Genomic DNA, 71,092 nt, shown 5'->3' on the forward strand with positions numbered 1-71,092 from the left:
CATTAAACCACAATGCAGGTATGACAGGTGGTTCAAACTAACCAGGATTGAAGCGCTAAAAGCAGCACATGAAGGGAGGTGGAAAGAGGATGGGGATAGCTGAAAACGTCCCACCACTGATGGCGTTTATGCTATGTTACTGAGTACAGGCTCCATTCCTTTATGCCCTTAGGGATATAGGAAGTTGTCTTATATCGGGTTAGAACTGGCATGCTATTATCTACCCAAAAGGAGTAGAGCTTAGGGAGTGAGATTCCAATTTTCTTAATCCTAGCTGAGGTCGGAGTCTTTAACCTCCGCAATGCAACTTATGTTCTCGACCAGCGAGCAATGGAGTCCTTATCTCCCATCTGCTCCTACTTGTAAAATGCACGTGGCTTCTGCATTCCAAGGTAAAAATAAGGAATGTCTTGGGAGAAACATTAAGATTTTGCAAGCACCACTCAGCCTGCTATCAGCAGATAGGCATGCACCGTCCGCCCAAATTCCCCAGCTGCAAAAGTAGTGTGAAGTCTTAAAGAGAATTGAGGGAGAAGCAGAATGAGGGTGTGCGCAAGAACACAGCACCACCAGATGCTGCCCTTTAAAACAGCTCTTATGCTAAACAGGCCACATTAGTTTTCAGGAGCTTAAAATGCATTTTGGGGGTTCAACGAAGGCTGCTTCACAGTAGCAGGGCACATTCACTCCATTCCCAAGTCACTGTTTGCCATCAAAGTGGAAAATACTTTTGAACTATCGATGCATTTTGCTATTACGCAGATGAAGCTCATGTTTGGTAAACCCCAGTTCAAGTCAAGTCAGGGTGACTTGCTGTCTCATACGTGATATGCTTTTACTTGCATCAGATTCTCTTGTAGGATAAATGAGCAGTCAAGGTACTAGTCTGTATGAATAATCTTGCAACCTGTCCAATCAAGGAAATTTCACATCAAATGAATTATATAGTAGCCTGCAGTTGTTTAAAAAATGCTTACACTATTAGACCATTAAGAAGCATAAGAAATCCCTAGAGATTCATAAGTAAAGCATCATTGGAAAATATCTAGTTAGGGAGGAGCCCAGAGAACACAAGTCAGTGCTGTAATTATATGGGGGTCTTGTTTTTCTTTCGGAGAAAATATTCCAGATGAAATAGGGTTGTTAACACCTTATTTGAAATGCTTGTGTTGTTTAAGTTTATACTTACTATAGCAGGCTTGAAATTCGCAAGAGAAGACACCCTTTCTGCAATTAATAGTCCTTGAATCCTGCGCCTGTTCCTAGGGTCATCTCGCCGACACATTTTACAGACTCCTAGGTGTGTGTGACATCCTCAATTAAAGAGACAAGCCATTATTCCTGTAGTAGTCAGTCCATATAAGGACTGACAGAAGTAGGGGCATGATGGAGGAGGGGAGAAATCGGCCGTAAAAAGCGTGGCGTCTTTTGGATATGTATCTGTTGACATTTTGGAAGGAAGCAGGGCTGTGTAGGAACCCACTGCTTCACCACTGTTCTACTGTAGCCCAAATAGGTCAGCCATCATGTTCCACCTTTCTTTCAGCTGTTTAAAATCACAGGTAAAAGAGTTGTATTAAGAGGTGGCTACAGAACATTGGTTTATAGTTCCACTTTAGGCTTGACACTGCTACTGTCATAGATAATCTCCTTTCTCAGGAAGATTAATTCCCTCCGGCTCAGAGAATTTAAAAAGATCGGAATTGGCATTTCAAAGAAAAAGGCATCCTCAATATTTATACGAGTTGACAAGAGCTCCACTCCCTGCATGCTCTTGCACGGAGCCAAGCAATTTCCTCCTCTCTCCCCTTTTCAAATAGGGGTACTGACATGTCACACTGGCTCATTGGAAATCAAGGAGAGCTAATGCTATCAGAATAAATTCTCTTTCCACAGCCTAGCAGTGGAGAGCAAGTACTGCCATTTAAATCTGCCAGCAGCTAAGGAATGGTGCAATGTATAAGTAAAAAAAAAAAAGGGGGGGGAGGGAACTGAAAATTTACTTCAGAATTCCATCTTTCATATTGCAATGTGCTTTTTCGATCCAAAAGAGGTAGGAACTTCTGGAACATGGAGGTCATGAGTTTGACCAATGTTTTTAAACTGGTTCTTGCTGGGTGGTTTGAGCAGACTTTTTTTTTTAACAACACCCTCAAGTTTGATTTTTTAAAAAATGTTCTTAAATTGCATGCTATAAATTAGTCATCAGCACTGTTTGGCGTACAAAGGGCCTGTTACCAGAATCTAACCCAACTTGAAGTGCCTGGAATAATTGCCATCAGCTCCATTAAGTTTCCATTCTGGCTGGTGAACTCTAGAAAATTGAAGCAACCACAATACTCAAAAGAATTTGGCACAATGTAAGGCCTCCTTCCCATGAGTTCCTGCAAGTTGATCAGACTGACTGGTCAACATTAAAGAATGGAACACGTCTCTGATATTACGCAAAGCGTCCAGACAAGGCTTGCATGCAGCTAATGTGTAGATTCCTTTTTTGTTTGGGGCAGAAGGTTCTGATCAGACATCCATCGCTACAGAAGAATTCCTTGGCTATGTTCGCAGTGCTGGACATGTTACACAAAACATGTCCAGAAGATGTCTCAATTGTGCTTGCACCCAGCCTTTTTTTTTTAAAAAAAAGTATGTTTTAAAATTAGTTATTATGGAACCATACTGACAACTAAACAGTAACAAAAATTCAATAATATAGCCAACTAAAGGCAGGGTATACAAAACCTAAACATATTAAATAATAACCATCTAAAATCATGACAGCCATATTTATTTAGGTGACACAGGGAGAGAGATATCTGTAAACCTGAAACTAAACTATATTATATAAAAACGCACCATAATGAATGGAAATTATCAGGATCTTCCTGTTCCTTAGAGACCCGTAACTTGGGTGTCATTTTCCCCCCTGCAATAACTAAATTCCAGAGATGTTTATACCATAAAGATATACAGTAGTCAGATTTCTTAACGATTTAATACTTTAGCACAGTGTTTCCCAACCGGTGTTCCGCGAGACGTTGCCTGGTGTGCCGCGGGAAAAATTAAAAAATTCGAAAGATAGCTTCATATCCGGAGAGGCGGCCTTCAGGCGAGTTTTAATTTTAATTTTCCTTCTCCCACTTAATGCCCCACGCTCGCCCGAGCAGCTTGCAGTCCTTGGTAATCACGGCGACCCGAGGGAGGGGAGGGAACAGGGAAGTCGAGGGCGGCGGCGAGCCGCGATGACGTCAGTGTGAGAGCCCCGGCTAGTGGCGCGAGCTTCGGAATAAGTGGGATCCGCATGCGCGAGACTGAGATCGCGGGTAAGGAGCTCAGCCCTGGGCAGGAGGAAGCGGGGCCGCGCGTGCGGGCCACATCCCCACAGAGAGCGAGCCTCCCCCGGCCCACCACTCCGGGCAGGTCCACTCGCATGAGGGGGCGGCGATGGCGACGGCCGGCAGCTTGCCTGCAATGCCATCCCTCGAGCAGGCGAGGAGCCCGGAGGCTACCAGATGCGAGTCCTCTTTCCCACCCTGCTCGGGAGTCCAGAGCACTTGGTCGCATTCAGGATCTAGAGTGGGGAAGCGGGGCTTGTGTCTGGGCTGGACACATTGGGCTGCCTGTGCCGCTCGACCTGCGGGGAGAAATCAGGGTGGGAGTCACGACCGTGAGGCAGGGCTGCCAAGTGTGGCAGAAGAGGACACGGCCGTCGCACCTGTCCTTAGGTAGGAGCTTCTTCCGTGTCGACCTGCTGCCCTAAAGTCTTGGCTTTTTTCTTGGCTTTTTGGCGGTTGGCACAGAAGGAAGGCAAGGGGGAGGGGAAAAAATTGAAACTTACACTTTCGTGCGTCCCTCCCGGCGTGACGCTGCGCGCTGACGTCACGGGGCTGTAATGGTGGTGTGCCTCGAGATTTTTTTCATGAAACAAGTGTGCCTTTGCCCAAAAAAGGTTGGGAAACACTGCTTTAGCAGCTGCCACAATCCATGCCAAAAGTTCACTTCTCCCTTCCTGAAGTCATCATTTATAGAAGGCTTATGTGGGACTATCTGTGATAATCATACTGTGTGAATTGCTCTGACCAGTTGGCATCTCATTCATTTCACCTACAACAAGTATATTAGTCATTCCAAATGACTTGAAGAAACACAAGTGATTAACAGGAGTAACATAAGGAAGAAAATCAGGACATAGCAGATGGACTCTTAAAAATATTAAAATCTGACATTACAAACAAATGTAAGTTTAGTAGTCTGCACTCACAGAATCTCTAACATTTTCAAACTAAATGGGATAAATAATCAGTTTCCAGCACTTAATGAGAACTAGCTACACCAAGAAAGGCCACTAACATTTTGTAAGCAAATGTATAAAAAATAAGACCACCCAACAAATTAGACCAAAGCTCCATCAAATCCAGTTCCCCCCACTGGCCAAGCAAAAGCCTCAGTAAAGCCCAGAGGTAGGTATATAATGGTATACAATGACATATGACTCTCCAAATCTGGAGGTTATTATGACTAATAACCATAGATAGATCATCTGTAAATTTTCTGAATACCCTTTTGAAGTCATTTAAGCTAGTGGCTATGAAACCTTGTGACAGGGAGTTCCATAAGAGAATAAGCCTCCAGGCATTCAATCTAAATATATGGAGAGCAAATGGGCACTAGTGAGCCTACCTCCTTTTTGTTGAGGTGGTACACACCAGGCAAACTCACTAGTCAAATGACCAGGGCTGTTCTTTTAGCGTAATGCACGAGTAAGACAGGCCACTTCAAACTCATGCTGATAGTGTGTTGGCCGGGGAGAGTTCCTGGCACGGTGTCTGTGAAGGGGCAACTGAATGCCGGATGGGCTGCAGGAGGCTGTCAAAGCAGCAAAAGCCAACAAACAGAGATTGTAACTCTGTTTTAAAAAGTCCCCTTTCCACCAAAGCTGAACATCAGGCAACAGACAGAAGTTCCCTTCCATTTCATGGAAAGGTAGTATGCTGACATATCGCATTCTACACAGAGGAAACAGAAAACTCATCAAGGTAATTAGGCTTATGCTTAAGCATTATAATCCAAATCATGGTATCAGTTTAACACCTTTGGTAGCCTCAAGGCATTTTACATAATTAGTTCCTAATTACCATGGATATGAAGTGACACAGCAGCCTTTAAATTAGCTGTTTTCCCCTTGGTTTATATAGTGTCATAAGGATACGATAGTCTTAGGTAGCTTAGCATGCAGACCTGTTTGCCCAGGTTACTTAGTCCTGAACACCTCAGCTGGAAGCAAATCCCACACAAATCAATGGATTTTCCTTCCAAGTAATGGGTTTTCTTATGCTCTTCTCCATTATGATGGTACACTGCTGAAGACTTTTCACAAGAATGGCCATTTCATGAGCACAGAATCCGGGATCTGAGTCCGCTCGATTCCACGAGTTGTCCTTCGCACACTGTTGGCACACACAAATGCACAGCAGCTGTATTTTCACCGCTACCCCCTGTGCTGCTTGTAATAAACTCCCATGAGTTAAGGCCATGGCTTTAAGAGGTCACTGAAGAAGTAGCATGCAATACCTGGAATGTGCAGCTAAAGTTTTGCTTATTTCAATGCTGCTGAGAAGACAAGCCATTTTTAAAGCAGACAGCGGGCTTGTCTCTTCAGCAGTCAAGAGAGGAAACAAACTGCAAAACTTATGTTATTGAAACTTTTCAGCATATGATACAATTAAAAAAACTAAATAAACATTTAAAAAAAGAAAAGAAAAAGGGAAAGAAAAAAGAAGGGGGCGGGAATACAAAGCCCTCTGTCAGAGGCAGATCTTACCCCTGTGTGCAGTTCTCTCTCAATATGCCTGAGTCTCCCCTTGGCCTTCAGCCCACGTCTGTCCCTTCTTGTCCCAAACATTATAGTTATAATAAAAAGTTCAGAAAATGTGTAAGGCAATATATTATTTACTTTTAGAGGTTACAGTTCACTCTCTCACACACCAGTTTGTCATGATACAAAAATAAACACAGTACATTTTATAAAGATAGGTTGGCCAGGTTTATAATAAGTTAACATAATTTCATAGATAAAGATCTCATTGGGGCAAAGGGAAAAGAACATTCTCTGCAAACTCTCAGCATTCATCAGTGTGTATATATTATAGTAAATGTATATGTGTGTGTGTGTGTGTGTGTGTGTGTGTGCGCGTGCGCGTTTCATTTTCTTTCTTTTTAACTTCCGCTGAAGAACTGCTGTGTGCTACCACCACTTTTCAAAGAAAATTTTATCTTGAGTCACACCAAGGTTTGCTAGCACTTTGGAGATGGATTCAATCATTGCAGGTGGACCACAGATATACCACAAAGTATCCGTGGATATGTGTTTTTCTAGATCATCTGCAGATATTCTTCCTTCTAATACAGAACACAAGAAATAAGGGAAATTATGAATCTATTTAATAACTCAAAAGAAGAAACCACCATTATTCAACAGCTAGGTCTGTTTCAGCTACGTGGGGCAGTTTACAACAAATTTACTGCAGTCCTTGCTAGATTTATTGTTTAAGACAAAGGTCTGTTCTCCTTAACAGGAAACCCCAGGAAGAGATCAAAACTTTTGAGCTGTGGCATAAGGTGAAACACGATTAATTTAATTAGTACCAAGAAAAATATAAAGTTGTCGGGGGGGAAATGGTAAATGAGAATTAGGAGATACAAGATCACTGAATGTAGCAGAGAAGCTGTCCAACTTTGGGTACGATATTCTCACTTAGGTTGCAATCCCATGTAAGCTTGCCTGGGAGAAAGCCCATTGACAACAATGGGAATTACTTTTGAGGAAATACAACTGGGATTACAGAGACTCCTTATTAAGTCTCGGACCAGAATTATGTACATGAAAAGGCAGCCAGAGAATCAAATTGAGTTATGTCCCCTTAATGCTAACTCACAATGCAGTGAATACTTTTAACGTACAGTACATACCCTTGATGTAAGGCTGAAGATTTTCACAGATTGGTGAACTCTGCTTGGTAACATGGAAACTGCATGTGATTCTTCCAGGAAATGTGTTCGTCAAACCAAGGATATGTTTCTGGAATGCGAATGATATTTGCTCAAGCCACAGCCCGATAAATCAAAGCAGATGCTTAGTCCCAACCCCACAGATTGGAAGACGAGTGTAAGAACACAGCACTCTGTTCAAGCAAAGGATAATGGAACTTTCTCATCTCCTACTGCCCAAGAGAGCTGGGGAATACTTCCTACAATGCCGTCCAAACATACAAATAAGCTTTTGGGAGATGGCCACTCTTTTTCTGCCCCCCTCTCGTGAACGTTTCTCCTCCTTAGCGCAGTTGCAGATGCAGAGGGAGGAAACACATACATGTGACCTGGCAGCAGGGATGAAAAAGGAAGATGGAAACCTTGGCAGGAGAACATGACTTCTCGTGCCCAGTGAGGAAGAAATGCCCCTCCCAGAATCTGTTCAACGTCTCCACAGGCCACTGCTTCTGGAGCAAAGGTCTGACGGGCAGCTAGAGGAGCAGCAGGAGGAGGAGAAGCAGCAGCAGCTTGTGTCTAGAGTGGCCTCCCTTGTCTGGCCTTCATACTCCAATGGCTGCTGTCAGATGGCTGTTGCGGTTGCTCAAGAGTAACCAGGCAGGACTCCAACCTGTCTTTTACGGGCTTTATTTTGGTGCAATCTATTTACAGTGAAGAGCCCCAAAGCTCATGTCTGGCTCAATCGCTAGCAGAACCCGGGAGTGGTCGTCTTTTGGACCTCCCCCAACATAAGAGTTTCGTTACCCCCAGCCTTCTCCTTCCCTCTTTGCGCCTTAGACTACTGCACAGGATGGGCGATGGCAAGGGCGTGTTTCCCTCCTGTCCGGCTTGCCCAGGAGCGGTGTTAAGGCTCCCACCAGCATCCTCTGGTCCTTCCGCCTCTTCCCCACTGGAGGTGGGGCTTTCCTCCTCCCCGGAAGAGGAACTGCTTCGCAAGGTTTTCGGAGGCTCCCTGTAACACAACTGCCCTTCTATTTCTCGCCTCTGAGCCGATGGCAGTTCCCTGACAGCTGCGTTGACTGAGGAGTGGCAGACTATGACCGCTTCTGCCAAGGGAGGAGTAGGCAGCAGAGACTGAGACCATCTACCTCAGCAAGGGATGCCCCTCTCTCTGCTCATCTCTACCCAATCAGTCTCAGAGCTAATCTTGGGGTAAAGCAAATAATGGATATATATATTTTTGTGTTATGAATGTACGTCTCTTTCCTCCCTGTCCCTTTCCCTTGTGTGCTGTTTTTCTTTTTTAGTTTGTAAGCCTGCAGGTAGGGGCTATCTTGTTTTAATTGATTGCAAGCTGCTCTGGGAGCCTTTTGGCTGAACAGCAGGGTACAAATGCTCCTAACCATCACCATTATATAATGCCACCTACCCTAAAGAGCAGCTCGTGAGTGTTTTTTGCACAATAGAACAGATTTGCCGTTCCCATTTTGTAGCCAGATCCTTTGTTCTCTCGAGTTCTTTGAAGGTCTGCGACATGGAGCAGTATAGAAAATAAGGGGTTAATTCCGACTCCGCCAGCTATGAGCACGAGGTTTGCAGGGGCGTGGGCAGGTTGAGGATCAAAGAAGAAGTTGCCTCCCACTCGCAAGGCCACCTCTGAGCCAAGTGTACACTAAGGGAGAAAAGAGAGAGAGAGAGAGATTTAAGGGCTTGAAAGTAAATCAGACAGGGCAGTATCCGAAAAGCCACTCCTACATGCCTCCCGGTTGAAGAAAAAGTTAGATTCTTCTAATACACACATTCTCCAAAGTTAAGAATGTCATTTGGCAGATTGCTCCAAGTGATAACGATATATGGTTACATTCTTCCTCCGATTCCACAATACGGGCTTAAAACAAAGGAGTGTGATGTTCAGAGAACTTGGGACCGCAAGGAAGGGATTGGAAAGTCCCAGGAGTTGAGCAGCTGTATTTTTAGATGAATGCTCCCAAGAGGAATGTTAGAGAGTGGGAAGAAATTATTCTGCAGTGGTAATGGGTTTTTAAAAGGAAATGCTGTCCGTGCTCTCCAAAAAAACATAACAAGCAAGCCTGCATTCATTTCAGTGTTTAGCTTACAATCATATCAATCAATCTTTGCAGCTGTTATGGTGACATGGTAGCCAAAAAGGGTTACCAGTCACAGACACACAGGAGTGGATTTGGAATAAAAAAGTGCACACACCCTTTCCAGGGAAAATCAAATTATGCGGAGTAAAATCTGGACTGACACAGCGCAGGTCAACTTGGGTCACGTCTTTAAGTAAGCACTATGTGGAATGACCTCATTGGGGCGAAAACAGATGAACTATATGAAAGTTGTTTTTAAAGATATGGCCAAAAAATTGTTGAACGTCTTGTTTAAAAAGTTAACATTTTCTAACTACTGAAAGTGAGAGAAGTCAAAAGAAAATTTAATATCGTCATGTTGGACTCAAGCACTGAAGTAGTTGGTTGGGATTCAATAGGCATAGCACAAGTGGAAGCAGAAATTGGGGAACCATCCCCTGCATCAGCAAATAAATTTCCACCTCTTCTGCAACCCACACCATTCTGCAAAGTCCCCTGGCATTTTCAGGGATTCTGGATACTGCATATGGGGACGGGGAGAAAAGCCCTGTTGCAGGACTGGAACTGCACACAGGGGTTAAGATGCCAAGGTTCCCCACCCAATAAAACATCAGAAGCGGAAACACTCCCAGAGAATCAGTGAGGCTAAACGTGTTCTACTTGCACACAGAAAGGGGAATAAAACTGAACAGTACTGTGCCCTTCTACATCTTGCATTAAAAAAGTACTTTGAAATTTATAGTTATATATTTATCTGCATACACAATAAAATTTGCTCGGATTAAGACACAAACCCATTAGACATGCAAACTAGGCCTTGTCTACAATTCAATGATTTCTAAACCAGTCCAGCCACTCTTTTTATAGCTATTTTCAAATGCACAGTATACATCCCTTAAAACAAATTAAAATATCCCAAAGAGTTAACAATAAAAAGCATAATAAAACGATAGATAGATGATAGATATAGATGATAGATGCCTTACTGCTACTAAGAGATTCAAAACCACTTATTGTTTAGATCTCACAATTCACTACATAATTTAAGAAAAACGTACCACAGAATCATATGCAATGGAAATATCTAAGATTAGTTGCATTGGCTCTATAATCATTCCACATTTTTCTTAAAAGGCATAGGCTTGTAATCTCTTCAGATGACAGTGTTCATTTTAGGGATACAGATGCCCAGTTTAAAAGCTACAAATTGATACAACATAGATTTTTTTAATAATAAAAAACCTTGAATAATAATCAGCAGTTCTAGATCACCATTAATCCCAGGGTCTTGACATGCTCTCCCCAGAACTAGCTAATGCCTTTAACTGCTTTCAGTGCTGTGCCACTATGAATTTAATTAAAAAAATTAAAGTAGGGAAAGGAAGGAAGGAAGGAAAACTCCTAAGAGATGCCTCAAAGGCAGATAATTATGAAGTTAGGTTCTGAGAGGTCCCTAATGAGCAACAGGGAAATCAATAGGAAATCTCCACAAGGATTTCTATTAGCATGTGTGGTCCAGTAACACTGGCTCTATACTTCTCCAGAACATCTTTCAAAGTGAGTTATTTTATTGAAATTCCAATGGCGCATGAAACTAACCTATTTAAGAACAGTAGGAGCACTTTTTATGGTCACATGGTACCGGATGGATTAGGGCTCACTCGGGGATGCTTTTTGCTCAAGTGATCAGACGGCATTGATTTTACACTGAAATGTTAGTCAACAAATACAATGTCAGCGAGAGAGAAGCATATTTCTCTTGACTCCCAACAGAACAGAAGTAAGGCCCCAAATAAAAAAATGGCATTCTCTTGAAGCGTGCTTTTATGAAAGATGCCTTGCTTGCCCCAATTAGCGGCCTAGAGATGTTTCAAGTATGATATAACTAAACAAACATAACCACAGTTAAGTGTAGCTCCAGATCACCACAGCAGACCTTTGTATTTGCTCTGTTAAAGAGACTTGTGTTCGACAGGAGTCCACATGTCTTGACACCAGTCACTTTACTTTCTGGTATTTCCATGCTGCAGCAGATAAAACAGATACAAGCTTATAAACAGGTCAGAAGCCTATAGCTGCCCTTTCTCCTGGCAGATGTCCCAAGCCAGTGTGGTGTAGTGGTTAAGAGCGATAGACTCGTAATCTGGTGAACCGGGTTCGCGTCTCCGCCTCTCCACATGCAGCTGCTGGGTGACCTTGGGCTAGTCACACTCCTTTGAAGTCTCTCAGCCCCACTCACCTCACAGAGTGTTTGTTGTGTGAGAGGAAGGGAAAGGAGAATGTTAGCCGCTTTGAGACTCCTTCGGGTAGTGATAAAGTGGGATATCAAATCCAAACTCTCTCTCTCCCAATTTCCCCCCCTTCAGAATTGCACTTTTACTATTTGCAAATCTGTGTCACGTCTGTGTGCCTTGGTCACCTGCCAATTTGTTTTAACAAAAGCTGAAGGTGGCTGTTTCACAAATCAGTCCCAAGGCCCCTCACTCCCACCATACTGGACCAGATGCACAAAGGAAGGAGAACTGTGTATGCAACTGCATAAATTTAGTTTTGAAAAGTGGGTTGCGTTAAAAAGGTAAAGCTTTCAATTCAAGGAAAAGGAAATGCTTTTGTAGAGAAACTACACCTATCCTTTGAAGGAGGAGAAACCTTTGTAGGAGAACTTAAAGCTCCCACCGCAGCCCGTGACAAGGAGGTACAAAACTGAAATGAAATTTGACTTGAATACTAGTCTGGGCAGACTATTAAAAGATTGTTGTACAGTGTCATTCACCTGAAGATCTCAAGGGGAGTTATAATAGTTGAAACAGTGGAATAATTTTTAAAACAACACTAAAAAATGAGGACAATAGCACTAAGTAGCTTATAAATACCTGAGTGTGAACCCAATGAGCAGGAGGGTGTGTGGTTTGCTTCACTGCTAGTTCCAAAACTCCCTCTTGCTGCAGCAGACCAGGACTTGAACATATTGAGAATCCACCAACTACAGCAACTCCAGGTATAAAGAAGTCTACCCTGTGAGAAAAAACAGATTCAAGAAAGAAAAGTCCTCTATTCAGTGTCTTCTAAAGCAAATTTCTTTTTCATCCTCCATTTAAAAGTTCCAGTTTGCTATCTCTTCAACTTTGTAATGTAGTTTTTTTTATTAGGACAAGTTTTGAATGTATCCTACACATTATTTTTTTCCTGGTTCCTATTCTTACAAAATGCCACATAATAATAATGACCAGAAGGGAGGGCCGCTGGAGCTGACGGTTTCATCAATGGAGGGAGAAGGCGAATGGTAGTTGGTCCCAGCCGAGCCAACCTAATGGACCTTGCAGTGTTACCTGCCCCTCAGGTGCAGCCAGACAGAATGGCTGATTGCTTCTGTAGTGATGTATAATTGAAAGGAACTTATTGATGTAGCACAGATTGTATTAACATCCCATCTTTTAGCCTTCTGGAGATCTCCCAAGGAGATGGGTGCGTACAGACCCAAGTGTGGTATGCATTTTACTCTGTAAAGTCGTCCACACTACTACGTTCATTCAGCTACAGAAGTCTGCTTCCACACCATGATCAACCATTCCAGATGAGTTAAGTTCTAAAGGCGAATTTCTCACTAAGTTTCCAAAATCAACACTACTCAATTATTTTTCCAAACCAGCATCTAGGAGGAGCGGGGAGCTTTGGGGGTTTTTTTTTTGGTTTTTTTTTACATACAAGAGTTCACAGATTATGAAGTCTAGTTACCTTGAGGTCAAAAAAAGACCCTTTATAAATGATACTTTCCAAGCTGCATTATAGCACCCTCTAGTGGCAAAATAATTCACCTGCTAAATGTTAACACTATATGTTTGAACAGTTTAATTTAGTACAAGTTGAGCAGGGTGTTTAACCTGTGACTGTATTTAGTGCCCTACTTGCTTGGGTTTTGTTCAAAAGCTAGTACTTCATTAAAAACGACAACCCCCATGCCCTCTGTGAGGACAAATATTCTTCCCAATTATCACTGGAATGCCTCAAAGCTGCTCTTGTGCAAATTTGCCCATTGACACTTTACCAATTCCGTAAAGGCAGGAGCTAGAGAGCTTATTTGCGCTAGCTAATTCACAATCTCATTTTAAGAAATCTCCTCCATGAGAGTGTGTATATGTGCATACTTTGGGCAACTATTATATAAAATAATATTTTTTAAAAGCCCTCTGAGGCCCTACTCGTGGAAGGTTGCACTTATGTGTGAGAGAGACCTTGTAACAATTAGTACCAGTAAAAATGAATAACCGACTGAGATGAAAGAAAATGCAGGAAAGGGCACCAGTACACCAACAAGTTAAAGCAACAAGAGAATGAAAGATTTTTGTTTGCTGGTATAACTAATGATGCAATACACATTTTGATGTAACAATGTTAAGTTACAAAGAAAATAACTGCATGAATATACCTCAGCATTGTAAATTAACAAAGCCACCAAAATGATCTATAAAAGATTTAAGACCGGTTCTATTGTACAGAACCACAGTGGTGAAACAATGGCATGGTTCGCACATTACATTAAACCATAGTTTTAAACAAACCATGGTTTAATTTCAACTACCAGTCTGCTGCTACACACTGCTCAAATGCTCTTGCTGCACCGTAGATAAAGCAAAGCAGACTCTGGCTTGTCGTTGCCCTGCAAAGCCAGGCTTGTTTCTCCCAAACAAACCATGAATCCGGGTTTAGACAGCACAACAAACCAGACTCTGGCTTGTTTTATGGGCAGTGCAGCAGGAGAGAAGGACCATCACAGTGCACATTCCTCACTCACATTAATCCATAGTTAACTTTAAATAGCCAAATCGGACCATTAAAGCAGCCTTGGGAGAAAGAGAGCCTATTTAAAATATGACAACGACCAAACTGAGGTTGCTGAAAAGCACCTGCCCACCTAGATGCTCCAGAATCTTGCTTCAAGAGGCTCTTACCCTGTGCATCAAACCCTGTGTTTGCCTACGACAGTGATAAACAGAGGAAGCAAGACCCATTTCGTCTTATGAAGATACTGCAGTATAAGTTGACTGTGAAACAGTATCAAGCTTAAGCGAATTCCCTAACAGTTAACCTGCTAGACTTTATCACGGAAGCTCTTCACTAATTATAGATACCAGCAAGAGCTTGTAACATATTCCACACAGAAAGCTATAGATATTGTATATAATTGCATGCACATAAATGATATTTATATGCATTTATTCATAATTAAACCTAACAAGTGCTATATAAAACAGGCTATCAACCCAAGATGAACAGAAACCTGATTAGGAGGGGAGGAAAGTGGTTCCTCATAATATATGCTGGAACGCCTCCCAAGGACCATTAAAAATCGCTTTCCTTTCAAATGTTTCCCCCCCACATGCATTTCATGATTGGTATCTGCTTTCCCTGCTCTACGCACAGCCTGTTGCACAGCCTTTAAAACAGAATCTATGTGCAGAAATGCATTTCTGCGTCAACCTCTGTGTCTGGGGCAAATAGTTGCACAATTTTTCATGAAAGTCAACCACAAGGTTTCCCCTTAACTTGAATGGAGTTGGGCTCCTCTCTTTATTTACATGAAGCTGTGTATTACCCAAGCAGAGAGGTTAACGCTGGGATTTTGTAAAATCTTTCAGGGCACCTCAGAACCTCTACATTTTAAAGCTGGCAAATTGGCAAGGACTATGGGTACTTGGTGTGATCCGATCCTTATGTGCTTGGATACTTAAGGCTGCAATCGTGTGCATGCTTCTGGGAGTAAACGTCACTGACAACCATGGGACTTACGCATGCAGATGATTGCATGGTGAGAAAATCAGTATGAATGGAATTTCTCCCCGATGCCTGCAGAAAACCTGCAAGCACAACCTCATTTGGTTTCCGGCGACTGGTATTCAGAGGCATTATTGCCTCTGACCCTGAAGGCTAAGCGAAGCCATTGATAGCATGATCCTCCGAGGATTTCTTTTAAAGCTCTGCAACTTGGTGGGCCATCACTTCCTCCTGTGGGAGTGAGTTCCAGTGTTTAACTATGCACCGTGTGAAGAAGGGCTTTCTTTTACATGTCCTGAATCTTCCAATAATCAGCTTTGTTGGATGTTCATGAGTTCCAGTGTTATGAGAGTAAAACGCACTCTAAGGGAGTGGGTTTTATCTAGAGATAAAAACTCTAACCACTTTCTCTATGCCACCCATAGATAATCATATGAGGTGACGCAGGCGGCACTGTGGTCTAAACCACTGAGTCTCTTGGGCTTGCCGATCAGAAGGTCGGCGGTTCGAATCCCCGCCGATGGGGTGAGCTCCAGTTGCTCTGTCCCAGCTTCTGCCAACCTAGCAGTTCGAAAGCATGCCAGTGCAAGTAGATAAATAGGTACCGCTGTGGTGGAAAGGTAAACAGCGTTTCCATGCGCTCTGGTTTCCCTCACGGTGTTCCATTGTGCCAGAAGCAGTTTAGTCATGCTGGCCACATGACCTGAAAAGCTGTCTGCGGACAAACACCGGGTCCCTTGGCCTGAAAGCGAGATGAGCACAGCAACCCCATAGTCGCCTTTGACTGGACTTAACCGTCCAGGGGTCCTTTACCTTTTACTTAATCATATGAATATTTTATCGTGTCAACACTTACTTACCTTTTCTCTAAACTCAAAAGGCCCAGGCGCTGCAACCTTTCCTTGCTCCATCCTCTTGATCATTTGGGCTTATCTTTTCTGAACCTTTCCCAAGTCTACAATATCCTTTTTGAGGAGAGGTGACCAGAAATGCACACAGTATTCCAAAGGCGATTGCAGCATAGATTTGTATAATGGCAACTTAAGTTTGGATCAGGCTGCAGTCTTAATTTGGTGCCAAGGCTATTAGGAAGATGCCGCCCACCTACCCACCATGCCACAAGATATCCCATCTTCCGGTTTTTCTTTGTGGATTATAAAATCCATGCAGGAAAGACTTGAAGAACAAAACCCCACACTGGGCAAAATATTCCTGCATTGCAGGGAGTTGGACTCACGTGGTCCCTTCCAACTCTGCAGTTCTATGATTCTATGAAACACCCACACTCATATTGCTTCTTTAATCTTTATGGCAGCCCTGTGTTTAATCATTCACCTGCTCGCCATAGGTGACAAGGAACTGCATGCAAGTGAGTAAGTGGGCTAGCAGAAAGGGGTGGAGTGCTTTGTGCCTCCTCTACACCCAGTATGGAAACCACGTGGGCTACCAGTGAAGGGAAGCTCTTCTTCCATAGAAATGCAGCAAGCATCATCTGTTAGCCCCCCCAGGCAGACTAATAAACATGTTTCTGGGCCCGTAAACTTTGCAGGCTTATTTACAAAGCTGCTTAAGAAGGTAACAGTTGTTAAGTCAAACAGCATTACAGTTTTATAATAGGTAGGCTGGAAAGTTTAAAGCAAAGGAAGAATAGTATCTTTCACTATATATCTCCCTAGACCAGTGTTTCCCAACCTTTTTTGGGCAAAGGCACACTTGTTGGATGAAAAAAATCTCGAGGCACACCACCATTACAGCCCCGTGACGTCAGCGCGCAGCGTCACGCCGGGAGGGACGCACGAAAGTGTAAGTTTCAATTTTTTCCCCTCCCCCTTGCCAGGGAACCTCCAAGCTTTGGGGGTGGGGGGGAAGGAGGCAGCAAAGCGAGGCAGGAAGGAGAGCGCGGCTTGGCTGGGTGAGCTTTGGCAGGGGCAGGGAATGAGAGCCGCGAGGCGGGCGCTGCGGACGGAGGCGCTGCCCGCCGAGCTCGCAGGCAGCCAGGCAGGCAGACGGCGAGAGCCCCGCGCTGGGCGGCCTCTCCTCGCCGCCGCCGCCCCACCTCTCGCCGCCCGACTCGCCCGCCTCCCTCCAGGCAACATCTCGCGGCACACCAGGCAACATCTCGCGGCACACTAGTGTGCCGCGGAACAGTGGTTGGGAAACACTGCCCTAGACTACTATTCAAGAGAGACTGAAGCATGCAACAATCTAAGAAATACTGCTATGCAGATTCTGGCAAGCTGCATCTGTGATGCTAGACATATCTTCGAAGTAGGCATATCTTGAGCAAAATACTAGCTCCTTGGAAGCAGCTATGTGACTTTTATATTATGCAAAGGAGTTGTGCATGTTTGCATTATGAAGAGAAACCCTGCCACTTCATTATAAAAGTAGGCCGATTAACCTTTTCTCTCGTGGCCTAGTTCTTAGTATCTCTCATTAGAACACAATCACACTTATGGGCTGCACTGGCAGAAAGTTAGCATGCCAAACAGAATTAGAATACTTTAAAAGGAAGATAATGAAAAGAGTAATTATAATTACAGAATCCAGTTTTCAGTATGATAATTACCAAAACATTTTTGAAGGGTAAATGTTTTTCCAAGAACCAGCAAGCACAAATTTAGTATGCATCTGTGCACATGTGCAAAGGCTGCTGCAAATTGCTCCACAAACATGAATTATTGCAATCAACATCTTGTTTTCTTGTTCTAAATGTAAAAGGCTGCAAAATTAACACTGAACTAGTTGCTCATGCTATTAGCATCCTATCAGATAAAGTTCGATTCCTATGAAACCTGTTCACCAGATGGAGCAACAAAAATAAAGAAAAAAGGGGGCTGGGAGGGCAGGAACTCCCCAACCTGACAAGCACAGAATCCAATTCAGACTATGAATAAATTGTCCAGAGAAAAAACTCACAGATCCTGAAAGCATGAACCAACGAATTCAAGTTACAAGAAAGGAGATTTGGAATAAACATTCGGAAAAATTTTCTGACAGTAAGAGCTGTTCAGCAGTGGAACAGACTCCCACTAGAGGTGGTGGATTCCTTGGAGGATTTTAAGCAGAGGTTGGATAGCCACCTGTCATGGATGCTTTAGCCAAGATTCTTGCATTGCGGGAGGTTGGACCACTAGATGACCCTTGGGTGCCTTCCAACTCTATGATTCTGAGGCATGAACAGGGCATTCCCTGTGAAACTGCTGACTTTCTCATTCTTTGAGCAGTGGCTTCCCACATGCTGTAATGCAACCTGCTTTTGGAAGTCTTCAAAAGAGGTTTCTTCTGCAACACGTGGTGATATGAACTAAAATCATTTGCAACACGCACAGAAAGCACTCTGTCGCCCAGGAGATTTATATGTGGAGTGCGCTTTTGGAATTCTTAAGATACAGCTCTCTCAGGAAAAAATGTAGCACAAAGCAACAAATTGGGGCGATGCAAAAAGAGTTATAATTGAGGCTTATTCTATTTGATGAGCAGGGCCATGTTTTCCATGGAGATAAAATTTGGACAAATTCCCAAACCACTTTTACCAGCTGTTTCATAGAAAGCTGAGAAGAGGAAAAGCCCATGTCTCTGTGAATACCACAGAAGCTGATTGCTTGGATCAATTTGCAAAAATGTCTCGAAAAATTAGGCTTGCCCTCGAAAGTTTCCCCTCTTGTTTAATAAATCCAGAAGAAGGAACTTTACCATTGTCCTGCTTTAAAAGTAAATTCTTTATCTGTGACTGCCAGACGGAGACGTTTAACTGTTTCAGATTCGCTGGTGATTCCACACACTTTTGCTTTGGAAATGATCTAAAAGACAAAAACCACTGTTACCAATACCACCACTACTGTTTCAAGAAAGCATCTCAACATTTTCAATAGTGAGAATATCCCACGTACTGAAACCTCCTTCCAGTCATCCGTCACCAATACTGAAATGAGACAACTAGGAGTCTCAATCCTATCCCCCGTTCTACAATGACTCAAACATCTACAGAACAACCCTCATCATGCTAATGCAGAAGTAAGTCTCACTATGTACAGTGGGGCTTATTTCCCAGGAAGCGTTTAGGATTGTAGCCTTGCAATTCTTTTATTCCCAAGGATTAGGAATTTCATTCTGATGCCTTTCTCTTGCTAAATCCTATAAACATGGGGGGAGGGCGGGGCTCTATGAATTTAAGATCTCTGCATCACTGTGTTCTTCTATGGATAGGAAACCGAGTTTGTTGATGGTCTAATTGGGAACAGTAGTGGGAATTTATTTTAAGTTTATTTATTATAATAATAATAATTTATTATTTATACCCCAGCCACTCTGGGTGGCTCCCAACAGAATATTAAAAACATGATAAAACATCAAAGATTAAAAACTTCCCTAAACAGGGCTGCCTTCAGATGTCTTCCAAATGTCAGATAGTTGTTTACTTCCTTGACATCTGATGGGAGGGTGTTCCACAGGGCAGGCGCCACTACTGAGAAGGCCCTCTGCCTTCCTCCAATAAGTTCTGGGCAGTTCCCCCCTCTCCCATTTTAACTTCATAGCAACACAATGAAGTAGCTTAGTCTGAGAAATGTTAAATTTCATGTAACATCCAACCATTGGGCTTTGCACTACTGCTGCTCCCAACTGTGCCACTTAAACAAACCAGAGTCTGGCTTCTTGTACTGTAATGTCTGAGCCCAGGCTCTTGCACCAACCACAAGCCCTGACAAGCCTAGGTTTGCTTGACTCCACCTTGTTTCTTCCTCCATATGACACAGTCAGGAGAAGGAGTGCAGCAAGGCACTTGTGTTCATTAAACCATACTTTAAATTTAAACTATGGTTTAAATTTGTGTGCAAACTGGGCCAGTGACTGAGCCAAGGTCAGCCAGCAAGCTTCATGGCTGAATGGGGATTTAAATCCAAGTTTTAGTTGAACACTAACCACTATACCATGGGGCTCTCCAAAGGCCTCAGTCTACATCATTCCTTAACTCTGCTGCGTTTTCCTGACTTTTACAGCCTGCACACTCTAAACTACTATTTAAAATTATTGTGTTCACTACAGATACTTTAATATTCTGAAAAGCCAGGTTCTTCAGATGACTCGTGCAGGTCCAAAAGTACAGAGATGTAAAAAACTAGACAAAACCACCAACACCATAATCTCATCAAATTCCAGCTATGACTCTGTCATTTCCCATCCAGCAGGATTGGCGTCTAACAAATGAAATGTAACCAAGCTACATTTTAATTTGAAACACATGGCAGGAAATGAATTTCTCCCTAAAAAAATATTTGAACATGTCTACTGTCCAGTAAAACAACAGGACACTTGCCAGTTAAAAGCTAACACACTTTTTTCTTTATAACTTTAATAGACAATGTCAAACAACAGCAACGAAAGAACAGTCACGCTAGTTAAATCATTTACGGCTTTCATGCTAGCCCCAGTGAAGCCCCAGGGTAGGAAATGACTAGCCTTACCCTGTTCACATTAACCTGTGACCTAATCTGCGGACAAAAATATTATAGCCATGACTACATGACTAGATCCTGCATGCAACGTTGTTATGGGAAACAGGTTTGAGCTAGAGCTAAGAAGCAGAATAGGACTGTCCCTCATTTCCCTTCATACTCCTCCAGCACAGTCATGAGGAGTCTGGGAGTTTTTGCTTCCGTTTTTCCTTAACCGCAGCTTGTTGTTTTGTCTGACCTGACAAACTGTGTTAATGTTGACTACTGCTTGTTAGAAACAAGCCATCTTGAAGCCGTGTAATCACAAAAAGATGATAAATGAAACAGAATCACAGAGAGGAGGAGAATAATAATAATAATAATTTATTTATACCCCACCCATCTGACTGGGTTTCCCCAGCCACTCTGGGCGGCTCCCAATCAAGTGTTAAAAACAATACAGCATTAAATATAAAAAACTTCCCTAAACAGAAGGGCCAAGTCTCCACCAAACTCATCCAAGTTCTTTGGCACATGGTAGATTTCAGGCTGTGTGATACCAACCTCCTGTCGAAAGTCATGTGCTGTTCTCTCCAGATGATCTGGCTTTCTTTTTGATTTCATGTTGCTTCGAATGAAAGACAAATTAAGACCGTCATTACCCAATTTTATTGTATAGCTTAAATAAAAAAGCTCATTGAAGACCTGTTTAAAGTTAGGATTCAGTTGTCGCTAGTCACTAAGAACAAAACTCTAAGGCCAAGAACAGAACTGAGCTGCCAGAAGAGACAAAGTCTGTCAAATTCAGCACTGTTTCCAACAGTAACCATCATTATGCCTTTGAAAGTCATATATAGGCAATGGGCATTTTGTGCCTAGGGTCTAAAATTCAGAGGTATAGAACTTCTGCATATTGAGCTTCCATTTAATTATCACGGTTCATAGACTTATCATCCATAAAATTTTCTAATGTTCAACGTCTGTATGAAGATAATAGGAGAGTTTATCCAGGGATTTGTTTCCAGGTACTTAATGAGTATCTGGAAACAATAATGGGATGACTGAGGACCAATAAACTGACAAGACGGAGGAGGTACTGTTGGTGGGCAGCTTCTGAATCTAGGAGGTGGTTGGACAAACTGTTATGGGGTGCCTGAAGCACGAGTGCATACTCCGAGATCCATCTTTGAAGTTCCAAATACACTTTTTTGTGCTGCAGATGATTCAGCAGCTACAGCCTTTCCTGGACCTTGTTATGGTGATCCACGCCCTGATAACCTCAAGCCTGGATTACAGCAATGTGCTCTACACATGGCTGCCTTTGAAAATGGCTTGGAAACGGCAACTGGTGTCCAAGGCTGCCAACCGATTACTCAGCAGCATGCCATTTCAGAGTCACCGTAACACCTATTCTCCACAATCTGCTCTGCCTGCCTGTTCACTTTTAAGCCTGTTTTGTTTTTTAAAGCCCTAAATGACCCAAATATTCATCTCCTGCCATGTGCCAGCCCAGCCACTGAGATCTCTGGAGGAAAACCCTCCTGGGGTGCCACTGCCAGCTGAGCCCCAAGGGGTGGCAACTCAGTTGAGGGCCTTCTTGGCTGCAGCATCCTGTGTGAAACACCAAGTCTCTGGAGGTCCATCAGTGATAATATTTACTCCAGTTTCGCTGGGTGTTAAAAATGTATTCCTTCAAGCTTTCTCGAAGTTATCACCAATTAGGTTCTGGAAAAATGGACTTGTAGAAGACTCTATGGGATTGTTTCCCATATGCTGCTGTTTTAAGGGTGAATATGTTTTTTTGGTTTAATTTGCTCTGCTCTGCTATGTAAATGACAATGTGATTTGCGAACCCCTCAGGGCTTTTTGAAATTAAAAGTGACATATAAATTTAAAGAAATGTAATAAATGTATTATGGGGATATTTCCATTTCTCTCAACGTGTATTTTAGTATTTAGAGGACACAAACATCTTACCCATTTACTGTGCAATAACATAGCGCCGCATGTTTCAGATGTAAGATAGAAGAACAAATGGGAAGAACTCCAGCAGTACTTCTCAGCAACGGAGGAATAGCAAAAACAGCAGCACAGACCATAGCGTTCTCTAGTCTTATAAGCACCTGCAATTTTAAAAAAAACAGCACAGTTAACAATTGTAGTTTTCTTTAAGTTTTTTGGAAAGCTTGATTTTTCAGTTTCCTAAAATACTTGTTCAATTAGCAAGTATCGACAACTGTGTCAAACAGCAGACCTGCACAATTCTAAGGAGAAAAAAATAACATCTTTTCCAAATATTTAAAAGAGGAGTTACCTATCACAAAAAGTATGTTGCTGGCTTGGTGATTTAAGCGAAATGAGCTCATTCCTGGACAAGTGCTGACATCACAGAAACTTTCCATGAAACAGGCACTCACATCATAAACACATCTCTCTCTCAGACTACAGCTGCTTCAGTCAAAGACACCTAACCAGAAGACAAGATTCTTCTCATTACTATATGTGTCTCTCCAAGTTAACAAATGCCCTTTAGGGAATGTGTTGATGTACTACAAGCCAGTGTGTGTGTGTGTGTGTGTGTGTGTGTGTGTGTGTGTGTGCGCACGCGCGCAATGGAACACAAGAACTGGGAGAGGACAGGCCAGGGAGTAAGACCACTGAATATTCTTGAACACAGAGGCAAACCCAATTAAATGCTGGCAACCACTGCTTCATGTCACCCTTTCTGAGGAGATGGAGGCTCCTGAATGGCAACTATCCTTTTATTTACATGTTTTTTTTAAAATCATTAAGCTGAACATTTTAGGCTAACATAACTTTAAGTGCACCCTTCACTGCAACCCCATCTTTCTCTTCTGTGCCACAACCCCCAGAGGGCTGTGAAATTGGGGGCGGGTAAATGCATTATCTGGGCTCCAGGTTCTCACAACTGGTACAAAGAGTTATTTTAGGAAGCATCATATAGCTCGGATTTGGGTTCTCGGCACAAAGATTTCACACATGAAAATGCATATCTAGCATGAATGCTTTCATCATAAAACACTGAGCAATGCATGCTAAATCCAGTGTGTTTTCAGAGCCACCACTAGAGCAGATGAGGCTAATTCAATAGAGAAGCACACAAGAACTACCACATGGAGATGAATCAAGGCCAGTATTCCACCTCTTACTAAAACAAAATCCAAGTCCTTGAGGATTCATAGTACAGGTACTAACGGAGTACTCAATTCTTCTTTTTCATTTTTAAAGATTATACATCATTATTACTATTACTATATATTTCTATGCCACCCATCTGGCTGGGCATCCCCAGCCACTCTGGGCGGCTTCCAGCAAAATACAAAAAATAATAAAATGTCAAACATTAAAAACTTCCCTAAACAGGTCTGGCTTCAGATGTCTTCTAAAAGTTGTGTAGTTCTTTATCTCCTTGACATCTGATGGGAAGGTGTTCCACAGGGAGGGTCCTACCACCGAGAAGGCCCTCTGCCTGGTTCCCGGTAACTTTACTTCCCGCTGTGAGGGAACCTCCAGAAAACCCTTGGAAGTTGACCTCAGTGTCCAAACTGAATGATAGGGGTGGAGATGCTCCTTCAGGTGTCCTGAGCCAAGGCCGTTTAGGGATTTAAAGGTCAGCACCAACACTTTGAATTGTGCCAGTGAAGATCCTTTAAAGATTTGTTTAAAAGTCATTATGATTTCTGCCTTGCAAATTATCTGGGGAAGGGCATTCATGAGTGCTATCACCAAGAAGGCCCACTTCTGGGTTGTCACCAGATGACAATCTGCTGGCCATGTAATAACCAAGGGTCTTCTCAGAAGCTACTCCAAGAAAATTAATAAGTGCACACACAATGTAATAAATGTATGAACTAGGAAATAGTCCTAGCTTTTAAGTAGGTTGTGTACTGTCTAACTTGTATTATGCTAAAAAACAAAGAAACAAAAAACCAGCTATAGCTTCTTTTATGGTGTTTTTGGCACAGCCTTCCCCAAAACGAGCCCTCAGATGTTAAGGACTCAATCCTCTTCACTTTTAGAAAAGTTCCACTAAGTTCAATAGCACTTAGTGCAAAGCCAACATGCTTAAGATCACAACATTTGTATAGTGTTTCAACTCACAGCTTTATAACACAGACACAACTACTGCATTTAATATTCCACTCTTTTTGTTGTCTATTTTTAAGTGTGTTACATGCACAGCAATAGTTTGTATAGGCCTTTACAGCTGCAACATGCTTTTGTGTCTACTAGTGACATCTGCTGGTGGCTAACCTCTCTGACTTTAAGAAGCAATACCCCCCCCCCAAATCCCAAATGTTTCTTTCCATGACATTAAGGAGGTAGTTTAGAACAACCACTTCAAGAACCAAGATGAGGTTTCTCTTCTGTATGATTTAGCTCCATCCCTGTGAACTTTGATATACATGTATTAATCTCATTATGTCATTGGGAATAGCTTAGTGGTTGACTCCTTGACTCCTTAAAGTCATCAAATCTCCAGAGCTCTCTTATAATGTCAACACATTTGGCTCATAAAACAAACAAACCTGTTCAGTTCTCCCCCACATTTTCCTCTCTCTATCTCTCCCATTAATGCTGGCAGCTTTCACAACACTTTGTTACAGATATATTCAAACACAGGTGGGGGTGTATATACATTTATCACCATTTTTGGGCACATGTGGATGCTAAATTAAATAAGCAGGGACAAAAGATACTGGCTCCGCAAGTTAGCTAAAATCATTACAATCTTGCTATACATTTGCAAGAATGATAGGTAGATCGTATAAAACAACAGTATTCATTTTCTAAGATAAACGCTGAACAGAATCCTATTCTTCTGCCTGGATTTTACGTTATGTGAAACTAGTTTCAACTAATAGGTAATTCAGGTAGCAGTTCCATATACATTTTCTTGAGAGGATTGCTCAGTTGGTTAAGAGTATGGTGCTGATAACACCAAGGTTACAGGTTCGATCCCCAAGGAACAACTGCATATCCCTGCATTGCAGGGGGTTGGACTAGATAATCATCAGGGTCCCTTTCAACTCCATGATTCTACAATTCTAAATTCCATTGACTTACTTCTATGTAGACATGTATAGGATTGCACTGTCAAAGAATAATCCAACATCTGTGCTCAGGCTCAATACTGATGTAATGGTGTTCATCTCAAAATCATGACTGCAACAATGGAGTTGATTGGGATCCATATATTTCTTGCCTCACCACCCTCCTTTAATCTCATGCATAAATCTTCCTTTCCTTGGTGCAACATTACAACTATACCAACTGTGGTCTGAGCATGGTTATCCTGAACAGTAATGCATCATGGAGTCTGAAAAAGGAAGAGGGGGGCAAACCCATGCAAAAGGAGGGATAAGATACTCATGATTCCAATACATGCTAAAAATCTCCTAACCATAGATAGCATATTGTGAGCATTATATCTGTCCTGGGCATCAGAGAAAGCAAATGAACAATGTACTATGGACGCATACATAGAAAAATATTTGTGGGAACGTTGTGTACATATTGCTCAACACTATGTATCTTTACTCAGGATAGACCCCACTGATTTCAATGGAGCTAACTCATAAAGAAATTTCTACAGGATTGCAGGCTGAAAGTAACACATCTCAATGACTGTGTTTTGGTTGCAGACAGCCATCTTTTGTACTATTTTTCAGTTTTGCAAAGCCCTACTTGTTTGCATCAAAATGTGACAAGATGCAAGAGAGGGTTTGCCAAATGAAGTCACTTGAGAGGTTCTATTTTAAATAATGGGAAACAAATATACTGGAAAATAAACCTGCCAGATGTCAAGGTAAGATATGATCAGAGCCTAAACATTTTCCAGAGACAGTCAGAACCTTTCTGGTACAGATGCATTTGAGAACTACAACTGACTAGGTGAGCTGTGTTTATTTTTTTAAAATAATAATGTTCTGATTCTATGTTGGGTGTGCTCAGTTAGTTTAGTTTTCAGGCTACAACTTTCCACAAAGCTATTTTGCAGCCCAATCCTATGTATGTCTACTCAGAAGTACATCCCTGAGTTTATACACACACGAGTGAGTGTGTGTGTGTGTGTGTGTGTGTGAGAGAGAGAGAGAGAGAGAGAGAGAGAGAGAGAGAGAGAATGAGTGCAGCCTTAACACCAAACTTTGAATTGAACAGATGCATCTTATCTGAAATGATACCACAGCACTCATGTATCTCTTATGTTTGGACTAATTTTGACACCTGAAATGGCTCATTAACAACTATGACTGACAAGACACTGAAAATGATCTGCCATCAGGCTGAAATGTATGCAAGAACTACTTAAACTTAACCAACCTGCAGTTCCAATTTTAAGTTTACAGCCCACCTGGAGGACAAATCACTCTTACTAAGGGAGATAAAAGAGGCTCTTCGTCCAATACTGACTCATCCCTCAAAGTTTTCCTGAAGGCAAACACAATAAAAGCTATTCACAATCCCATACTTTACAAACACAAAGTGCTTTTTGAACAGGGAGTGGGGTATGTGAAAAACCCAGCAATAACCACAAAGAGTGCCAATAAATACCAGCTTTGGTAGGAGTGCCCCACTCAGCTATCCCCTTCATAAACTATCTTTCTGCCTAGCCAACCTCACAGGGTTGTTGTGAGGATAAATTGGGGATGGGAGGAAAGGGGTAAAAAAACCATGTAAACAAACAAACAAACAAACAAACAAACAAACAAACGGATTGACCTACAGATTGACACAGCAGGGTTCTTCTTGTGTCAGTGTGGGGGAGAAGGGGGAAAGGAAAGCTTTGTCTGAAAGAGCCAGTGGCAGTGTAGTGGTTAATGCCTGTCCGGGACCTGGGAGAGACCAGGATCCAAATTCTAATAACAATAATTTATTACTTATACTGTACTCAGTGCTTTTTTCAGGGGGGTACTCAAGCTTACGCAGTACCGGCACCTCTCTTTGTTGTTGTTAAAAAGTGTGGCACTTACTGTAACAACTTCATGGTGAGTACTGGCACCGACAGTCATATCTTGAAAGTCGAACAGAATCCATTCCAGAAGTCTGTTTGACTTCCAAAACATCTGGAAACCAAAGTGTGGCTCCTGCAGCCAATAGGAAGCCACTGAAGCCCTGTTGGACGTTCGGCTTCCAAAAATAGTTCACAAACCAGAACAGTCACTTCCGGGTTTGCGGCGTTCAGGAGCCAAAACGTTTTAGAATGTTCGCAAACCAAGGTATGACTGTATTTACCTAGGGGAGAAAAGCATTGCTTATACTCCACCCATCCAACTGGGTTGCAGCAAACCTTCTGGGCAGCTTCCAACATAATATAAAAACACAGCGAGACAACAAACTTAAAAAAGCTTCCCAATACAGGGCTGCCTTTAGATGTCTTCCATTGTCCCTCCAGGCAAACAGAAAATTTATTATTATTTATACCCCCGCCCATCTGACTGGGTTTCCCCAGCCATTCTGGGCGGCTTCCCAAACATATGAAAACACAATAAAACAACAAACATTAAAAACTTCCCAATACAGGGCTGCCTTCGGATGTCTTCTAAAAGTTCTGTAGTTGTTTATCTCCTTGACATCTGCTGGGAGGGTGTTCCACAGGGCGGGCGCCACTACCGAGAAAGCCCTCTGCCTGGGCCCCTGTCACTTCACTTCCTGCAGTAAGAGAAACTGCTGGACCTCAGTGTCTGGGCTGGACGATGGGGGTGGAGACGCTCCTTCAGGTATACACTCTTCATGGGCTACCAAGCTTCCCGGGTGACCAAGCTTCCCGGGTGACCAAGCTTCCCGGGTGACCTTGGGCCAACAATTCACTCGCTCGCTCTGTCCTACCTCACGGGGTTGTTGGGGGGGTGATTATGAAGCGGGGAGACTCATGCACGCCACCTCGAGCTCCTCGAGTTAAAAAAATGGTGGGATATAAATGCGATATAATAAATAAACACATCCTAAGTAAAACCCAGTGAAAGTGTCCCTGAAGCACAGCTGTCAACTTTTCCTTTTTCTTGCGAGGAATCCTATTCGGAATAAGGGAATTTCCCTTTAAAAAGGTGAAAAGTTGATAGCTATGCCCTGAAGGGGCTTCGCTCCGGCGTGACAGGGCGCGGGTTGCCACCGCCTCATTACTCCTGCGGGTCCCTTTTCAGACTCACCCGCCTCTCGCGGGGTCCAAAAGGGCGAAGGGAGGCGACTTACTCCCCCCGCAGACTCCTCAGGACGCGTCGCCCGGCCTCAGCCTAACAGGCCCAGTCACGAGCAACCGGCACCCGCACCGCCACTTCCTCTCCGGCACAACAACGGCATCTTGCGAAGAGGGGGCGGGAAGCCAAAGTCCGCCGCTATGATTTAGGCACTTCCGGCCCAGTATCGGAACTCGCTTTCCCGCTCTTATGAAAGCGTAGAAGGGCTCCACCATAGAGACTCAGAGGGGCAGAGCGACGTCACCCCGCTCCCGAAGGCGGAAACAGTAACCGGGTGCTTCGAACTCACGTGCAGCGGATATAGGTTTTTTCCTTGTCTTCCGTCCGTGTGTTGCTCTAGGGTGCACTCGATCCACGATTGGTTTCCAAGACATCGCGAGAGTGACTTCGTTCGCTTTTTTTCTTCTTCCTGACAGCCGATTGGTGCAGCGAGCCTGTGTGGCGTCAACCCGGGACAAAGATGGCGGCGTGTAGTTTTCCAGCGGCACCCTGTCGGCGTTAGTAGAAAGCTGCTCATCGGGGAGGCGATAGATCCGGTCCGGGGCATGTCTGTTTTCCACGACGAAGTGGAGATCGAGGACTTCGAGTTCGATGAGGAGACGGAGACCTACAGCTACCCGTGTCCCTGCGGGGACCGGTTCCTCATCACGCGGGTAAGCGGAGTGGGGTGCGCACGCGTGTATTCTGAATTCAGAAGTGCCTCCATACATAGGGAGAATTCAGAAGTACCTTCATACATAGGGAGAAGGTTTGGATCTGGCGTTATTGACGGGGCTGTTTCCTCTGAGAGTGTACAGGGAACACAGAGTGTACAGGGTACAGGAACCCTGGCAGAGGGCCTTCTCGGTAGTGGCACCCGCCCTGTGGAACGCCCTCCCACCAGATGTCAAAGAGAACAACTACCAGACTTTTAGAAGACATCTGAAGGCAGCCCTGTTTAGGGAAGCTTTAAATGTTTGATGCATTACTGTACAGTATTTTAATATTTTGTTGGAAGCTGCCCAGAGTGGCTGGGGAAGCCCAGCCAGATGGGCGGGGTATAAATAATAAATAATTATTATTATTACTCCTGCTTCTACCCTTCATTTTCTTCTACATGGCTCTCTACTCTGCCTCTTGGATCTTACTAGCCTTTGCCAAGAAGGTTGAATTGTGCTGATACTCATGATCACAAACAAGGAAGTGCTTGTCTCCTTCAAGAATGACTGGTTACTGCTTTGCCCTGTCCAGGCGATGATAGACTCTTGTGTGTCATTGCAGGAGGATCTGGAGAATGGTGAAGATGTAGCCACCTGTCCAAGCTGCTCACTCATAGTAAAAGTCATCTACGATAAGGTGAGAAGTCGGCTGGGGCACCTGAGGTGCTTGTCCTCATAAATATGTCTTCGTAAATGTGTACATAAGAAGCTGCCTTATCCTGAGCCAAACTGTTCTAGACTGCTGTTCTCATTTAAGTTCTGTTGATTTCAGTGGGAACTAAGTGTAATTAAGTTGGTCTGGATCTAAAAGGGTTGCCATATTTCAAAAAATAAAAACCAGGACACCCTGAAAGTTGTTGAACTTTTTAAAGGAAGACCCAAAGTGGTTCGGCTTATTTTTTTAACAAAAACGCCAAAAAATGTTATTTCCACCCCGCCCCCAATTGACTTGCCATGATCCAGGAAAAAGCAGTACCTAGAAATCCCCCCCAAACGTCAATTCTGCCTTTGAAATCACGAATGTATGGAAGCGCAAGGCCCCATACACCTGATGACATCTGATTGTGTTCACCAGCCATCAGAACTGATTTAACACTTGAGCCTGCAGGGCTTTCCCTTCCTTTCCTCGTCTCAGCAGTTTCCCATGCACACCCAAAATCTAACGGGTTGGGAGATCAGATTTTGCGGGAGGGGGACTACAGTGGGAAGTAGAAGAAGAGGAAGTCTAATTGCATGAGACTCGTGTGACACTTGTTATCACCCATTATTTTCAGTTTTCACCTTCTGAGACATCCATGCACTTGGCGAAATAATTTGCTTGCAAAATATAATTGTAATCATTTTGCGGGCCACAAATTCAGCATGAATTTTAGACAAGGGTGGCAGTGACTACTGAGAAAATGTATGACACCTATTTTTTAATATCTATTTTAGGAACAATTTATGTGTGGCGAAGAAGTCTCTGCACCACCAGCAAACAAAGAACTGGTTAAATGCTGATGATCGCTTGATGAACTTTGCTGTTCCTGGAAAATTTGGGCAGAAAGATGCAAGCACGCCTGTTCTGAAGAGACTCTGCATATAGCAAATTGCTCTTTCTCATCAGCTTCATCAGTAGTTTGAGAAAAAGAACTGATGTGTCAAAAAAAATCATGTATTTGTGTGCATAAGTTCTTAATATATTTAAATACATGGAATATTCTTCCACATGTGAGATTGAAAAGGGTGACAGTCCACAATACATGAAAGTGTTAAAAGTGCTTGTTGCACTTCTCGGACAATGGATTCTTCTATGTAGTGTACAGAACGAGCTGCTAGATCCTATAATATGAGCAAGAAGACTACGCTGTGTTTTTTTTAAGAGGGGGGTTCTGTAATAGAGGCTAAATTTGTTAAAGTCAAGCTTATACCAGTTGTCTTGATGATCTTTTGTTTTCTGCAAAGCTGCATCATGCTAAACCCTCTTGTCTTGCCAAACTGAATAGCTTACAATGACGTTTTTGTTTTTCTTGGTGGGTTGCTGTAACACCAGACCTGGTATTTCCAAATATGGAGCCCAATCTTTCTGTACAGTGGGTATGGGAAACCTGTGGCTCTTTATGTGTTGCTGAACTACAACTCTCATCACTTTTGGCCATTGGTCACAGTTGCTAGGGCTGATGGGAATTGTAATCCATCAACATCGGGAGGGCCACAGACTCCCCGTACCTGTTTTCAGTTGGCTTGACTTAATTCTGTTTAAACTTATGTAAACTATTAGTTCTTATATATGCCACATCAGCTAGTCTCCCTAGAGAGAGATCCAGTTACTGCTGCCTTCTTATATTTGTATCTGTAATCATCATCACTGCCTTACTTACTTGGTTTGTGAGTGGACTTTTCAGTTGGGCTTGCAGTTTCAGGATGTGAGATTTTGGTGACACTTTCCATGTATTTATTACATTGATTCTGAGTTGGAAAATATCTACCCTGATGACTTCAATATGTTTTTCCTGAATTCCTGTAAGTGCACCTAAATATCAGGTTTTAAATGATTAGATGTCCTGTCCACACAACTGTAAATCCTTCAGGCTTACAATTTAATATTTAAATTCCTAATCTTGGAGCTGTGGACAGGCACACACTGATTTTATTTTTACTGTTTTCCACTAATAATCCAGTAGCGGTGTTACAAGAATCTTTAGAATCAAGCAATCTATTTAACTTGCAACCACACAGAATGACATTGTGCATTTGTGCAATCAAATATGTTTCTTTGCTGTTAATTCCATTTGTTAACAGCAGTTGCTTTTGGTGGCCAATAGGTGGCACTGAAAGTTTGTAGACTGATATATTTTTAAAGTACCAATATGTCTGAAAAGTAAAAAATAATTATTCTGTATTTTAAATGAACTTTAACTTGCTGTTCTTCAGTTGTTTTAATATTTCTGCTTTAAAGTGATGGATTTGTGTAGAAAATGAGGTTTTACAAAACATCATACTTTCTGCTTCAGCTATAAAATTAAGGATCTTGTCCATCAGAGTAGCTTTTGCACCATTTGACCCTTGAATATCACAGTGGCAGAACTACTGAGTACCGACTTTGATTTTCTGATTGCTTTGTTGGCAGTAAAAAGTGAGGCAAGCTTGGGAATCTCATCTAATACACTATGGTTATTTAAAAAATCACTTTAATATTGAAATACATAGGAGTTGTTCTGGTTTGTGAAACCCATGCTAGACTAGAATGGCTTTTGTTTTTGTTTTCCCCCCATTTCATTTGGTTTCATTCCAACAAATCATTTAAACCATATAAACATATATCAACTAGCTCCACAGCCTGTTTTACGCATTGCGCAAAGCAGGCATTGCTTATGAAAGGTTCGTGGCAGCAACCAAAGGTTTCATCCCTGATGGTGTCACAACACTGATGCCCTTCAGAAACATAAAAGGTATTGTCAGGGGTTTAGGTGCAGAGGCACGGGCAAGGGAGGAAACAGAGAGCGAAGGGGAGGAGACAGAGGAAAGGATGAGTGATGACGACGACCCGAGATCTCCCAGTCTTTCCAGTGAATCAGAGGATTCACAGAAAGGAGCACCAGTGGCCAGGGCAAGGGGGGAATCTAGAGAGGCACCCCAGGAAGATAGAGCCAGAGGAGACTCAGGGGGGAGCAGCTGGAAATCGGGACCAGCGTCACCGCCAGGAAGCAGGGAAGAGGAAAGGAGCCAGGGGGGAAGCGCTGGCAGCTCACCACAGGAGGGAGGGCAGGAGTCAGGAGTGGCCACACCTCCATCGGGGAGCGAAGAAACGGTTAAGAGGAAAGTGGAAGGTTGGGCGCGCGCGCCAAGTTCAAATGCAGAGGAAGGCGGCGCAGTGAGCAGCCCCGAAAGGGAACCAGGTCCTAAAGCCCGGCGCAAGGAGGCAGAAGGGTCCGGGTCAGCGTCAGAAGAATCCCGGAAGGAAGAAGCCCCGGGGGGTAGAGGGACCCAGAGGAGGACAGTCAGGAGGAAAAGGTGGAGCAAGGCTAGGATATTAAGTTGGTGCGCACGGGGCGGAGACTCAGACGGAGCCTCGCCGATCTAGCTAGTAGACGTAGAGTTGCAGACAGCAGCGTGAGAATGGAAACTGTAATTCAATAAAGACTTTTACTTAATGACCGCTGGCTAGCGTGATCCTCTGTGAGCTAGGATCTTGAAGCAGCTCTGACAGGTATGATGCCTGCTTGACCTTAGAAATAACCTCCTCCTACTGATGGCCTCCTGATGATTTGGACTGTTAACTTCCAGCAACTCCAGCCCCAGTATGACTGTGCTGGATGGAGCTGATGGAAGTTTGTATAGAATGGCCTTTGTTTATCTGGTTTGCAGATATACCCATGAGACCCAAAGTGTGGTGATCCCTGCATTAGACCTAGTCTTGCCCTCTGCAGCAGCAGAGAACTAGACTCTCCACTCTTTCATTTGTCAGCTCTTGAGGTATTTGAAGAACGTTGTTTTGTCCTCCTTCGTCTTTTCCTTATGGTTTCCACACAGAAGTTGCTTGAAAAGCCTCAGTCAGCAGCTTGGAGGCAGCACAACCTTATGTTTAAATGAAAAGTGCCTGTGGCGCTGTCTACAAGTGAAACTCCCCAAAGCACCTCTGCACATAGATGCTGCCGTATGGAGGTTTGTTTGCATTGGTTTCCTTGTGGATGCCATAATGTGTGAGCTGTCATTTGTGGGACCAGGCTTTCCCCACCATAGATGCGTAGTTAGACTGACCAGATAAATTTTGGCCTGCTCTGCAAAAGCATAGAAGCCTGCCCAGAAAAGCGGATTTTTCACTTTGATTGCTCTCACTTCCCAAGCTGACGAGCAAATTCTCTCTGAATCTCCACAGGGTTCTTAATCTAAGAAGTTCCAACGCTAAAGACTGCAATAGCGCAGACTTCAGACGTTGGTACATTTTTGAGAAAACATTTTAGAAATCAGTGAAATACATTGATATATTCAGTGATCTGAACCAGTTCAGTTCTGTCAGTATGCTACCAAAATTAAAAGTTCTTCTCAGAGGAGGATTTGTCAGCCTGCCAAGTTAAGCCAAACTTCGTTCAGCAGTTCTCTTTGCCAGCCCCACACAGATCGTGAAAGACCACCCAAATGTAGAATTTCCACTCGGGAGAGTCGAATTTTCCTTGCTCACTGTTTTTTTCTTTAAAAAGGAAAAGTAGTCGTGCTGTGTCCTTGGTTCTTTTCCATACCAAACAAAGCAGGAGTGTATTTTGTCATTTTGGTTTCGCCCCTCCCTTTCACTGGCTCGAGACAGCTTTGTCGTCATCACCTGCAAAAATAGGGCTTTACTTTTGATAAATTAACCAAAGACGATATGCAATCCATGATGTGAACAGTACAAGCATTCTGCAGGCTCCCTTGAACTCCCATTATGGAGTAAGTGGGGACATATTTGCCACACACAACAATATATGCTTAAATCTGAAATCACGCATTTGAATTAATTTAGATTTACATCAGCATAAAAACTTTTCCAGACATTTGGCTTTGGTGTTTGACATTGACCTGGCAAAGCTATGACCACAATCTTCCCACATATAAGTATTTCGACATGATTTCTCCCACTGTGTTCCTTGGGCTCAGTGGCAAACAAAGACTAACATGAGAAAATTCGCTTGGGGCAAATTTTCAGGTGGTCTGTTCCATTCCTTATATAAGCTGGGCTTTGAGTGTGAGGCCCCCACCCTTTGGAATGTCTTCCAGTAAAACATTACATAAGCACTGTCTCTATTTAGTCTTTCAGCATCTGCTGAAGATCTTCCTCTTTCAACAAGCCTTTGTCCTGTTATGCATCTGTGTTGGAATTGTTTTAGTTGTTTTTATATACAGTATTGTTTTTAGATGTTCATTTAAAGAACCCTTGGCAGTACTTTTCAATATATTGATCAGGATTGTTTGTTTAGCTCGTGAGGCCTCCACTTGAGTCATACTGATGCTCTTCAGAAAAGATTTTTTCCAGTTTCAAGAAGAATAGTTTTAACCTACTTTTTATAAATTATACAACATACTAAATTAAACACGTGCCTTCTGGCAGTTTGTTCCATAAGATTCATTGAAAGAAAAATATCTCAGTATCTTGCATCTGTGTAGCTGGTCTTTATGATATCTTTCCATATTGCCCAGTTAAGCATTCTGTGCAACCTGAAAGCAGCATAAACAAAAGTCATTTCATCTCTTCTGTATCTCCTGTTTCCTGGAATCAACCCAGCATTCACTGCTATACCAAAACACTTCGGTAAATTTTGGGTGGGAATGCACGACTTGGGCATCTGTTATGTTGTCCATTTTTTGTTCCAAGAAAACATACTCAGCTCCCTTTTCTTGCACCTTGGAATCAAAGGGATGAAACGATAATGGGGTTTAGGGAGGTCTTCATAGTCATCTCTCATCTACATGGTATGAACGATCAAATCGCCACATCAGATTGGCCTCCTTGTTACATTTCTGTAGACAAAGGTCTGTCTTCATGGCCCCAATGCACTTACCAGAAAGAAGATGGACAATCATTCCATTCTGCACATGAACAAAGACCAAATAATGTTAGGCTTATCATCAACACTATTTATCAGTCACGTAAAATCACTATCTTGTGTTTTGTTTTCAATTATGACATTTCTATTCCATCATATATGAACTGATCTCGGGGCACGGTGTGGCATAAAACAATGGTCAATACAATAAAACAATAGCGTAAGCACCTTGCTGTATTTCTACAGGCCAGAGTCCCAAAGAAATGTAGGAATTGCTCTTAATGGATTTGCAGTGGCTTGTAATGCGTTGGCCTGTTTCACTGCTGATTGGTTGGTGTGGTCAAGCCATACACCCTATCACTTCTGGGATAAGGGCATATTCTCACACCTACTCAAACGTCAGGTTGAAAAAGGCCATCCCAGTTTTGATCTGCGCAGCGTTCCTTTGTCTAGTTTGGGACACGTATTTTACATGAAGCCGATGACAGGACTGTGGCATAAAAACAGAAGTATTTGCAAACCTCCAGGCGCCTTGACCCATCAAGCTATTTTTGCTAGTATAGCCCTGAGCCAAACTTGCCACATACCTCTGTCATATCCCAGTGCTGTGAGCTGTTTTCCATCTTTTTTGTACAGTTTTGAAGGACAACTTTTTCACGCTCAACATCAAAGCAAAGCTGGGGCATGGAACCAAAACAGATTTCCTTCATGCCATTGTATTCAACGTGCTAAGGAAGCAAAAGAACAACACAACTGGAGAACGGAGGAGGGGGGAGCTAAAAGACATAATTTCCTGTTTGTGCTTGCTAAAATAAGCACCAAATGAAAGAAGGAAATGCCTTTTTTTTGCGCATGGCACCCAAGCCAATAAGAAAGTGATGAGATGTTCCCCTTTGGGGTGTGAGATGTGGGCTAGGCCAACCAAAACCTGAAGCCAGGAACACACTAGCTTAGACAAAAGGTGATGTAAGGGGTTGGAGAAGCCATAGGTGCTAATCTCGGCCACTAAGATAGCAAAATTTTGTGGGGGTTTGTTTTTAACCAGCCACAAACTAGCACAAAACAAAGGGAGATTTAGCAGCAAGTCATCCATTTCTAAGCTACTTGTCTTACCCTGACTGATTTTGCAGCTTAATGTGGTGGTACAGGTTAACTTCTCATAGAATAATGGCGAGAGCTGGGGAAAGACTCGAGCCGCAAGCTTAACCAGCCTATGGTAGTAACTTTAGGTGAATCACTCTCATGCATTTCACATTATTTTCCGAAGCAGGGATCTAACTTGATATAATTGTGTGCATGCTTTGAAAACTCAAATTACCTGGTTGATATTGTCACTACAAGGTGACAGTGCAAGACAGCTGCCACCAACATCCTGTTGAGATCTGTACTCTGCACAGAGTCCAACCCCAGTATTATACAGCTGTAAATAAATATTGATACTGAAATAAAGGCAAAAACTATGAGTTAAAAAGAAATTTATTTCCCTTTTACATTTATCATTTTTGTCTGTGTTTGTGCATCAGTTTTACAATCCAATTTGTGTGTGTGTGTGTGTCTATTCATAAGTAAGCCCTATAGCCTTCAATGGGACTTACCGCCAGGTAAGTATGTATAGGATTGTAGATTTCATGTACATTTTTAATCAAAGTCATCACATACCAAGGCAAGTTTAAATAAGTTCATATAATAAGGACTGAACAGAATCATTTGTGTTTTAACATAAATAATAAGAGTGTGCATTACATTCAGATGAATCCCAAACTGAATCAGGGTGCCTTGGAAGGCTTTTTATATATGGCATCAGGTGTAGGGCAGGTGAGTGGGGCATGGCTTCATGGGCCAAATGAGAAGACCTAGTGGGCCTATTTTGGTTCACAGGCCAGAAGTGCCAGACCACAGTGGTAGTTGATGTACCCGCTAATGTTTTGTGGGCAATTTGTGGTTGATGCACACCTCTAAACATAGTGTGCAATTAGCTTTTTTCAAAATTAGAGAGGCACAGTGGAATCTCATTTCAAACATGGAAATTTAACAAAGTAGTATTGCGTTTTAATTCTTGAGATTGAAATTATTAACCTTCTCAATGTCATATTTTTGTTTCCAAAACCTGATTATGTTTCCACCTCTTAGCATAATGTCTGATGTTTCATCTGCTCTCTTTAAGAATGCAACCCCAAACATCATACACATGTCTGCTCTGAAGTAAGCCCTGTTGTGTTCAGTAGAACTTACTCCCAGGAAAGCGTGTACGGAATGGCAGTCTCACAATTTCACTTAGGCTGCAATCTGGTATAGCAACTATGGACAGAGCTTCATCAGCTTGGAGCTTAGCGATTTTCCTCTGGATGAGTACCACTGAGTTCAGAATACCATTGACCTTAGTGGGGCTCATCTTTAAATAGGATTACACTGAAAAATTCAACTGCTGAAAAATTCTAATTAGCAATATGCATGCGTGGCTATGCATGCATGGCAATGACTGATGTAGTGTTGTTTTCCATTGATGGGGGGTGGAGCTGATTAGGGGTGTGTCTGCACTATTTTGTGTCCTGTCTGTCTTTCTGCTCTTTTAGATGTGGTAGCCAATTTATGTTATGCTGTACCTCCATGGCAGCAACTCATGGCACTTTCTCAAAAATTTAAAGGGGTCCACTGGCCTCAAAATTTTGGCGACCCCTACTTTACATAAATAATAACACTAAAAAGTTCAGTTGCCAGAAAGTTTGATTTAATAATGAGCCTCAACAGCAGTATAGATTTCACTTGCCTTGCCTGAAAATCTTGGTCCATGCTGTAGTGGGTATAGTTCAGGATACACATCTGAGATAAACCATTGGAAACTTTTGCATCCCAGTCTCTTTTGCAGTAGAACACGCTCTGTGCAGTTCAGCTTCTCAGTCTGTGGAGAGTACATAGAATAGTTTACAAAGTTATTAAACACCCTTATATATATTTGAATATCTGCATTAGTAATTCACACTGCATTGTAGTTTATTTCTACCATTCATTAAACACAAGTTAACATTACTGTTATTGTTCATATAATTATGAAAACTCAGCTTCTTTTATCAATTAAACACACACAAATATCTGGCGCAAATCTACACTGGTCGGTTATAACGTTAAAAATGTGTTATAAAAATGTGACATCAGAGGGCACTGCAGAGCAGCGATCCATCTGCAATGGGAAATTGCACTGAGAGCTATATAACTTTTTTATAGCTTTTAATAGTGTTTTTACATATCAGTGTAGATCCAGCCTTGGTCTTAAAAATGAGACCTTAACACGAATTTTTGGATCACGTGACTGTCACATCAATATCTGTGCAAAGTCTGCCCAAATCATGCATGGTAAATGGAACAAATCATGTAAAAGGAACCATATTTCGGGAACATTTATTTTACAGAAGTAAATGGGGAAAAAATGAAGGGAAGCAAAAGAAAGTAGGAAAGAACAAAGGAGCATGGAAAGGTGTTGCCAAAAATTGAAGGGTGCAATTTTTGTAGAATTTAATCTTTTAATTTGGCTCTCCCTGAAGAGCAACGACTTCTGAGGAATTTACCTTCTTAATTAAGTGTGCCATTTTGTCCTGTTGGTAAAAGAGATCTTTAAATGAACCCAGCCAGGTCTCAGCTATCTGGATTTTGTTCCTCTCTACAGCTTCTTCAGCAGGAAAGTTGTATGGTATGCCTGTTCGATAGACATGTCCCACCCGGGAGCATGGAAGGATTTCTACAGAGCCACCACACAGCCAGGCCTGAAACAGAAGTGAAGCTTTGTTTTCATTTTCGATTTAACATGATCCTGTCTTGGCATGGATATAAACAGAGGCGCTGAGTTCCGCCCAACATAGGAAGAGCCTGCTGCGCCGTCGCTGCCGCGAGGCCCGGCAACACCTACCACTGCTGCCGAGAGTATATTTCGTGTCCAACAATGCCCTTTAAGCCCCATGCTTAGCTGAAAGAAGATGGCGACAGGAAGCCAGTGATCCCTGGGCACTTTCCCTTCAGTTCATCCTTTCGATAAATAGCCATGCATTCCAAGTAGCCATTTTGTGTTACAAATGCCCTACGGCAGTTATTCTGCGTTATGCCATGCACTTGTGCGAGATTGTGGCCCAAAAGATGTGCTTTTTCTGCAGGTTTTTGCAGCTTTTAGGGTGCCACACAAGATTACCACTGCCCTCAAAATGGCTGCCATGCCGTCACGCAAAAAGAGAGAGGGATGCCCCATTTTCCTCACGACTGTTGAGGGGTATGTCATGTCAAAACATGATTATCAAAAGAGATGAGATGTATTTATCTCAAGTGCTTACCTTTATAGATAACTCAAGATTTTCAGCTCCCCACGGGGTCATGTCAGAATCATAACCCCCTGTATTTTGGAAATAATGTCGGTCCACTGCTACTACTATTCCGGGTATTGCTGGACTCCTAGAGAATGTTTAAATGTGTTAGATTTATTTCATTTCATTTTTAAATATTTTATTCTGCTGTATTTCCTAATGCATAGAGAAGTAGCATAGCACAAAGAAATGTCTTAAAAGTCTCAAAATAATAGTCAGAAGATATATGACCACCTCCCCAGCAGCTGTGAGAGATTTGCTAGCTGATTCTTAGAGGTAACAGCAATAGGTGGTGAACCATTACCTGATGGGACTGATGGGAGACAGTCGTACCTTCTTTTCGAGTTCTGGCAGTGGCTTCCAGTGGAAATCTAATTTCCAGTCAAAAACACCTCTTTGCAGGCCCGCAGAGGGATAATACTCAAAGGTCTTCCAGTCAATGACATCGATGACAGGAGAGACAATCCGTCTTCTGGAAAGAGACAAACATCCTGTTCGTTTTTACGGATAATTTGCGAAACTTGCTGAAAGTGTGCAAGAGGAAGATAGTAGTCTCAGGGGAACCCCCTGGGTTTCTTGAAGCGCAACAAATCTTTAAGAAAAATAACCCGGGGGGGGGGGATCAGCCCAATGCAGACTGAGCAAGGTCAGTGATTGCAGAATGCTAACTTAACTGTTGGGGACGGGACTGAAAAACTGGTTAATTTGCATCTTAAAAAGCAGAGACATCACCTTGCCAACAAAGGTCTGTATAGTGAAAGCTATGGCTTTCCCAGCAGTGATGTATGGAACTGAGAGCTGGACCATAAAGAAGACTGATCGACGAAGAATTGATGCTTTTGAATTATGGTGCTGGAGGAGACTCTTGAGAGTCCCATGGACTGCAAGAAGATCAAACCTATCCATTCTTAAGGAAATTAGCCCTGAGTGCTCACTGGAAGGACAGATCGTGAAGCTGAGGCTCCAATACTTTGGCCACCTCATGAGAAGAAAAAACTCCCTGGAAAAGACCCTGATGTTGGGAAAGATTGAGGGCACAAGGAGAAGGGGACGACAGAAGACGAGATGGTTGGGCAGTGTTCTCAAAGCTACAAACATGAGTCTGACCAAACTGCGGGTGGCAGTGGAAGACAGGAGTGCCTGGCGTGCTCTGGTCCATGGGGTTACAAAGAATCATATACGACTAAACGACTAAGCAACAACAACATCCCTACTGAATTCAGGGTTAATCCCAAGATGACACTGACAATTTGCTGGTGCACTGAGAGGTATTGTCTGAAAGCGAGCATCTCTGTAAACACCCAGGTAGACCAGAGACTATTCATTGTTGTCATCCCGCTCCAGGAATAATGGCATGCAACAGGCGAGGGCAGCTGTATCATGAGGCAATTGCTTCTGCTTTCAACTTGTTCCTGAATCCCTATGTTCGGCTGACGCAGCATCATGCGACGTCCCCATAGTGAGGTGAAAGCACCCTGCCCACCCTCAAAGATAACAAATGGAACCACATTTCTTGGAAGCAACAAAAGAGAAGATTAGGAAGGAGCATTCTGTACAGTGGTGCCCCGCAAGACGAACGCCTCGCGAGATGAAAAACTCGCAAAATGAAAGGATTTTTTGTTTTCGAGTTGCCTCGCAAGACGAATTTCCCTATGGGCTTGCTTCGCAAAACGAAGCTTGCCCCGCAAGCTCCGGGGACAGCGGGAAGCGCAGCGCGTCTTCCCCGCTGTCCCCGGACCTCTTTTGAAGCAAGGGGCGGCGGGGAGAAGCGATCTTCTCCCCGCAGCCCCAGGTCCGGGGACAGCGGGAAGTGCAGCGCGTCTTCCCCGCTGTCCCCGGACCTCTTTTGAAGCAAGGGGCGGCGGGGAGAAGCTATCTTCTCCCTGCAGCCCCTTGCTTCAAAAGAGGGGACAGAGCGGCGCTTCCCCTCTGTCCCCGGACGGTTTCCATAGGAACGCATTGATTGATTTTCAATGCATTCCTATGGGAAACCGTGCTTCGCAAGACGAAAAACTCGCAAGAAGAAAAAACTTGTGGAACGAATTAATTTCGTCTTGCGAGACACCACTGTATTAGTCAAGGACTTTAAGCAGAGGTTGGATGGCCATCTGCCATAGATGCTGTAGCTGAGATTCCTACATTGCAGGCGGCTGGACTAGATGACCCTTGAGATCCCTTCTGACTCTATGATTCTATGACAATGCATGTCATTGTCTAAAGTGAATTTATATCTAGATGTTAGGATAGAGATGATAAGGAAAACAGGAAGACAATGAGAGATAAAGGAGGTGCTGTGGGATTGGTGGAAGTTTGTTTTTCTTTTTAGTGTTTATATTATTAACTTGTAAGATATGGATTTTTTGTTTTTTGTTTTTTGAATGTTGGTTTTTGTGTTTTGTGTATTGTTATTTTTCGATATTTTTAATGTTGTTGTTGTGTGGAAAATACTAATAAAATTCATTGTCTAGAGTGGGGAAACCAGATGTTTTAACAAGTTCTAGCCAGTGGAAAAGGAAAATATGGAATTCCATGCTAATTAATAAGGTTACGGAATATTAAAATTTATGAGGAAAAAAGAACATGCCAGAGATTGTTTCAAAATAATGGGACATGCCTTATAAATTTTAATAAATAGGCCAAATGACTCTGCCCTGATGGCTATATTTTGACCATTTGATATGATGTATTCATGATTTGTTGCTACTTTTTTTAAGCCAACAGTTATGAATGAAATGTAATTACTGTTCATGAATATTTTAAAAAATGCAAAAGCAATCGTAGTAAAAATGCTATAACTTAATGATTGACCGGTGGGCAAGAAAACAAATTGCATTTGAAATGCATTGTATATAAAGTTAATATTACTCAGAGAAGACCCACTGAAATAGACAGACATTATGAAGGACCATTAATTTCACTGGGTCTGGTCTGAGTAGCACTTAGCTAGATACAACCCTGAGACTGTAGGAAGAAATAGTTGAGTGGATATCATATCTCCTTCTTCTGCTTTTTTTTTGGGGGGGGGGTATGCAAAGCACACACAGTACAGTACCGGCTCCTCTTTTTGTTGTTAAGAAGTGTGGCATTAACTGTAACAACTTCATGGTGATACCAGAACCTATTTTTCGGGGGGGGGGGGAGCACTAAATCACAGATTTAAAATGTTCTTATGAAGATATTGCTACAAAAATAGTAAGAGTGCCAGATTCCCATGGTTTATAGCTATGAAAGGATTGTAAGTTTTAAGGATGAATTGTCAAGAAAGGAATGGAAAATGAATGTATTTTAATCTTTCTCTCTGTATGTCATTAGCCAAATTCCCAAAGAGTCAATGTGATAGCGTAGCTGGAACAATGTTTAAGCTAGAGGGGGAAACGTACGTTATTAAATCTTCTGGTTGTAAATCAGCATGATCCTATGGAAATAAAATGAACACAAAACAAATTTACACCAGTTAAGATTCAAAGTCCAGTCTGGCTACAAATGATTATGTTTTTTTTACAGAGCAAAACCAAAAGTGTGTGTGTGAGGGAGAAACTTTACAGACTCAAAGGACTATAATGAATAATAAAATTAGCCTTGCTATCTTACCTCTTGTTTGTACTTAAGTGCTTCTTTTGAAAGCATCTGTTTTTGTCATAATCACAGAAGAATATAATCTTTTCATAGTGAATTTACTACAAAGGCATCAATTTCCAAAAGAAAATAAGAAGAAAGTTGGCAGGTGCTTCTTAAATTCCTTTCATTTTTATTTATTTTTTGCTTCAAAATTGGCAGGCAATCAACAGCTCCTCAACACTTTGAAATGGAGCATAAATTACTGGCAAGTATCTGCCAGTGTTACTCTATAGAATCAGGCAGTGTGGGGGGGGGGGACCGTAACACACACCCCCATCTCAGAATGCCTTAGCAACACTGGTTCCAGGCAGCTGAGCTGGGAGTCTGGGTCATGAGGGACTGTTTTAAATGTTTTCTTTGGAATATGTCAGGAGTGGGAACCTGTGACCCTCCAGGTGTCTTCGGACTACAAGTTTCAGCAGCCCAGCGAGCATGTGAAATGGTCAGGTATTTTGGGAGTTGTAGCCCAGCAATATGGAAGTTCGTTAAAAAAACAACCAAGGGTTTTTTGTTTTTTGAATCAAAAATAATTGGCAATGAAATGACTTCCCCTGTTTATACATAAGCATGAACATTGTGCATTATTCTTAGAGGTTTAATATAAATATTGAAGTTAATTACGGTAATTCATCTATTTTTAAGCTTAAATAAACTTTAATAGTTATTGTTATTGATTTATACAACACTCTAAAACATGCCCCAATAAATCATATCTGTTGTCCTCAATTTGTTTTTCAAAATAGATTTTCTCATATGGCTCTGGTATGTATATTGTTAAAGCCAGATGCAGCTCGCAGTTTGGGCAGACTGACCACATCCTTTGGAACCCACAAAAAGCTGAAGTTTCGTAGGATCTCTTTTTGCATAGGGACACATTCCAAAGAAATGCCAAACATATGAAAACAAAAACAAAAGCTGGGAAGCATTAAAAATTTCTCCCTCTTCTACCCAAAAAAGGAAAGGAGAGGCCTTGAACCTCAGCAGATGCCAAAACACATTTTATGAATATACTGTACTTAAATAGCCCAGGGCATTTTGACAGGTATCTTTGTCATGGGGAGACAATGGAGAGTTCTACAGTATTAAAAAAAGTGCTTCCAAAATGTTTTAGATGAAACAGCACCTGCTCATGTCAGAGACTGTTAAGTTGTGGGTGAACATATCAGACGACACAGCGATTCTTCAAACACCTCTCGTTTATTCGCAGGCCAGAACAGAACTGAGCTGAAGGGTTCAGCCAGCCTGCTTATATAGAGCTCCATTAGAACGCAACAGTAACCATTTTCTGTAACTATCCAATCACTGAATGTCACTTTCAATCCCTTATTTGCATATGTGGACCTGAGTGAAAACTATCTACAGTATCCTCCTGCTGGCCCAGGGTGAGAACTTCAGTACATAACAGAGACAGATGGACCAAAAAAAGTAGTACCTTTGTTCTTGAACTTAATCCGTTCCGCGAGTCTGTTTGATTCCCAAAACTGTTCGAAAACCAAGGCACAGCTTCCGATTGGCTGCAGGAAGGTCCTGCAGCCAATCAGAACCCATGTCAGACATTCGGCTTCCAAAAAACGTTTGCAAACCTGAACACTTACTTCCAGGTTTGTGGCGTTCGGGAGCCGATTTGTTTGACAACTAAGCCGTTGCGGAACCAAGGTACCACTGCACAGCACACCAGGATTTCTATCCACCCCTTGGATAGCCCATGCCATAGGTCACGGATTGGTTGGACACAGAGGAATAGTGGGAGGAACCAGATGGGTGACCACTTAGGGGGGGGAGCTCAGAGCCTGGGGATTTGGTGGTGGGACAACGAAGAGGCAGGAGATTAGGAGGTGCAGGTTTCAGAAGCTGAAGAGGTGACAGGGCTCAGAGAGCTGGGAGAGTCTGTGGCAGAGAGAAGTCTAGAATCAGAGGCAGAAACTGAAGCAGGAGAGTGGGTTGAAGGAGGTTGAGAGGCAGGGATGAGTCAGCCTGGTGAAAAGTCCCAGGGATTCCATTCTGGTATACAATGGCACCTTGGGTTACAGACACTTCAGGTTACAGACTCCGCTAACCCAGAAATAGTACCTCAGGTTAAGAACTTTGCTTCAGGATGAGAACAGAAATTGCGGTGCAGCGGCAGCTAAAGTGGTACCTCAGGTTAAGAACAGTTTCAGGTTAAGAACGGACCTCCAGAACGAATTAAGTTCTTAACCTGAGGTACCACTGTATCAGAATGGAAACGCAGGCTGTTGCCCTGTCCTAACACTCAGCTAGGAGTTTTCCATTGTTCAGAGGAAAACAACGGGGCACTTCATTCTCTCCAAAGATGCAGCCGCGCTTGGAAACCTTGCAGGCAGTAGGTGGCAGACTGAAAAAGACAACTGATACGGCTCTTTGTCAACCTCCCAAACTTAACACATCAGTGATGGTGTTTGCAGGCTTCCCAGCTGAGCCTCAAGCACAGAAATGCAGCAGGCACCAGCTGGTTGCCTCCCATCCTTCTTGAACCCATTTCACCAGTCTCCCAGGCCTGACACTCGACTGGGAGATGTGTGGCCTTTCTGGACCAGACAATGGAAAAAAAATATTTTAAAATTAACAGGTCAAGCAACGTAGGCACTCCATGCTTACCTCCTGAACTGTCTCTCAGGATATTGTAAAGAAGCAGAAGCACGAACAAATTGTGTCTAACAAGTGTATAACATGAGGAAGCTGGGGTTTTTTGCTGCTATTTCTTTTCTGCTCTAGCAATGTCTCGTGTGTGAACTAATGCATTCTTTCAGAAATTCTGTTTGCTTATGAATGTTTCATAAGCTTTGGAAATGCGAGATCTAAAAGATGATGATGCAACAAGTCTGCAATTTTGTTTCCCCCCAAATGCTAATTGGACAAAAGTCGGCTGGATTCATGTTCTGCATTAATATCATTGCGCATACAATCCCTTCTGGTAACATTTATTATGCTAATTAATTTTGTTAATATATGATTTGGTTTCTCATTCTATAGTGTGCCTGTATAGTAGGGAATTATTACTGAGCATAATGTATGTGTGTGTGCAGGGTGTGTGTGTGTGTGTGTGTGTGTGTGTGTGTGTCTGTGTCTGTGTGTGTGTGTTTTGCTTGTCAAGAAGCTTCCCAAGTCCTTTAAAATTTTATCAGCCCTCTGAACACCAAATGCAGCCAAGCGCCTCACATCTCCAGGCACCATAATTTGAAATAAGTGAATACTAGATGTAGAAAACAATTTTTTTTAAGGACATATATGTGGCCTGCAACAAAATGTTGCAGCATGAAGTTCTCCTGTTCAGTGTCCCAGCCAGCCATGCCCTCCACCATCATATTCCATTCCATTCCCCCTTCCAGCTATGTTTCTGCTACCTCCTCAACAGCCAGCCAGCATTCCATGACCACTGAACAGATGCTTGGCCCTCAAGGCCCCCCCCCCGTTTTAGTTTTCCCCCCCTTAAGATTTTTTGTACTTATTCAAACCTAAGGGTCTCCCCTAGTCTGATGGCCCTTCTGTTTTGAGCATTTTGGCTCTATAAGCAACGGTCAGTGGCGTAGCGTGGGTTGTCAGCACCCAGGGCAAGGCAAGTAATTTGCGCCCCCTAACCCGTGGATTTGTGCCCCCTAACCCTAACCCCCAGATGTTGCGCCCGGTGCGGCCGGCCCCCCTGCACCCCCCACGCTACGCCACTGGCAACGGTGCTCATGTCTGAACATCGGAAATAGAGGGAATGGCAGTCAGGGAAGAGAGCAGAACTTAAGGCAGAGGGCAGAATGCAGTGTAATAAAGGAAACTGGAGATTGCCAAGCCCAGGTTTCTCTTAGGAGACTAATGAGGGGCACTTCAGAGGAGAATCACTGGGATTGGTTCTCAGTTGAGTTTTGAAATGGGAAGCAAACCTAGTTTGAGAAAAAAACAGCCAGAGGGGCATCTGTAAAGGAAAATTGGCAGGCCTGGGTAGGTTTAAGCAAATCTCCCCTCCTCTCCCATGTTTGATGCAGTGTGCCTCTTAATACCAGTTGAAGGATCACGCGGGCAGGGAGAGTGCTGTGACACTCGAGCTTCCCATGGGCATCCAGTTGGCCTCTGTGAGAACAGAGCACTGGACTCAATGGGCCTTAGGCTTGATATAGCAGGGCTCTCCTTCAGCCCCTCCAAGTGTCCCTATTTTCCAGGGACAGTCCCAGATTTATAGAAGCCATCCTGGTTTCTGATTTGATCCCGGAATGCCCCACTTTTCCTTAGGACGTCCCTATTTTCATCGGAGAAATGTTGGGATGGTATGGAGTTATGCAATCCCTGAGCCAAGCAGATAAGTAACTATACAACCTTTAGAAGATATCTGAAGGCAGCCCTGCATAGTTTTATTATGTTTTTATATAGGTTGGAACCCAGTCAGATGGGTGGGGTATAAATAATAATAAAGAAGTTATTACTGTATTATTATGGAACAGGATGTCCCTATTTCTATCGGAGAAATGTTGGGGAGTGTGTGCTTCATGCCCCATGCTTCTGCATTCCTGTTATCTCAGTAAATGTTGGTTGGGAAATGCATGTTTACCAAGACAATGCCTAGTTCCACCCACAGGTCAACCGCTGTCAATGTTGGTTTGGGTATTTGTCAGTAGCTTATGAAAACCTGAGCGTTATGATCAGCATCAGTCATTCTGTCACGGCAACCCTGTAGGCTGCAACCATTGTCCCCTAACAATGGACCAAGACAACAGGAGGAGAGCAGCAGTCATTTACCTGTCGCTGGCTAGTCTGTCCAAGAGAGGCTCCAGCCAACCTCTGTGACACTCGCAGTGGGAGTCCATGAAGACCACAACGTCCCCCATGGCTCGGGCAGCACCAAGCATGCGGCCTCGGGCGACCCCCAGCCTTTTGTTGCTCCGAATCAATTTCACACCTGCCAGCTTAGAGATGTAGTCACTCAGGGATGACTTCAGAAATCCTGCCATTGAAATAGCAATGGTTTGAATTTTAGTTCAGAGTTTGTAGACCTCTCTCTAAGAACCAAGCTTGCAAATGTTTCCAGATGCTAGCTTTTATTTTTTTCTCTCTGACCCAGAAATCTACAGAGTCAGAAGAAAACAAAGCAAAGAAGAGCTTTATTTAATATCTAGGCCTGCCGGTCTGCCTGTTTATCTACCTGTCTGTCTTACCAATTTCTATATTGTTTCCTTGGTTGTTGGACTAATTCATACATGGATTTGGATTTGATATCCCGCTTTATCACTACCCTAAGGAGTCTCAAAGCAGCTAACATTCTCCTTTCCCTTCCTCCCCCACAACAAACACTCTGTGAGGTGAGATAGGCTGAGAGACTTCAGAGAAGTTTGACTGGCCCAAGGTCACCCAGCAGCTGCATGTGGAGCAGCGGGGAATCGAACCCAGTTCACCAGATTACGAGTCCACTGCTCTTAACCACTACACCACACTGGCCCCCTACACCACACATGCCTGTACCTCACTGTTAGCAACAAATCACTATTCAAAATATATGATATGCAACTGAGAGTTTGAACTGCCTTTACTGAAGAAATAAAATGGAAGCTTCAAAGGGTGGGAAGGTTGGACATTTGTCAAGGCACCAAGAACCACACGAGGCCCATCACCCAAGCAGTGCTACTCTGCACAGAATATCCAAGTTCTTCTTGGAGTGGGGGTCCATGGACACTACAATTAAATGAAATAAGTAAAAGAAGCCAATGTGAATTTTAAAGTACCGAACACACCAAACCATTCCTCTGTTTATCCAACATGACCAGTGGCGTAGCGTGGGTTGTCAGCACCCAGGGCAAGGCAAGTAATTTGCGCCCCCTAACCCTGAATAAGCCAGGTAGGGGCAGAGAGCTGCGAGTGCGAGCGCGCCCCCCCCCCAGATGTTGCGCCCGGTGCGGCCGGGCCCCCCTGCACCCCCCACACTATGCCACTGAACATGACCCTGTTAATACCGTGTTCTGCAGACATCTGTTAGGAACAGTCTGGCTGTGGGAGCCAGGTACCTTGCTCACTCAGGTCATCTACAAGGATGATTTCTTTGAGAAAGTCCTTCGGGGCTGTATCCAAGACACTGTGCACTGTTCTCAAGAGAGTAGACCAGGCTTCATCATGGAAGCAGATAATGACACTTGCTGTAGGCCGACTGAGGCTGGCTTCTTGCTTCAAGCACCTGTGTAAAGGACAAAATGTAAACACTGAAAATTACTATTATTATTTTAAATTCACTGTTAAGTACAGCCCTACAAATTACATGGAACCAGGCTTGTGCCTGGCTATCTTACCTTATACATACACATATTTTATTAACTAAAAATTTCAGTACTTCAATCTTTCAGTAGGACATCCGATTTCATAAACTCTCACAACTGAGACAGTATTCACAATGCAAGGTAAAATTAAGCAGACATAGGTTATGTTGTTATCAAGCCAAGTAATGCTTAGGAATTAGGTCTGACAACAGGGCTCTTGGCAAAATCAGAGGAAGTCAGTTAATATCTTGTTTATTAATAAAATCCATGAAGATATACCAAGTTTCCAAGTTTTGACCCCTCTATTGTGTTCTATCAATTTCTCCTCCATAGCTAATCTCCAGATTCTACTTCACCAACCCTGTAGAGCACAACTCCCATCATCCCTGACCACTGGTCCTGCTAGCTAGGGATGATGGGAGTTGTAGTCCATCAACATCTGGGGACCCTATTGCGTATATTAATATTGCACAGCTTGAAGCAACAGGACAAATAAAAACGGACTCCTCTTGGATATGTACAGACCAAAATATGGTTTCAAAGCTTCACTAACAGAACTTTCTTCAGACAGACACAAAAACAAATATTGATACATCCAAATTGTTGCATAAAGAATCTGCACAGGGTCAGATTCTTAGCAATATAAAATTACTCCAAACAGACCTAAAATCAGTGGTCTTTTGGTTTAGCTGTAACTCTATACATGCCCTGGAACAACTGTGCTAAACCGGACGTGTGTGGGGGTTTTTTGTTTCAGGCATCAGTGCTGACCCCAGAATGTGCTAGCCAAGCAGAAATTGCCTGCATCTGCATAATTAAATCTTTAGAATCCAATGCCATATGTAATGCAAAGACAGCTATAATGCTGCCATTATTCACCTGCCTTGTGAGTGAATGGATGCCAGCCAGCAAGTTATATATTGCTTTAATTAAAACAAGTGACTGTTTTCAATCTCCTGTAAAAATCAAAGCTTATCCTCTTTCATTTAGGACAATATCACCTTATTAAAATAAGATTTCATGGGTGGAGATCCTCTTGTGGCTCTGCTTTAGCCCTGTGATGTGAAAATTGGCTAGTATGACTCAGGACAACCTGTGAGAACTCATGGAAGGTACATGGCCATGTGCATGTATGCTCTGATGCAGCAGTAGAGCTGATGAAACCCACAATCTGCTGCTTCTTACCTAATGTTAGGGATGGTCTTGCATTTTGCCATCCTTCTTTCAGTTACTGAAAACACTATAGAATATCATCATCAACCTTTATTACGGTCCAGAGACCCAACAAATCGTTACAAAGCAATACACAACTCATACAGCCTACCTCCAGGTTAAACAAGCATTTCGTTCAGAATATAGGGATCATTGGTTCTTGCAACCACCAATAAAAACTTGGTCACTGCTAATGTTCTAGCATTTGTCCGGTCTTCCAATAGGAACCTGACATAGTGAGCCTCTGATTTTCCCGGGAAAGGTACCAGCAAGGGTAATATCAGTTCAGCCCTGGCTTGCTCATATTTTGCACAGTGCAACAAAATATGTTTTATGGAATCGATGTCTTGAGCACACGAGCAAAGTCTGTCCTGGTAGGGAACTCCTCACAACACTGCAGAAGGAAAGACGTTTAGTCTGGCTTTGGTGAAAAGCCTTCGATAATTTGGTACTGTAGAATATAGTTGATACAGTTGATATTTCAAAAATATTGTAAGGCTGTTACAGGTATCAGTGGTTTGGGGAATCTGGGCTTCTTGGTTTCTTCCCATTTGAGTTTTCTCTGACAGTGTTCTTGCAACTTAAAAGTTTGCATGAAATGGTTCTTAAAAGGTATTGGTTTATCTGTTTTGTTTTCCTGACTTTGTGCTAGTTCCACCATGAAATCCTTAATTGTGGCATTACAGAACTTAATAAGGATTATATATGATGCATACAATCCTTCTACTGTTTTGCATAATACGTTTACTAAGTAGCCATATTGCTTATAAGCCAAGGATTCCTGCGGGGGAATTAAATACATCGTAAAACCGGATTATAAGCTGTTTAAACAGTATCTCAGTGTACTTCCTGTACAAGTGTCATTTAGTACTAGAATAAATTCATTTCATCTTCTATATGAGGTGGATATCATGAGCATGCACCTTGGCCACTCACATCTATAGTTACAGGTTGCTACAGGCAAGAAAGAATTACCCCTGAAATTATGCACCTGCTATTAAAAAAAGCGTTTTTCTTCAAATGTTCTGCCATTCCCACATTTCCCAGCAGAGGCCACCACCCACCTTATTAAACATTGAAACTGCACACTCAGATTTAAAACTTGTTATGTACCTGGTTGAAGGAGGACCATTCCTTCAATTGCTAAAGAAAGTGGAACAGAAGCAGCTGTGGTGAATTTTTTAACTTTCCCCAAACAGTGTGTTGCTCATTCCTTTGTGTCTGAATTGGTATATCCAAGGTGACATATCAGAAGCAATAAGATTTGCCAGTATTATGTAAGGGTCAGAAAAGAGAATAAAAAATAAAAACATCACAGTGTATCAATGAATTACATTCCACAGTTGCTCTTAAATTTGTTTTTTGCTTGTTATGGATGATGCGACAAAATGTCAGCTGTTTTCTTCCAAGTTTTATATTGTTCATTCTGGGTGACACTTGCTGCCACAACCCCCCTTCTAATCTAGGGAATGTTTTTAATGTTTGATGTTTTATCTTATTTTTTTATATTCTGTTAGGAGCCTCACAGAGTGGGCGGGGTATAAATAATAAATTATTATTATTAAACACACACACGGGGGGTGCGTGCGCTCTGTTTGGGGGGCAGAGGGGGGGGGACAAATCTCACGTTGAGATAAAAGAGATCTGCATTCCAGAGAGGGGCGAAAGAATTTTTGTTTCTTGAGAACTGGAAAGGTCAAGGTTAATTAGGAAGCTTTACTTACAAAGAATGCCGTACCTCAGGTAGCTCCCTGTGCAGAGGGATCTGTTTGCTGAGCGCTTCATTAAACCCATAAGTTTCCAGGCCACCTATTGCCAGCTCACTTGCCTCAGTCCTTTCTCCACCTGGCAGAGGAAGAGACTTCAGCAGGAACTCGGGTCCTCGCACCTGTTTGCTCCCCTCTTGCCTTCTGCTTTGCTGCCCGACCATTCGGTATCCTTTCCTGGTTCTGCTGTGGTTCCTCTTGGCTGTGAGTGACCCTACAGCCACCAAGAGCTCATCCTCCTTTAGGGAGATGAAAGGCGACAGCCCCTCCAGGGGCAAATGCTGCTGACTGTCCTCCTGAGCATCTAAGATCTCTTGAGTTTCGCCGAAATCCACACGGTATCCTTCTTTAGGGACAGACCTTGCAGGCTGGGGTATCTTCTCCTTGTTCAGATCTTTGACGGATGGGTTCAGCATTGTTACCATCATCAGCAAAAAGGCCAGCACCAGCACCAGCAAGAGGAACTGCAGTTTCTGTGGCCCATACCTGCACCTTCTCCTTGGGTACATAGTTTCAGTAGCAAAGTCACACAGATTGTCATGTTAAAAGCCAGTCACACATGCCTCGTGAAGCTGTTGTCTGCTTTCATTGCAACCCCTTGGGGGACCAGCCTTGGATATTACCGCTGATGCTTCATTCCTTTACTTGCAAATAAAATCCTAGCTCTTCAAATGGCTATATTTACTTGGGAAGGAGACCTCACAGATTAGATGGATTCGCTGAGCAAAAAAATGATCTCTTGTCATTGTACAGAGTTCCAGTTTTGTTTCTGTTTGTGGGGGAAATGCGACGAGTCGGCCAAAAAGTCCATTAAAAAGTATCTTAAAAGTTGAACTATTTCCTTCTAATTCTGAAAGAGGAGGGAAAAAATAACAACTCCAAATTGTCTTGATGGTTTTCTTCCACAGGTTGGCTGCAACAGCAGAAATAAATTCCAAATGTTGTCAGAGATGCAGAGGAAAAGGACTTTCTGTTGAAAGCAGAGTTGACAGTTCTGTCTTCCTCTCCTCTGATGCTTCGAGATCAATTGATGCAAACTACTGGGGCTCAGTTTCACACATAAGTACACACTTTGCCAGACATAACAGAGCAGTGAGTGAGTGAGTGTGTGTGTGTGTCTTTTTCTTGGTCCTAATGCCCTCACTGTTCTTCACCTATCAAATCAGATCCTTGCAAGCAATAGAATCAGGAGGGGATGGGGGAGATATTGAAGCTGAAAACCAATCAGGATGTACAACTCATTATGCTCATTCAGAATTTCCTTCCTAAACAAGGGAGTGTCTGTTGTAAAAAAGAAAAAAGGCACATTCTGTTCCAGGAGTTGAGAATGTTTTTGATGCATTACTACACTATTAAAGAATCATGAAAATAAAACAGGCTTTTGGAGGAACTCATTCTGGATTTGTTTGATATTGCATTTACTGTATATCCGGCCCTTCCTTCTCAGAAGGCCAAGGCAGCAAAGATCCCTCCCTTTATGACTGCACAACACCCCTGTAAGGTAGGTTAGAATGAGAGCTGGTGACTGGCTATCACCCAACAAGCTTAAAAGCTGCGTGAGGATTTGTGACTAGAACTCCCCAGCTCTAATTTAATGGCTACACTATTCCTTGGAAAAAAAACTGTTAAAAGGATAATTGATTCTGCTCTGAAGATTTGCAGAGCAGATATTTCTATATGGAGCCAGGTTAAGGGGTATAGACATGCAAGTGCATAATGTGATTGGAAAAAATAATCAGAAAGTTGCTAGTGCAAGTGTCTATTCCACAGACTACAAAAAGAGCAATAACCGCCTTAATTAATGTTGCCACTCAAACCCTGACCTCTGCATGCAGGTAATATGATTTAAGCCACAGAGGGAGGGAGTCTATAATAGTAGAAATGCTATTATTACTAATAGGTAAAGGTAAAGGTACCCCTGCCCGTACGAGCCAGTCTTGCCAGACTCTAGGGTTGTGCGCCCATCTCACTCTATAGGCCGGGAGCCAGCGCTGTCCGCAGACACTTCCGGGTCATGTGGCCAGCGTGACAAGCTGCATCTGGCGAGCCAGCGCAACACACAGAACGCCGTTTACCTTCCCGCTGGTAAGTGGTCCCTATTTATCTACTTGCACCCGGGGGTGCTTTCGAACTGCTAGGTTGGCAGGTGCTGAGACCAAACGACGGGAGCGCACCCCGCCGCGGGGATTCGAACCGCCGCCCATGCGATCGGCAAGTCCTAGGCGCTGAGGTTTTACCCACAGCGCCACCCGCGTCCCTATTTTTACTATTACTATTACTAATACAGTAATACTAATAATGGAACCCTGATACCCCTGGAGCATCCGGGGCATAGAGATCAGCAGTTCAATCCTATACATGTCTCCTCAGAAGTAAGACCAATTTCATTCCATGGGACTTGCTCCTATTAAGCATAGGACTGGGTGAATAGGTCCGTTTTGGTCCCTCTAAGTTCAGTTCCTCTCTAGTCCAACAAGTGTCAAAATGTCATTTATGTTATTTTGTGGCATTAAAGGGGGAAGGGCAGAGAATCACTTTATCCCAGCATCAACCACTTAAAGAGCCATCACCTTCAAAAATATGGTAAACATTCTCTGGTTTCTTCATTCTCACAAGTATACTCATTCTCATATATGCGATTTTTTTTTTACATTTTTTAATTTACAAATGATGGGCACAGCTGATCAAGAATGTTCACCTGGGTGTTCTTGCGCTCAGCCGAGAATAAAACAAATCTATATAAACCATGTGGTTGACGATACGAATTCCAAGGGTTCTGGGTGGCTCTGTAATGCAATTATTCCCTCATTCTTCCCACAGCACCATGATGAATATTTTGGAACTTGGAAACTGTAATTCATTTGCTGTGGTCGCTGCTATTTGGTGCGTTTGGCATGATTTACTGCTCGGGAGCTTCAAAGGCATTTTCTAGTAGTGTGTTAATAATAAATTAGAACAGAATTGCTCAGAACACAATGTCTGATGTTATCGGAGCTCAGTGTTCAGAACTCTTGATGACTCACAAGGATTTTAGCACCGACTGCATGATTAAAAGTACATTTGCAGCCTTGGTGGGAGAAGGAGAGAGGCTTATTATGTGTGACTGGAATTTTACTTAGCGACGTTTTGCCTAATAAGAGAGGCAGACTATGTTAACATCTAAAAACGATGCAATTAAGTGGGATTAACTGCATCGCAATTGCTTATATTCCTCACAGTCGGTTTCCGTGTTGGGCACATCCACAAAACGAGAAGGAGAAGCCAGGATTGAGTAACAGGCTCTTCTACTGACTGATAGGCTTTGACTGCAGGCTTCAAATCACATCTGTACTTGGCAGTGTGGTGGCTGTTATGTATTCAGTGATCTGTGTTTGCCTGAGCTTGAGTCTGGACTAAGGATTCTGAGCTCCTGTGTTCTGATTCGATACATGATGTCCAGTCACAGAACATTTCAGGATTTGGGCCTCTGCCATTGGCCCTTGAACTCTTGAGTCGTGATTTGCAGCTTGGAAGTTTAGACAGCCAATCATGTTGGGAGTGGGAGTGGCCCAGGCTTTCAGGAATGTATATAAGCAGTTGCTTTGCCCCTGTTTCCCAGTTATGTAGTTCAATAAAGGTTCTTGCTGTATCACTGCGTCTTGCCTCATGGGAACTGACCTACACTTCAGTGGCCACAGGGAGAGAGCCTGTGCATGACGGATCCAGCTGAACATGAGTAGATTATGCACAGCTATCATCACTAAGGGGTGTGGAGGGTGTTAGGGGATCGGCAGTACCTCTGGTGGGGGACATGTCATGCTCCTTCTGGGGTAGTCTGTCCACCTTTGGTCCACACCCTGCACTCAGTTCTTACCTGTGGCTCCTAGAAACTGTCAGCATGTGACAGCAGCCACAGCCCAGAAATGGCTTTGACTGGTTGGCTAAACCAGGTAATGGCAGCTGATGAGTCTCAAACCCTCGGCGAGTTAGGGACTTCCTCTGCCATACGAGGACAGGCTTTGGTGGATTGAGTCAACGAGACCAATAGTGGGTCCAATGGACAAGAAGGCGGTTTCTGCACATGCTGTAAAGGGAAGTGAGGAGCAGATAAGGCTCATCAACCTGGGAAGGTGGCCCACATAGAAGAAGGAAAAGACTGACTTAAACCTCTACTGCCTTGCAAGACATCTTCAGTAGAAGAAAAGGCTAAGGAGTAAACCCTACAGAAGTCTAGAGTCCATAAGACACCTTGTATGCCACCTTCCGTCAACTTCTGCAGCCAAGCTGGTGCCAAATGTATTGTTCTGCTTTCCATTGGACCACATCATTGAGGCTGAGGCAAGAATATAGTCTTGTCGTCTGGGCAGCCCAGGACTTCCATACACATGCAGAGAGGTCACTTTGTGCTGCTAATGCAGCGGTTTGACTTCACCCCCAGAGGTATATTCCATTGTCCATCAAGACAAATGGATAATGTTTTTATTATTATTTATACCCTGCCCATCTGGCTGGGTTCCCCCAGCCACTCTGGGCAGCTTCTAGCACATATAAAAACATAATAAAACATCAAACATTAAAAACTTCCTGATACAGGACTGCCTTCGGAGATCTTCTAAAAGTTGTGTAGTTCTTTATCTCCTTGACATCTGATGGGAGGGTGTTCCACAGGGAGGGTGCCACTACTGAGAAGGCCCTCTACCTGGTTCCCTGTAACTTCACTTTTCACAGTGAGTGAACTGCTAGAAGACTCTCAGAACGATGGGGGTGGAGACATTCCTTCAGATATACTACGCTCCAGTCTGGGGCATATCCACTGAAATATACTCAGAGTCGAGAGTGGATTTCATGCTCTTTATTCAGCTTATAGTGGTGAGGAGGAATGAAAGTCCCCTCAAAGTATCTGCTTTATATACATTATTTACACAATGGGCTGCATGTGATTGGCTAATTCCGGAATTCTCCTGTAGGCCAATCAGGTTGTGGATTCACTTCCATCCGGAGCTGGATTGGGTGGCTCCTGCAGACCAATCATACTGCTGCATTGTTCTAGCACCAATCAGACTGCTGCATTCTGAATCCTATTGTTCTGGGACCAATCAGACTGCTACCTTTTGGATCCTATTGTTCTAGGACCAATCAGCCTGCTGCATTTTGGATCCTATTCAACTCACTACATAACACCCACACTAATATTACCTTTCAGGTGCTTGCAGGAGTGTGCCAAAAGTAGATGCTACAGTAAGCACACTGGAAGAGCCAGACAGCTAGCTACTGTTCTAAATACTTTATTAAGCATTGATGATTCCACAATAGGAGCAAGAAGGGCTGTGCCCAGTGGCGTAGCGTGGGTTGTCAGCACCCGGGGCAAGGCAAGTAATTTGCGCCCCCTAACCCGTGGATTTGCGCCCCCTAACCCGTGGATTTGCACCCCCTAACCCTGACCCCCAGATGTTGCGCCCGGTGTGGCCGGCCCCCCCTGCACCCCCATGCTACGCCACTGGCTGTGCCTGCCCCCACCCATCGATCTGATTCTGGGTCTGATCCAACCTGGAACAACCCAGAGCTGACCTGACCTGGGCTGGATCTATAGACAGGAAAAAACACTATAAATAACTCATGAATCAGATTGTTATAACAAAAGGGGAAAAAACCCTATATAAAACCACATTGACAATGTTTTTTGCTCTACAGCACCATCTGGTGTCGCATCTTTACAATGGAGTTACAGCATAACTGACTGTTTCAATCAAATTTTAAACATTTCTTAAGCATGCAACACATGTTGCCTGCATACATTTCCTTCTCTCCCCTTCTCCTCACCATTCAAGGGTCCCATCCCCCCATTTGACAGCCCCAGATTACTCAGGATCTGCGATCCAGCCAGAGGGTAACCACAGCCGTTGTTGACAGTGTCACGTCTCAAGACTAAAAAATTAGCAGCTGATAGATAGCAGCTGAAATGTGGTCAGGAAAAGAAAGCACAAATTAGGGTAGGACTCTGCAAAAATAATAATAAATGAAGTGTCTAGGAATGTGCTTTTCAAAGAGTTTGGGGAACAAAGAGAGAAAGGGGGAGCATTTTACACACTGGCAGCAATTGTTCATCTGACAGCCTCTTTTTGATCTCTGCATCAGTGAACTTAATCTCTGTAATATCGTATCTTGTAAGACTCAAAGTTCCTTAATTAGCCACAATGGTCCCCTGAGGTCTTATACTGTACAGGGTAAATTACTGCCCCACGTTAATCGTTTTGTGATAAGGGTCATTGAATTAATTACCTAGGGAGAAACTTGTATTTATATGTCAATATGCATGTGGTCAGCCAAGAGTATTGCCGCATTTCCCTTGCATCATTTTATTTGAAAATGGGGGTATGTTTTGGTGGGTGAGAGATTCCACGAAACAGAAGAAAACTGACTGAGCCTTCTCAGATGTAGTGCCTGGCCAATTGATTATAAAATTAAAGTACTGTATTAGTGTTTATGAGGGTGACACTGATTTAGAAGGAGGATGAGATTTGGTCTCTAGAACTGTCACAGATGCTGACCTGGAAGACACAAGACTAGAGGACTCTTCTAGCTGAACTATGGCTCCACCAGCCAGTCACAAGGACACCTGGCATTTTCTGAATAGTTTCTGATGGCGGATGGGCTGGATGCTGATGGCAGAAAGAACATTTGGGACATGAACTGATCCATAAGGCACGTGCAGAAGGAAGTTACAGAAGCCTGGATATCTCTATATGACTGTCCCCAGGGATGCTTGAGGACAGGGCCGTCTTTACCCACGGGTGCAGGGGGTGCGGGGCACCCAGGTGCCAAATTCTGGGGGGCGCCAGGCGCCCACCGCTGAAGCTGCCTAAACTCTTAACTATCTAGGTAAAGGGACCCCTGACCATTAGGTCCAGTTGTGACCGACTCTGGGGTTGTAGGGCTTATCTCGCTTTATTGGCCGAGGGAGCCGGCGTACAGCTTCTGGGTCATGTGGCCAGCATGACTAAGCCGCTTCTGGCAAAATGAGAGCAGCGCACAGAAATGCCGTTTACCTTCCCGCCGGAGTGGTACCTATTTATCTACTTGCACTTCGTGCTTTCGAACTGCTAGGTTGGCAGGAGCAGGGACCGAGCAACGGGAGCTCACCCCATTGCGGGGATTCGAACTGCCAACCTTTTGATCGGCAAGTCCTAGGCTCTGGGGTTTAACCCACAGCGCCACCCGCGTCCCTTCTTAACTATCTACCTGTTATGAAATAATAAATAATTTTGATCAAGCTAGAAAAACCAAATACATATATACCTAGGTATTACCGAAATGTATACCTGCTGTTTCACTAAAGGACTTTCGACTTTGTGCACTCATCTACCAAAGATGTGCCGGGCCAGCGGTGGCGCTTGTCATTCACAACGGCAGCGCTTGTCAGGTTGTAAACAAGAGATAAGGCAGAAGTGTGGTGTCTGACATAAGCATAATAAAAGTTAATTTTGGTGTTAAACTAAATTTGGGGATGCTGGGCAGATCTTTGCACCCCAGCAGCGCATATGCTAAGGACAGCGCTGCTTGAGGAATTTGGTTTTTGTGAACTAACCTGAACTGCACATCCCTGATGCACAAGTTGGAACTAATCTGTGGACTGGAACACACCTATTTATCGGATTTTGCACTTTTCTGAATGTTGTGACATCGTTCTTGGCTAAAAAGTGTCAAAATGAAACATTGCAGTGCAATGTGACATAACTTATGGAAATATTGGATAAATATAAACTGTTGTTGTTGTTTAGTCGTTTAGTCGTGTCTGACTCTTCGTGACCCCATAGACCAGAGCACGCCAGGCACTCCTGTCTTCCACTGTCTCCCGCAGTTTGGTCAAACTCATGCTGGTAGCTTCGAGAACACTGCCCAACCATCTCGTCCTCTGTCGTCCCCTTCTCCTTGTGCCCTCCATCTTTCCCAACATCGGGGTCTTTTCCAGGGAGTCTTCTCCTCTCATGAGGTGGCCAAAGTATTGGAGCCTCAGCTTCACGATCTGTCCTTCCAGTGAGTCCAGCTCTCACTTCATGACAGGCATATAAAATATAAACTAGACTTATTCAACATGCAGTTAATATAGAAATGTAGAAAACACATGTTGGGGTGGAGGGAAGTCTCAATACTTCATGATATAACTTTACTTTATTTCCAACACCAGTATTTCCTTTGTGTACACTTCTGATGGAGAATGATAACTGTGATGTATTTTAAAAAACCAATAAAGATCAAAACACAAAAAGTATCAAAATGCATTTTGCAAAGTGTGTTTTGAGATAAAATATGTTTAGAGATGTGCATTTTTAGAGCAGACAAGTTCAAAAATACATAGGAAAATGTACATTCCACTTTGACTTTTTGGTAGTACTGTGTTTTTATTTTTATTTTTAAAAAGGCAGATTAAAAAAAAGGGGGACAGAACAAACCTATGACTGGACACATAAGTGACATGGATCAGAAATAGAATTTTGTTCCACAAAATGCTAGCACCCATTGTAGGCTCGTTTTTACGACCTAAACAAGTTTGTTACATTTCAGAAGAGCTCTATAGAGGTAAAGGTTCGAGCATGTAACTAAAACGTTTTTAACCTTCATATCTCCAAACAATGTGGGCTGTAAAAATCTTTATTTAGGAACTCTGAAATTACAACAGGGTTGCATTTCACAATCTCACCCGCCTACATTTTGCAATATGCTTGTAGTTACCCATCTGTTCCATCAATTTCAGTTCAAACTGTGCGAGGAAAGAATAACTCTGCACAATATCACACCCAACAGAAGACGGCAACCTTGTTATTGTCATTTCCCAGGATTGTATGGTCAGTTGCAGTGGCCTATTCAGTGTAAAAAATGTTATGCATTTCATTTTAAAAAAAAGATTAATTGTTATAGTCCGTATTCTGATCTTCAGTCAGATCTTCTGATCTAACAAGGGAAAACTGGCCATCAAACGACAAAATGAAAATAAAGCAGAAAAACACCACGGTGGTACAATCCATAACTAATGGTATATCTGGTCATTTATCAGTGTTCAGTTCTTCATGAAATCATAAAGTGCGAAAGGACCACAAATGCTATTCCAACCTGCTGTCAATGCAATAAATCTGCTGCCATAGTATCTGTGATAGGTATCACACTGCTTTTATTCTACAGCAGGGATGGCCAACAAGTTCTGGTTTTTGTGTGTGTGCATGTGGGGATACTCAAATAGCCAAACAATGTTGGGGTGTGTGTGCGCGCACACACAAATGTTTAATAACATTTTTTTTATTTTTCAGTTGTATTCAAAATGGTGTGACTATAGCTACACAAAGGTTCAGCATAACACTATTTCTACAGCAGATCTCATGATGATGGCATTTGCCCTTTTCAGTCCATTCTGTTTATCTTCAGTCATTGTAGGTGACTGAATCAGAGCCCTAGATTAACTCGGCTGGTAGGGGAAGCATACAGTCTGATTGGCTATAAATCAGGGCAATCCTATGCATATATATGGAGAAGGAACTGCTATTCAGTTCAATGTACACTGTTGCACACCACCCCAACTTCTGAGTGGTGCGAGATTTTAGGGGTTCCAGGCGACTGCCCAGGGTTCGCGTTTCCTTTAGAAATTAGGCTAAGCAGAGACTGTGGTGCCTTTATTATATATGGTTTGTTTACACATATATGCAACCCAAGCCTAGGATGGGGGGGTGGAGGTGGGGGTTCAAGAGCATTAACACCCTAACAAAGTCTTGTTTCTCCCATATCTGCAGCCTTGGACCCAAACAGATATCAAACATTGCTCTGTCTCTCGTTCTTCTCCCAGCTTGCTGCTTTACATCTGGCCCACATCCTTGCAACTTTCGACTCTAAATTGGCTTTTCTCTTCTAACTAACCATGAGCTGGGGAGAAGCTCCCTCCCGTTGCCATCACACACAGAGCCCCTTTCCTTTGTTTAACTTGAATGGCCCATCACCCAGGCGATCGCCTCATCAGGAAGCTAGCCTGACTTACATTTTAACACTTGCTGGATCCAGGGGTCAGAAGGGCATACAGCCTATTCCCCCCTCCCCCCAAAAAAAACTCTTAACAATATACTAGATTGCAACCCTAGGGAATTAGTAACTACCAGGTCTTTTGACCATCTTCACAATGCTAGGTGAGCACATACAGAGCATTGCAAAGACTAGATTAGGTGCGCTGTTAAAATTAGACTATTCCAGCAAAGTGTTTATCGCATGTGTAGATTGGAAGGAGGGTTGTGGTGAGGTTATGAAAAGGTAAACTTGAGTACATCCATTGTGAACTTTGGAGCACACAATGGAAATATATGGGAATGCTAATTGATGGTTCTGTAAAGGCCCCAAGACCTTTAATAGGTCTGTAAGACCAGCATCTGGGTTTGCCAAAACATAAAACTCCTGTGGTCCTCTTGCACATTTGTTTTGCTCTTTTTGCACAAGTGCCAATAGACTGCAAACATTCCCACACTACTGTTTGGCACGTCATAAATGTGGTGGCCACAAGTCAGAGATATAAACCATTTTCTTTGCAACTTAGGCTTTCTCCAAAGACCAGGCATGCTGCCATTTCCATGATCTATTATAAGCTAGACAGATGAGGAAACATTCATCATGTGATCAAATACCACTGTCTCCCTATGCTCTCCTTAGTTGGGAATATTTGGACATATTATTTGCCTTTACCCATCACCCTTCTAGATGAGAGTCAAAACAATAATGTTTGCTCTGCAGACAGTTTTATGGGTCCTTTCTGCACTCGTTGGGTGTCATCCAGAATGATTCACTTAGAGTCCTGTTGATTTCAGTGGGATGTAAGCATGATTAACTATCTTTGGCTAGTACCTTTTTGCCGTTGTTACCAAAATGGTGCCAATTCGGTATTCTGAGCAAAGACACATGCAGCATCCAAGCTATGCGCTCCTGTGAAATGGGAGCATTTATAGCTTTCGTCCAGTCAGGGAGGAGCCAACTGGGAGGGGGAATGGGGGGCCATGTTGAGATCTGGGGAAACCAAGCTTCCAAAATTTCCCTCCATTTTCCACCCTTCATGGGAGTCTAGGAAGAAGGTCAGAATGATGTTCGTTCAAGTTCTTGATAGTTTTGAACAATATTTTTTCTACCTAGAAGTTCTGTGTGATTGGATGTGTCATTCATGTGGACTGGGGGAACAGATATGAAATAATCAAGGAGAGCCCTACCATGAGTTATCAACTTTATACTAACTATATAAGGTAATTTTATGTTATGAGGCAGTGTACAAATTATGTTAATAAATCAATGTGTCCTTGGCCCTACACTAGATCTTTTTCTTTTTTCACGATAAGAGACCAGAGTACAGTTGTACCTTGGTTTTCAAACAGCTTAGTTCTCAAACGTTTTGGCTCCTGAACGCCACAGTGACTGTTTTTGGAAGTTGAATGTCTGACGGGGCTTCTGTGGCTTCTGCAGGAAGCTCCTGCAGCCAATCAAAAGCTGTGCTTTGGTTTCCAAACATTTTGAAAGTCGAATGGACTTCCAAAATGGATTCCGTTTGACTTCCAAGGTACGACTGTAGTTCTGACCAGATTACTGAACACATTGACAAGGCCCTGGCTCAGGGGTCCTGGTTTTCAGAATAAGGCACTGCTGATAATGTACAAACAATTTGCTATTCAAGGGTCTCCAGCAGCCTGGCCCAGGGTCTGTAGCGATGATCATAACTTAGCAGCTTATTAAGGGGTCTACTGAGTCCCACAGCAGTGTTCAAGAGGTCCATGGAGGGAAACGCTTTAGAACAGCTGCTGTCCTCAGTTCAAACATCTGGATCTCCCAAGTTAAGCAATGGGTGAAACCAGAAAATCATATCCATTTACACTTCAAAGTCAGGCTCTGGAAAACAATGTCACTTTAGAATGGGCAGGAAAAGAACAATCTAGAAAGCTCAAGGCCAGAATAAATAAATCCAGGCTAACTGAGGTAAGACTTGGCAGGTAGCCTACACCTGCTGTGTGGATACATTAAGTATGTCTCGTAAATGTTTTATATCATCCTGCGTTGAGTTACTGTACACTTTTAAAAAAGGAAAGTCTTCCCGAACCATTTCAATAAGATAAATAAATGTACCCAACAGAGAAAGATTTGCACAAAGCTTCATATGCAGGGTGGAGCTGGCCAGTTTTTGTTGCTGCTGTTAGGTGAGTTCTGAATAGTATTATGATTATTAATTGAATTTGTTAGCTGCTTTATCCGCCCAAAGCAATCTAAAGCAACTTATAGTCAAATAAACAAACTCCCGCATAAAGGTAAAGGTAAAGGGACCCTTGACCGTTAGGTCCAGTCGTAGCAGACTCTGGGGTTGCGGCACTCATCTCGCTTTATTGGCCAAGGGAGCCGGCATACAGCTTCCGGGTCATGTGGCCAGCATGACTAAGCTGCTTCTGGTGAACCAGAGCAGCGCACGGAAACACCGTTTACCTTCCCGCCAGAGCGGTACCTATTTATCTACTTGCACTTTGATGTGCTTTCAAACTGTTAGGTTGGCAGGAGCAGGGACCGAGGAACGGGAGCTCACTCCGACACGGGGATTTGAACCGCCGACCTTCTGATCAGCAAGTCCTAGGCTCTGTGGTTTAACCCACAGCGCCACCCGTGTCCCGCATAGGTACATTAAAACCAAAAGGGCAAAATACATTAAAAGTATCCCACTCCAGTTTTGAATAGAGGGCTACAGAAATAGTTCTGTTAGGCTTACATTTGCCTTTAAAATCTAAAATGAATAATTAAATCGTACTTATTTAAATCCATATCAATACATTTTTGTTATTTTTATTACATTCTGGTGGAACCACTGAAGGGTGGCCTAAAAATATTTTAATAACATAAAAATGTACATCTTAATTAAGTACATAGTTTACGTATTACCTCTGCATAAAGAAGAACTTCAAGAAAAAAACCTCCTATTTATAATAAGCTGTTAGTTTAATGTTGCCTGTGTTGATTGATGGTTCATTGCGACTGCGCTTTTTTTTTTTTTTTTTTAACGAACTCAAGAGGCATTTTCAAATAAATGTCACATTCAAAGAAAGAAGGGAGAGGCCTTTATGGTTACCAACTCTAGACATGTAAATTGCATGCGAGAGCTCAATGATCAGTGATGCTCCCTTATAAATTCCCACCCCAAAACGGCATAGTAAGCTGTACTGGGTGTGTTCTTTAGTTGGCTGGCTGAAAGAAGCATTTGCTGTTCTGGTTCTTGTTTAAGCCACCCCACCCCCCACTGTTAATATGCAGTATTCTAAGGGGAAGGAAAAGGGGAATATAGAAGCGGCTGAAAATAAATGGGAGAAAATACTGAAATAGAAAAGGCGGTAGAGACATTTGGTGAGCGGTAAATCAGACATATTTATCAACAGCTGGACATTATGTCGAAGAGCTCATATATTTGATAAGATAGAATAAGAGCTGGCTAGGGAAAATGGGGGGTGGAATGAATTGCACTTGCGGGACAGTAAACTCTTCTCTATAGAGCAAGGCTGCATTAATCAACGTGGACCCTGTTAATAGCACCAGGGAACGGGGCAAAATATAATCAGCGCTGAAAAATGACAAATGAGACAAGCTTGCCCAGTTCTTCTGAATAGTGTGGGAGCACGTTGCTCAACACTCACTGAAATGAAAATACTGAATCGTTATATTAATTTGCAGTCTGCCTTATGGGAGGGGACCACCAAGCCACGTTTAATTGTTTTGCAAAACTGATTTCTGTAGAGACAGAAAGCTTTGCTTTGTCAGCCAGTCGTCCCTGTGGGGTTTAAAAGAAATATTTAAAAGCAATTAAAAGGGGAAAGAGTAACATTATTAGAAGACTTGGCAATGCAGACCTCTACTGCCTCTGCAGTAGTAATAGTAATTCATCTAAAGTTGGCTGCAGGAAGAATATTGGGGAGGCTATGAGTTCCTTCAGACTAGAGTTTGGGGTGCTTTTGGCAAGTATATTCTGCAACATGTAACTGATGCAGTAAAAGCGCGATAGTGGAAGATTTATAATGGACTGTCCACACTTCATTCTGTAATCATCATCATCATGCTTGGCTATCAAGTACACTGAAGATCTTTTAAACTAACATTGTAGGTGCATCATTATGGGCGAGAAGAAGGGACCCTCTTTACAATACAGTGGTACCTCTGGTTGCAAACAGGATCCGTTCCGGAAGCCCATTCGCAACCTGAAAGGAACACAACCCACGCCTGCGCGTCTGCGCAAGCGTGGGTCGCGATTCGCCGCTTCTGCGCATGCACGTGATGTCATTTTGTGCGTCTGCACATGCGCGACTGGCGAAACCCGGAAGTAACCCTTTCCAGTACAGTGGTACCTCAGGTTACATACGCTTCAGGTTACATACGCTTCAGGTTACAGACTCCGCTAACCCAGAAATAGTGCTTCAGGTTAAGAACTTTGCTTCAGGATGAGAACATAAATTGTGCTTCACCGGTGCGGCAGCAGCAGCAGGCCCCATTAGCTAAAGTGGTGCTTCAGGTTAAGAACAGTTTCAGGTTAAGAACGGACCTCCAGAACGAATTCAGTACTTAACCCAAGGTACCACTGTATTTCTGCACCACTGCGGGACGCAACCTGAAAACGCTCAACCTGAAGCAAACGTAACATGAGGTATGACTATACTGTTATGTGTTTGAGTTTCAGAGTTTATGAGTGCAAAAGGAACCCATAATTCTTGGAGTTAGCAAATGCCAAAGAGTACTAAATACCGTATTTTGCGCCCCATAAGACGCTCCGGCCCATAGGATGCACCTAGTTTTTTTTGGGGGGGGGGAAATAAAGAAGAAAAAAATTATTTCCCCCCCCAGGTGTGGGGCTGGAAGAACCAGCTCGGGGAACAGTGGGAAGGCACGCTCTGCCTCCCCGCTGTCCCCCGAGCTTGTGGGGCTGGCGATGGGGAGAAGTGCGCTGATCCCGGGACGACAGGCAGCTCTGCGCCGGCATCCAGAGCGGGGCGGGACTTAGCGCCCCGCTTGGGATGGCGGCGCAGATGTGCCTGCAGTCCCGGGATGGCAGACAGCTCTGTGCTGGCATCCAGAGCGGGGCGGGACTTAGCGCCCTGCTCGGGATGGCGGCACAGATCTGCCTGCAGTCCCGGGACGGCAGACAGCTCTGCGCCGGCATCCAGAGCGGGGCGGGACTTAGCGCCCCACTTGGGATGGCGGCGCAGATGTGCCTGCAGTCCCGGGACGGCAGACAGCTCTGCGCCGCCATCCAGAGCGGGGCGGGCTTCGCCCCGGCTCCCGGTAGCCACGCAGAGCTGCGCTGATCCCGGGACGGCAGGCAGCTCTGCACCGCCATCCAGAGCGGGGCGGGACTTAGCGCCCGCTCCCGATGGTCGCGCAGAGCTGTGCTGATCCGGGGACTGCAGGCAGCTCTGCGCAACCCTCGGAGCCCGTCTCCGGAGGGTTGCGCAGAGCTTACTGAAGCCTGGAGAGCGAGAGGGGTCGGTGCAGCGAAAGCCTGCATTCGCCCCATAGGACGCACCCAGATTTCCCCTTCATTTTTGGAGGGGAAAAAGTGCGTCCTATAGGGCGAAAAATACGGTATTTGGTGTCTTTGCCTGGGTGAGAGACGGCTTAGCAGTGCAAAAATGCAGGGTAAGCTGTTTTTTTCTGACCAGGGCTTTTCCTGGTAAAGAAGCCACTAAGGAGAAGGAAGGAAATGATGGGCAGTCATCAACCCATCAAAGGAAGAGCCTTGAGTCTGTGAAAACAGGGGTTGCCAGGGTTACAAGGGTGATGACGTAGCCTGCAGGAAAAATTGTGGCCTTTTGAAAAAGGCTTAAAAAGTGGGGAAAGTGGGGCTGGGCAGACTCTTGGGGGCTGGCTGAGACAAGCTGGGGCAGAGACACAGAGGTGACATTTTGGCTGCCCTGGAATCAGTAAGAGCTGTTCGACAGTGGAATTTGCTGCCAAGGAGTGTGGTGGAGTCTCCTACTTTGCAGGTCTTTAAGCAGAGGCTTGACAACCATATGTCAGGAGTGCTCTGATGGTGTTTCCTGCTTGGCAGGGGGTTGGACTCGATGGCCCTTGTGGTCTCTTCCAACTCTATGATTCTATGATTCTATGATTCTATGAATCCAAAACTGCGCTCCTGCAGGAAGCAAGCCTCCCTTGATGGGAATGCTCTGAACTCTCTCCACAGTAGATGCAGGTGTAACTAAAACCACATATCTTAAAGACACTACGGTCTCTGCTGTGCCTCATTCCAAAGGAAACGCAAACCCTGGTTAAGTACCAAGACCCCGGGAATCTTGCATCATGCGGCAGAGATTGGGGGTGGCCTGTAACACTACAATAAATGCCTCATGAAGAATCTGCTGCTCTAATGTTCTATTCTCTTCGGACTGAATTTCCGGTACCTGCAGGAAAATGTGCACCCACTGGGTCAAGGACGGGGAAACCATGACCTTTCAGGTGCTGTTGGACTACAATTCCCATAATCCCTGACCACTGGCCTTGGAATTGGGGAGTTGGAGTTCAAATAATAATAATAATAATAATAATAATAATAATAATAATAATAATAATAATAATAATTTATTATTTATACCCCACCCATCTGGCTGGGTTTCCCCAGCCACTCTGGGTGGCTTCCAACAGAACACCAAAATACAATAACCTATTAAACATTAAAAGCTTCCCTAGACAGGGCTGCCTTCAGATGTCTTCTAAAAGTTTGGTAGTTATTTTTCTCTTTGACATCTGGTGGGAGGGCATTCCACAGGGCGGGTGCCACTACCGAGAAGGCCCTCTGCCTGGTTCCCTGTAACTTGGCTTCTCGTAGCGAGGGAACCGCCAGAAGGCCCTCGGTGCTGAAAGGGCCACTTTCACATCCCTGTCCTAGGCCGAGGATTAAGGGATTAAAGATATACAATAGCAAGGTTCCACTGAGATGCAAAGTACAACTTTACAGGGATCCAGGCTGGCGTACACAACCCTGCAAATTTGGAAGAGAAAAGGAAAACAGAAAACCAAACCCCCATTCCCGAGCCTGTCATCTATTGTGCATCTGATGTGATGCCTTGTAAACAAAGTTCAGTACGTGAACCTCTTGGTCACAAGCATCACATCACAGAGGCAAGAGGCCAGGCTAATATTTCTCTCAAGATCATAAATAACTCTAAATGAATGCCTTCCCACTTGTTTATTCTGTGGTCATTCCAGTAATAGTTCCCTCCCCCCTTGCAAATCACAAGTACTCAGCAAATGCCTTTCTGGTTTTTTTTTTATTCTGTGGTCATTCCAGTAAGCAGAAAAACAACATGGTCCAGGAAAATGTCCTCATGTATTTGTCTGATGGAATGTGATACGAGATGAAGAGAGGAATAATCTAAAATGATACACTGGTCTTAGAAACAAACAAGAGAATTTCCCTAAATATAGACATATAATACAAGTATATTCTATCAGAGAGAAAGTGAAATGTTTGAATTCGGAAAATAGCTTTGAATTCACACATACACACAGACAGACAGACAGACAGACAGACACACACACACACACACACACGACCTTGATTAGACAAGGTCTTAAATCAGATAAGAAAAGTGCATCAGTGCTCAGTCTGCAAAGGCTTTATATGGGGTGTATGGCCATGCCAAAGTTGGTTTCTAGTTCCTTATAGAATATAGTAGCAGTCTGTGGAAGTCCGAAGTTTACAATCTGTGCCTGTTTATGCTGAAAAGATTAATGATGCTGTGAGGAACCAAATGTGAGTGCATCAGTCATCTGCTGCAAAAAGCCAGCCATGGATCAGTTCTTACCAGCAGAAGATGTGCTACTACAGGGGTGAGCAGCCCGATGCCTTCAAGAAGTTCTGGACCACAAATCCCATAAGCCCCAGACAGCATGGCCAATGGGTAGGAATGGTGGATGTTGTAGTCAAGATTATCGGGAGGACACCAGGTTGCCTACAACTGTGCTACTAGAATCACGAGTCACACACACAAAAAGGCTGAGATCAATTTTGGAGAACCTATTCTAGTAATATCAAGGGCACCACCCAAACAATCCCTATGCTGTTTGTAAGAGGTGGGAACCTTTTGCAGCCCAAGGGCCACATTTCCTTCTGGTCAAGGTTCCAGGAGTCACATGCAGGTGGGGCTAGACACACACACTAACACACACACCCTCTTCCATCCT

At 43.4% G+C, this 71,092-nt stretch overlaps 3 protein-coding genes and 3 long non-coding RNA genes across 9 annotated transcripts in view; 2 read left to right on the forward strand and 4 right to left on the reverse strand.

The window, feature by feature from the left end:
• Positions 1-1,181, reverse strand: part of LOC308570274 — a 5,987-nt gene extending 4,806 nt beyond the window's left edge. Inside the window, exon 1 of the long non-coding RNA XR_014001066.1 lies at positions 1-1,181. This exon is cut by the window's left edge and continues 541 nt beyond it. This is a non-coding gene — a long non-coding RNA (uncharacterized lncRNA).
• Positions 1,182-5,927: 4,746 nt separating this feature from the next.
• Positions 5,928-28,732, reverse strand: OXNAD1 (oxidoreductase NAD binding domain containing 1). Its single transcript, XM_081164806.1, is given in 9 exon segments — positions 5,928-6,393; positions 6,964-7,072; positions 8,411-8,653; positions 11,963-12,104; positions 18,558-18,664; positions 20,861-20,924; positions 22,274-22,419; positions 28,511-28,541; positions 28,543-28,732. Coding segments are annotated over 9 exon segments (1,185 nt in total). The 5' UTR covers positions 28,731-28,732; the 3' UTR covers positions 5,928-6,238.
• Positions 12,111-18,556, reverse strand: LOC308570257. The gene is made up of 3 exons (XR_014001049.1): positions 17,024-18,556; positions 15,258-16,529; positions 12,111-15,224 (listed from the first exon to the last, which is right to left on the reverse strand). It is a non-coding gene; the product is annotated as an uncharacterized lncRNA (long non-coding RNA).
• LOC308570275 lies at positions 22,312-27,983 on the forward strand. The gene is made up of 3 exons (XR_014001067.1): positions 22,312-22,444; positions 26,668-26,743; positions 27,842-27,983. It is a non-coding gene; the product is annotated as an uncharacterized lncRNA (long non-coding RNA).
• A 206-nt stretch (positions 28,733-28,938) lies between the features above and the next one.
• Positions 28,939-31,074, forward strand: DPH3 (diphthamide biosynthesis 3). 2 transcript variants are annotated; one of them, XM_081165015.1, is made up of 3 exons: positions 28,939-29,168; positions 29,776-29,850; positions 30,648-31,074. In XM_081165015.1, exons 1-3 carry the CDS (start codon positions 29,061-29,063, stop codon positions 30,711-30,713), a joined length of 249 nt encoding a protein of 82 aa, XP_081021141.1. In that variant the 5' UTR covers positions 28,939-29,060; the 3' UTR covers positions 30,714-31,074. The 2 variants fall into 2 exon arrangements, with proteins under 2 accessions (XP_081021141.1, XP_081021142.1); XM_081165016.1 differs by having other exon boundaries at positions 29,050-29,168; positions 29,695-29,850.
• Positions 31,075-34,132: 3,058 nt separating this feature from the next.
• On the reverse strand, positions 34,133-54,071 carry GALNT15 (polypeptide N-acetylgalactosaminyltransferase 15). 3 transcript variants are annotated; one of them, XM_081164628.1, is made up of 9 exons: positions 52,859-54,071; positions 49,677-49,843; positions 48,418-48,622; positions 40,364-40,531; positions 40,030-40,147; positions 39,277-39,471; positions 38,481-38,612; positions 36,301-36,441; positions 34,133-35,756 (listed from the first exon to the last, which is right to left on the reverse strand). In XM_081164628.1, the coding sequence occupies exons 1-9, from the start codon at positions 53,407-53,409 to the stop codon at positions 35,622-35,624; spliced, it is 1,812 nt and encodes a 603-aa protein (XP_081020754.1). In that variant the 5' UTR covers positions 53,410-54,071; the 3' UTR covers positions 34,133-35,621. The 3 variants fall into 3 exon arrangements, 2 of the variants coding, with proteins under 2 accessions (XP_081020754.1, XP_081020755.1); XR_014000941.1 differs by lacking the exon at positions 34,133-35,756 and adding an exon at positions 37,032-37,152 and having other exon boundaries at positions 36,302-36,441; XM_081164629.1 differs by lacking the exon at positions 34,133-35,756 and having other exon boundaries at positions 36,337-36,441; positions 38,486-38,612.
• Between the last annotated feature and the right edge of the window lie 17,021 nt (positions 54,072-71,092).

The sequence above is a fragment of the Podarcis bocagei genome, assembly GCF_964188305.1.
Source record: "Podarcis bocagei genome assembly, chromosome: 12".
Classification (NCBI taxonomy): domain Eukaryota; kingdom Metazoa; phylum Chordata; class Lepidosauria; order Squamata; family Lacertidae; genus Podarcis; species Podarcis bocagei.

Coding starts and splice junctions, on each gene's coding strand:
- DPH3 (XM_081165016.1), top strand. CDS start 29,061: ATGTCTGTTTTCCACGACGAAGTGGAGATCGAGGACTTCGAGTTCGAT. Junction 29,169..29,694: donor ACCGGTTCCTCATCACGCGG/GTAAGCGGAGTG, acceptor ATCACAAACAAG/GAAGTGCTTGTCTCCTTCAA. Junction 29,851..30,647: donor TAAAAGTCATCTACGATAAG/GTGAGAAGTCGG, acceptor TATCTATTTTAG/GAACAATTTATGTGTGGCGA.
- GALNT15 (XM_081164628.1), bottom strand. CDS start 53,409: ATGTACCCAAGGAGAAGGTGCAGGTATGGGCCACAGAAACTGCAGTTC. Junction 40,532..48,417: donor GACAGACTAGCCAGCGACAG/GTAAATGACTGC, acceptor GTCTCTTTCCAG/AAGACGGATTGTCTCTCCTG. Junction 36,442..38,480: donor GACCAAGATTTTCAGGCAAG/GCAAGTGAAATC, acceptor TTGCTTCCTTAG/CACGTTGAATACAATGGCAT.